A 70,621-nucleotide genomic window follows, 5' to 3' on the forward strand; every position below is an offset into this window, starting at 1 on the left:
AGTTCACCTTCCTTTAATACAAGAAGGAAACCAAGAAAGAAAAAAAGGAGCTATCTTCAAAGGAAAACTACACCAGCAATGACCTAATAACGTATATTCGAAATAACTGGTATCTTGAACATCGGAAATAGACATACGCCTTGCTTAACGGAGAATACTACTACTGCTGGGATAAACAATTTCGTTCCTTATAAACCATACTCAACTCTTTTTTCACTTACTTCATATTCCTTGCCTTTTTGTTCCTCAATTCTAATCATACGTTCCTTTATTATGCTACATGCATAATGAGTGGGGAAGAACAAAATCAGGAAAGATTATAATGAAATTTTTCCTTGGATTGTCAGCAAACCAGCTTTGGAAGCATTCTGCAACTCCGTGAATGGACCCAACAGAATCAAATGTCTCTACCTAGGTTTTAAATATCGGTCTCAGTCGTGTTACGATTTCATTGCATTTGTTGATATTGCAATAAATCGCAGACAAATGTGACCCATGCGGTCCCAATTGTGGTCGTAGATAATTAAAAAACTGGCCCAAATTATGGTGGCGACCGTTTTTTAAAACTTTGGTCTCTATGTAATGGAATCATTTTCATTTCTTATACTAAGATGCGTTTTACTTCTAAAATTAAGGCAAAGAATACAAAACCTGGTTTTACAATTAAAAGGTCAGATGTTATCCAGGCTATATTTAAGAAACCAGCTTCTTCTAACTTATTTTCTGCTGCAGCAGACCTACAAAGAAGAAAGAAGGTCTCAAACCCATAGATTTGGCTATTAAAACTCAATGCAAGAACAGTGACAATTCAAGTCATGCAAATTTATAGGATTTTGATGCATCTTTTTGACCCCACATGCAAGACATCTTCAAGTCCTTGTCTCCTTGAGGTGATGACTAACATAATTTATTCAGAATACAGTGCTGGTTTAGAAGGCATTTAGCAGCTCAATTCACTCTTGTTACCGGGTAACTATCATCAAAACTCATCGATTGTGATAAGTACTTATACACAAGTTAAAATAAATTTATGTACTTCAACTTTTATTGGATTTTTTTAATCTTACTCTTCCTAAGTGTTTCAGTTGAAGCTTATCTAGATATGGCCCGGATTTGCTAACTATCCTCAAACTCACATAATGCTTGTCCTTGTTAATAAATTAATCAGGTAACCCTATCTAGTTTCCGAAGCAGAATATGTTTCTTTTTTCTCTTGGTAATGAGGTTCAAATCAAGAAAACTACCCAAGGTTCTCACCACTAGCTAAACCGAGTGGCTCGAATACGAAATTAAAATAACAGTGGGGCCAAAATTGACGATGCATATTATCACATAAACTCCCTTCCATTCAGGTGATCTGCTTAAGTAAAATGAGTTTAAGTGAAGCTCTCCTTTCTCAATCTAAATTCTTGAAATTTCATGCATATAATGCTGTTCAAATCTTGGATGTTGGAATCTAAGTTTTTTTTGTGTAAGTAGTCACAGAGGTTAGACCTTGGCAGCATAGCCCTAAAAGTATTTATGCAAAAATCTTGGATGTTTGAATTGTTCTTAGATGTAACTTCTATTTCATCTGGTTCCAATGATGAAAGTATATATAATAGGGACTGGCTCTTAAGTTTAAGAATCTTGGAAGCAACTCCAACTGGAAGTGTTCTGACACTTAACTCTCGTTACAAAATCTGTTAGACATGATGTACATATAAAGCATCATATCATAAGCATCAGAATCAAACTATTATGAATCACAGTGCAGTTTTCTTTGATGCAAGAAGGAAAAAAGGGGAAAAAACCATCTTCAAAGGAAAATTACATTTGAAAAAATTGGTATCTTAAACAATGGGTATACGTCTTGCTTGATGGAGAACACTACCGGTGGTATAAACCACTTGGTTTCTTGAGCATCATAGCCATATACTCACATTACTAACTCTTACATTACTTTATTCACATTTCATGTTTTTTTTTTACCTCAATTCTAATCACACGTTCCTTAATTATGCTACATGCATAAATGCATAATGAGTCACGAAGAACAAAATCAAGAAAGACTACAATGGATTTATTAGGCTTAGCCTGTAGGGACCAATTGGAATAGCTTCTCTGCTTGGTCGGGAAAGAAGGTAATGAATAAATATGCACCTGAAAAATTTCATTTAAAAAAAAAATCAATACGAACATAAAAAATAGTAATACAAAGATGTAAAGAAAAAAAAACTTACAAACAAGAATAGTTCCCAACACAGTTGAGATTTTTCCTTGGATTGTCACCAAGCCAGCTTTGCCAGCATTCTCCAACTCGGTGGACCCAACAGAATCAAAAGTTCCTACAGAGTAGAAATAGTTTAATTTGTTATCCTAAAAAGATAAGTTAACTTCTAAAAAAAAGGTCAAATAATTACTAAACCTGGTTTTACAGTTTGAAGGCCAGATGTTATGCATGCTATATTTTCGAAACCAGCTGCTTCTAACTTACTTGCTGCTGCAGCAGACCTTAACAAAGAAAGAAAATCTCAAATTCTTATATTAGGTTATTAAAACTCAATGCAAGTATAGTGAAAATTCAAGCCATCCAAATTTATAGGAATTTGGTGCATCTTTTTGTCCCCACATGTAAATGACTATTATAATTTGCTATAATCAACTTTTAACATTATTAAAGATTTATGCAGAATATTATGCTGGTTCGGAAAGGATTTAGCAGAACAATTCACTCTTGTTACCAGCAAAGTATCATCCAAAAGTCATTGACTGTACTTGCTAAGAATCCCCAAACACACATAATGCTTGTCCTTGTTAGTAAATTATATATTCCGGTAACTTTGTCTAGTCTCAAGCAGAAGATAAGTCTTTTTTTCTTTTGGGTACAATGTTGGCATCGAGGTTTGAACCCCATGAAAACTACCCAAGGCCCTCGCAGTAGCCCGATCCTAGTGGCTTGAATGTGAAATTTTAAATCACAGGGAGACTAAAATTGATGATGCATAATATTGCATACTTTCTCATGCATATAATCTTTTCTATGGCATCATTCAATCTCCCATTTAATGAAGTAGCCATGAAATTCTCTTACATGGAAGGCTTTTAAAATATCGGATGATGGACTCTCATCTTCTTTGTATACGTAGTTACAGCACAGGTGAGACCTTGGCAGTTTGATACTTAAAAGCATTTATGCAGAATGTTGAAGTATGGAACCTATTCATATATTTGACTAAGTTGAGATAAAGACCACCTTCGATGGCCTACAATGTCATAAAAGGTTGAAATAGGCCATGGAACTACGGGGATGAGCATAAATTTCTTAGATTGTCCCAGAATGGAACAGTGCCATTGGGATATCTTGTACGTTTTACCCCTCTCTCCACAATTCATAAAAATACAATTACTTTATAGTTTGTGGCTTTAAAGTTGGATTATAATATATAGCTGTATAAGCTAATAGAAAAAATTCTTGTACAATTCTCTGGCTAACATAACTGAGAAGCTTTTTACAATAAAATTATCAGTAAAGGATTATATCTAAACAAAACTACCTCCGGCTAAGAATTATTTTCATTAACTTTCTTTTCCATTATTTAATAGGAATGGTTTAGGTCCTAAAACAATGTAGCATAATTGGGATTGATAGTTGTCATTACTTACAAAAATTGATCTTTCCTTCATATTCAAGACACAGGAACCTTCATCTTCCTTAAAACAAGTACACTTCAGATCAACGTTTAATCCGCATGGACTATATATGCATCCTAAAATTGCCAGAAGTAGTTATGGTGTTTCTATTTGTTAAAAACCAAATCATCCTAAAATTGAGCTATTAAGATGTTTTTATATCATCAACAGTTTTGAATGAGTTTTTATTTCCAAGCTAATCTTCAAAACTCTCTCAAGTACGTGTTTTTAGTACTTCTTCTAAGCTAATACCCTCATAGAACAGCACTGCCATCTCTTCAGTCACTTCTAAGTGACCAATTGACATTTTTTATTAACAGGAAGTGACCAATTAGCATTGAATATTCAAACCAAAGCTACATCTCCTCCTGGTTCTTTTTCATCAAACATTTAGATTTTAGACTGTAAATAGTGATTATATAACAGTCATATTTGACGTATGTAATTTTGGAAGCCAATCATAAGTAAGGAACAAATGAACTAAATCATAGTTGGGGTCTCCCATGTTCCAAGGTGTTAAGGACCTAAATATATCAATGCTAGTTTCCTGTCACCATGACCTTAGACATTTTGTATAAATAATTAGCAATCAAATTGTGTAGGAAATCATAAACTAACCTCAGTCCTTCCTGACATACAACCAAGAGTTTACTTTCAGGGGGAAACTGGCTCTTAACAGATTGTACAAATTCAGGATTTGGCTTAGTGAATGGTAACCCATAGAACAACCCAGAAAAATTATTGTGCAGCTGCCTTTTTATAATAGTACCTACAGAAAGTGAATGTGACGACAAAGTAACAAAACCGAAGCCGAAAACATGCACACACATAAAATCTTTGGGAAGGAGAAACTCCATACCGGGATCATTGTCTTTGTTTTCAACAAAAAGAGGCACATGAGAACAAGATTTGATGTGAGCTCGCTCAAACTGATTTTTGTCCCGCACATCAAGAACCGTATATCCATCAGCTTCCACAAGTTCCTTAGCTTTTTCAGCGTTCACATACTTCACTTCTGCTTTTATTAATGCCATTCTTCTCCTTCCATTTCCAGGTAGTAGTTTCCCTGGCACGGCCCTTGCATTGTGAGTTTTTAATACCAACCAACATGTCCCTAAGTTGCTGAAAACACAACCTTAATTCCCTCACAACCATGTCCACATACATAGTTTTTCAAACATTAACTCAAATTTCCTTCACTATTGTTTTCACCAACATGGTTAATTTGTAAGGCAGAATATAAAATTTTAAATACCTCAAGATAAAATAGAGTTACTTGTTTAAGGATATGTTATGCTTATCACTAAAAATGAAACATGAGGAGACGAGTAAGTTACCTAGAAGAGGAAAGACAGGAGGTGGAGAAAGCAGTTCCTGCCATTGTATGAGATTGTTTGACACTGTTATCTGTCCCGGTGGTGAAGTGGCCTTTCAAAGCTGAACTCACTTAAATTTAGTGGGCCATGAAATTTTGGATCAGCAATTGTGTTCTGCCACGTGGAAAATATCTATGATCCAAGACACATGTGCTTCTCTAATCTTAAGCCTTGGAATATTCTATAACTTCATCAAGGATACATACACATTATACCCTCTAATACGTACTATAACAGTTGGTAAAGGCTAACAGTAACAGCTGTGTAGCTCACTAACTACAACATCTTGTGTATATTTGAAGTTTAATTTGAAATTTGGTTTTGAAAATTAAAAAAGTAGTAATTTTGTTTCTAAATAAACTGAAGCAAATAGTTATAGTCACTGAACCATTAATTTCAGCCACAATATAAGACAAAAAAAGGTAATAAACTTTAAATATTAGGGTTGTCTATATGGGCGCGGTGCAACGTAAGTAAATATACAGGTAAGATTTTAACGACTTTAATTTCTGCTGTATAATAGAGTAAAAAAAGGTTATTGATAGTAGATCAAGGTTAAATTTTGATTCATTATAATAATAAAATTTATTAATTTTTATCCAATTATTACTATATAGTAAAAAAATAATAGAAAATCAAAATTAAATTTCTACGCATTCCCTCATATAGTATTAATAGTCCTTCGAGTTAGAATGGAGTCTCTTAAAGCATGTTTAATTTGAAAAAAAAAATACTTCTTGTTTATAAAGGTTTATATAAAAAATCAAAAAATAAAATAATAATTAATAAATAAAGTAAAAAAATACTTTTATAATTATTTATAAAGAGTTAAAAATATTTTTCTAAACTAAACAAATTCTTTTTTGTTAAGCTTATCAGATATTTCGTGCTTAAAATCGACTCGTGATGCTAATAAGCTAAAGCTCGAAGGTGAGTGTATTGCTTTTCTATAAAAACGTTAAATTGCTATATTACCCAAATCTAACCAGTAAATTCCCTTTTCACTCTCACATTTTCCACTTGTTGTTTAAATTTATAAGAATATTCCTACCAATATCAAAACTTGAAAAAAAATTTCATGAATTTATTCAATAACATTTGATCATAGTATTCTTAAAAATGCCATTTTTTGAATGTAGTGATTTACCTTAAAACAAGTATCCCCTTAAAAACTAAAGACAAATAACACACAAACGACTACTTAAGACAAATGACGTCCAATAGAATAATAATATAACAAAATCTTACAAATTTCATTCACTCCATCCAAGGAAGAACATCAACTATTGAGTAATATACGGTTATGGAGAACTTATGTAATATAGATTAACCCACAATAGCACATTTATTGGAATTTAACCAGTTCAGCACCAGCAACTTAACAAAAGAAAAATATGGAAAGATAGCCGAGTATGTAATTCCAACTCAAAACAAACAACTGGGTCAACAAAAGAGTGATCCACTCTTTCCTATCAACTTGAAATGTCTTCGATCTTAAAAGTGCATACATTAACAATTATGCATCAGTACTGGGTCTTTTCTTTGTGGTGTAAGCCGCATACTCCTTCCCAGCATCATGTTTTAATGTCTGATCACCGAAATCAAGGAATGCAGATGTGAATGCCAATGCTGATCCAGCAGAAAGTGCAGTTTTGATGCTCCTTCCTACAATAGAATGAACAAAACATAAAGCTTGCTAGAAAAACAGCAGATCCAGGGTACTTATTTTGGATTATAAAGTTAGTAATCCTGGTTTTCGTAATTAATCAGATCCAGAAAGGTAACTTAGCATACTTCTTAAGAAGGTTATAAAGGAAGGGTTGAGCATCATCCTCAGGAACCATGTTTAAATTAGACACATTGCAACTGACAACAAGCAAAAATGCAAAAGGTTGCAAATCATGGAGTATTCCATGTACAAAATGTCAAAATGGTCAACCAGGACCAAAATTAAAACGATCCCCTGTATAGGCAGACAAATGGAGAGACTCGTAAGAAACTTAAAGCTTGCACTATAAGTCAATAATGATGATAAGAAACTAACAAATATTTAGAGTATGCTTGGGAGTTAGCTAGGAGGGTTTTGAAGTGAAAGGAAAGGAAGGATAAATCTTTCATCTCAAGTAAATATTTTCTGATTTAAGAAATTTCTAGAATGAGAGGAACAAAATAATAGATTCTAACAAAACGTTCCAATCACCCTTTATTCATTTTTATGCGTTATAAAACTTCAAGAATGAAAGTTTAACCCTCCATTCCATTTCTGTCCAAAACCCTCTGAAAAATGGAACAAATAATCCAACACAAGTAATAAAGAAGTCAGAACTTGAAGTAAAGGATTTCCACAAAAAATCTCAATACCAATAACAGAAACTTGAACGTATCCTTTTTGCAGCAAGTAAATGGGACAGTAACTATAAAAAAAATTAGTTACATTATAGAATTATTAATATTTTAATACACAGTCAGTAGCCAAGAAGAAACGGCAAGTGGTAGTTAGAACCATCTATTACCAAGATTGTTCCTTCTGAAAATTTCAGACACACATTGTTTAACTAAAACATTCACCGAGTGAGCTAAATCCAATGTGATGCACTTACACAATATGGTGCTGCTTTGCACCAATAACTGAAGAAACCAGCAACAGTGTATACAGAAACACAGAAAAAGCAGAAAATTTTAGGGGGAGTTTATCCATGAATGCATAATAATAATATAAATAAAGTACTTCTTAAAACTTATAGCAAGAAAAAAATGATTTTCAATATTTGAATACAGCAACAACAACCAAGCCTTTTTCCTACTGGGTGGGATTGGCTATATAGATTAAATGACTCCATGATGTTCCATCATAAATTATATCTATAGACAAATTACTGCCCCTAAGTCCTTCTTAATTGATTCACCTATAGTTTTTCTAGGTATACCTTTGCCTCTAGCAACTAGACTACCCTCCATCTGATCTACTCTTCTTATCAGGGTGTATACAGGTCTTCTCCAGTCCAAACATGCTTAGACAACCTAAGGCAAGATTCTACCATCTTTACTACAATATGTGTGACCCCAACCTTTTGTCCGAAGCACTCATTCCTAATTCTATTTTGTCTAAAATGTTCACTTACCTAAAGTAACATTTTCAGCTCTACTACATTGATTTTATTCTCTTGTCGGCTTTTTCCTGCCCTACACAACATTAAGCTCCTACTATAACATGGGGGTATATATTATTCCTAAAGCTTTGGTTTTTAACCATGTCGAATGGCTTTGTTTCATCCATTTAGCCAACCTCACCTAGTGGGATAAGGCTTTGTTGTTTTTGTATAACATGGGGGTAAAATGCAAAGTGAATCTGCAACCTATAGCATGGGTTACAACTTATAACCTCCTAGTTCTTACAGAATTCCATTTCATGCTCCCATAAAACATTATGCTACCACCAACCAATGAACCATGCACAATAGAATGAAAGCAATCCGGAAGGTATAATTCATAGCTTCTTTTGTGGGACAATAAACCTCCCAATATAAGGATCCCTGAGTGACAGTGAAAAAGCACAAACCAACAAAAGAACAAGCTTTCTGTGACAACCTAAAAATGACATAAGACTGGCATAAGGGATATTGAAGAAAGGGTTGGCCACAGATACCTGTCCCTCCATAAACACATAAACACACACATACAACCACAAGAAGATCAATTCTTGCAAGCCAAAGAAGAGCCAATAATAGATTGGCTTCCCTGCAAGACATCAAAAGTGCCAATGCATCTAGCACAAAGACACAATCATGTCAAAAAGAAGAAAAATGTTCAAAATGGACTAATTTTCAGAAAGTGGATCAAGTCCTTGTTCATGTGATGCTGCTCAATTACCATATTTTAATTATATTATAGGAGAAAATAGACATAGCACGTATTGAACTGTTTTCACCATCATCAACAACAAATCAGTAGCTCAATAACCGTAGCAACATTTCAGAATCCAGATATTAAAATTTAAAAAATGCAAATTCCCAAACATAAATATTTATTAGAGGAAAGGGCTATACCTCTGTAACCCAGAATAGTTGCACCTGCAACAAATCCGCCAACAGCTCCATTGACTAAATCCCTCTTCATCCTATAGTTCTGCACCAACTGCTCTACACCTATGTAGACTCCTCCTATGGCAGCAAAGGTCAAACCATAGTTGCCCATCATCCTGATAGTCCTAATCAGCCCTGGAAGAGCAACATTTCTCTCGACACGGGGGACATCATACCAGGTGGCAACTACAGTACCCCAGATAGTTCCAGCCACTAAACCAGTTGTTGCGCCCTTGATAGTTTTCATGAGAGATGAATCATCATCCTCCAAGTATCTACGTTCTGCTGCGTCCACCATGATTTTCTCGGCACACTAACAAAACATTAACACCACCCATTAATCATGTCAGAAGATAGAGCCACATCACAACATTGTAGACTACAACCAATTACCACTCAAACAAAACAGAAAAAGAAAACATTTTTAACCTCTCAAAACACGATCGTTTAGATAGAAAACTAGTCCAAAAACACGAGATTAAGCTTCCAAATAAAATAATGCTTTCAGAACACAGACACAACATATATGCCTCAGTGGGCTTATCGGTGATAATTTTCTAAAACACCTCATTAAACATTTTTCCATTGATAAAAAACAGAATTGCTGGAAACAGTGGTGGTACTAATAACAAGTAGAAATACGCCGAACCGATTCTGCGGTAAGACCCAATGATAACCGATCCAGAAAGAAATGAACTCCAAACCGGAAAATAACATTGGAAACATCAGAAACAGAGAGCGACGCATAGAAATATCAACAATCATAAACACGAGTATGAAAATTAACACATACATTCAGATCGAGGGCGTGTGCTACTTTAAAAGAGGAAATCAGATTGAAAACCCTAAAAAGATGTATGATGAAGGTATGAATGGGTTTAAGAGAAGAGAAATTGACGCAGAAATGCGATGTGGATGAAGAAAAGCAGAAAGGGTGAGTAATGAGAAGATAAATAGGTACCTTGAGAAATTGAGAAGAGAAAATGGGTACTCTCGTGAGTGTAAACTGTGGTGAACACCCTCGACTCACGCTGAGACTTACTTGCCTAAACTACTCATTTTGAGGGAATTTTTTTTATCATATTTTCAATTTCTTTTTTTTAATATACTAAAATAAATTTCTGACAAGTAACATGACTAAATTTATTGTCATCATAATATGTCACTAATTGTATTTCAAATCAACATGATAAGATTCAGAATTTTATCTGGAAATGAATTTTGTTTGATTTCATAATGGTAGAAAGGTTTTCTATCGTGAGAGTGAAAACTGTTGTTTAGTATAAAATGAGGACGTCCAGGTTTAAACTTTGAATCTCATGTAAATTATTTTAAATTTTTTTATTATTAGGTCAATCATAATGAGTATTTTTTTTTTATCTTTGAGTTTCATAATAGCCTAAGATTAATCATGTGTTTCTCATGAACGATTAGAGTTAGTATGTTGATGTACGAGTTTTGCTAAGACAAAATTTCACTATAAATGTTACAGAGTAATAAGAACTCAAACGTTCAAGTTAGTAAAAGTTAGAGTGAAAATAAAATTAGGATTTTAGTCATAGTTGGTTGTCGTTTCTGGATTGCTTTTATATGCCTTTATAGTGAAGAGTGATGTTGATAGAATAAGATGATGCATATTTATGATCTTAAGAGTCCATGTTTTTTGTGTCATAATTCAGTGTTGCTAACAATACTTGAAAAATCTATTCCCCCCTCCTCCATCCGATTTAGAGCATATCTTATATTCTCTGGGGTCTCCATTCTTTTTTATTTGTCTTTTGAGTTTTCTACATACAAACCAAAAAATGCAATAAATTTTTTTATCTGAATAAAATAGTTTTGAGATTTCTTATTTTACTCCTTTTCATTTCTACTTCACAATATATATATATATATATATATATATATATATATATATATATATATATATATATTAAAAATTAGGTGAATAATAAGGCTATAAATATAATTAATAAATTAATAATTAATGTTATCTTCAACTTTTAAAATAATAAAATATAAAAACAAAAATATTTCAGAGATGTGACCATTAAAAAGGAATAGAGGAAGTAACTATCATTTTTACCTTAAATACATCTTTTCTTTTACATATTTGGTTCATATATATATATATATATATGTGTGTGTGTGTGTGTGTGTTTTTCAAACATGTAAAGCTTTTTTTATTACAATTATCCATTAAATTATAGCGAATAGTCAATTATGGTTTTAGTTGTACTTGATTTTCGTTGCTAGGTTGCCTTTAGTGGCTTTTCTTGTGAAGTCGATAGAATAAGATGATTATTATTTATGATATTTAAGAGTCCAACAAGATGGAAAATGTCCAAGCTTCTTAAAAACAAGCGAGCAGAACAAACTAACTGGGGTTAGTTACGGTTTCCACGTGTCACTCATGTAGCAAGTCTGTACAAACGGATCAAAAACATGTTCCTCATACTTACAAGAGAAAAATGCCGTAGCAGAAATCAACCTCGAATTTCTAGCACGTTAATGTCACCCTATTGGAATTGAAAGTATGTATAGTTTTTCTCTGTCACACTCACACTGATGCTGTGCTTGTGCATCATCAGGCTGATGCATGGCTCACTGCCGGTGGAGAACCCATAAAGCATATGTTGGTCGAATGGAAAGACCTCTCAAATGGATCCACTTCAGTGCCATCTGCTACATCGCTCTTTTCAATGTTGAACTTTTGGTATAAAGCTTCAAGAGACTCCACAACTTCGGACATTGGAGGACGTAGTTGCTTTACAGGCTGCAGTCGTAAAACATAGAGACAGATTTCATGCAAGAACCAAAATGGCAACATATGCACCATTGAGTAAATTCAATTTCTTAAGGAATTTTTTTATCCTACAGAGATTCATAATAACTCACATCTTGTTCAACCAACTCAGCTACACACCCTTGACATTTCTGAAAGAGTTTTATAAAGCTTAAAAGAATTATGTGTTAATATACCTGTATGCAGAGGGAGATGATATCAGCATAACGAGAAAGAGCCTTGGATGAAAATGTTCTTTCCATACGGGGATCTACCAGCTGTTCCAAACTTGCTCTGTAAGGAAGCAAGGGTGGAGCCCATTTCACCAGATATTGTTCGTCCCTTGGCCTGGCTCTGTGTTGAGACAAAATTGACAAAAGGGTCCATCATTCAATTCAACTACTACCTTTAAGCTGGGCGAGTGGTAGAAAGATAAAACGTACCCATCGAAAGGTTTTCTTCCTGTTAACAGTTCCAGAAGCAATACCCCAAAGGCAAAAACGTCTCTCTTTCTGCTGCTGGTTCCTGCTTGGCCATGATCCGGTGTAACGCAGACTATCTCTCCAATATTAATCTCATCAGCCTGTTTTCAACAATCACCAAAGCGATCAGTGAAACTATGCCTATAATGTGAATATTTAAGAAGATTGTTATCAAACTTCTGATTCATTTTGCAACAGTTGTTTTATAAAATTTAAGCAGCTTTTAGTTACTATCGAAAAAATTATAGTACAGTTTAACAAGAAAAAGAACACATCCACTTGTTATCAAACTTTATACTTGAATCCGTTTGGTTTAAATACAGAATGTATCCTATGAAACTTAAGCCCACCCAAAAGATAAAAGCAGCCGGTGAGGTGTGCAACATATAAATGTTACCTATCAATGAGTTATGAACTGGACGATGGCTAGAGTGCCAGACCGATGTTAGGAATAACTTCAGCAACTAGAACCTTAGCAATGCAATGAGTAATGACTAACCGGAATTTCGACTTGATTGCTGATCAGTGGTTTCAAAATAGCCAAGCAACAGTCACAAACACGAGGCATCAAATTTTCATCGAGTAGAACATTGACAGCCTTCAAGTTTCCGTGTGCCACGGGAGGGCAGAACGTTGCATGCAAATAGCTGAAACATTTGCATAAGGCTCAAGAGTTGAGACATATCATAATGACCAGAAACTTTTGCACCAGGACCCTACTTTCTTATTAACGAGTATTAAATTTGGGTGGCAACATGGAACTTACTCCAGAGCCTGAGCAACACCTAGAGCAATCCGGAGACGGTGGACCCACGGCAGAGATTTGTATGCCTCATTGTGAAGAGCATCGTTCAGAGTGAAATTTCTAACGTAATCGTAAACAAGAAGATGCTTTCCATGCTCCAAACAGTAACCATTGAGTGCTACTATGTTGGGGTGCTTCAGTCTGGAAATCGTGCCAATAATATCCAAGAACTTTACCTCTTCTCTGAAGGACATGCCCGCCATGTTTATCTTCTTCACGGCCAAAATCTTCAACAAAAAACCAAAGAAAAAAGATGTTATATAACTTGAAAGCAACAGTTTGAAATCTGAAAGTGATAAAAAAGATTAGTATTTGAAAGATAGCTTGAGATTCTACTTTGCCATCTGGAAATTTAGCTCTATAAACAGGGCCAAGAGATCCCTCTCCAAGAACATTGGCTTCATTGAAGCAATTAGTAGCCAACTGAAGCTCCTCTACTGTGTAAACTTTCGTCCTTCCAGTGAATCTGCTTCTTTTGGAAAAACTTCTTCTTAATGGTTCCTCTGTATTGTTATGGTTCAGGGAAGGCAATCCCACAGGGCCCAAAAGGGATGCGGAATTAATGGGGGGGACTTGTGGACTCTGCCTCTCCTCTAGTGCGTTAGAAGTGATCCCTATTACCAGAGTGAAAAAATAAGTAAGATTAACGACGTAAGTGAATTCATACAAATTCTAAATGGAACGGTATAGTGAATACTAAATGAATTTATGTAAAGGTAGAAGTGAATTTTCAATAAGATTAAAATTTAGTTGTATTTTTTGTTCAAGATTTTCATAAGGGCACCTCAAGTTTGCATATAAAGTGCCTCACAATCCATATGCATTTCTGTATGAATTACCTATGGCTTCACTGATCGGATGAGAATGCAATGAGCCATGGTTGCTTTCTGAGCTTTTCGAGTTCGGGCTCTCTTCACGACATTTATTCAATCGGGTTGCAACAAAGAGCGCCACTCCGGTGGCCATCAGTGTTCCTCCACCAATCATACATGCTATTCCTCCAGGACCTATACGTTTCTTCTTGTGCTCACTTACTCTGAGAGGAGCCTCATTTACTCTGGGAAGATCCTCACTTACTCTGGGAGGAGCCTCACTTACTCTGGGAGGGGAATAATTCTTTATAGCATTTGCCTGAGTTGTGGGTGGGCTACTAGTGTTATGCTCAACTGATACAGTATCCAGAGGAAAACTCCAGGGAGGAGAGTTGTCCGCCTCATAGAATTTATTCTCGCCAATCCTAATTGAAGGTATAAAGTGTGATTATTCAGTGTTATGCGTTCATTATTTCATTTGAAACTAGAGGTGATTAACACTTGAAATAGTTTTCACTAACCATAAATTCAGTATGGATTGAAAGTGCTGTGGAAGAATGCCACTAAACAGATTATCTTGAATGTTCCTGGAAGTATAGGCAAATGAGCAAAGTAATAGTTATAGAACTGAAAATATACATTGGGAAAATGTGAATGATAACCCTACAAATCTGTGAGTGGAAGTTCAGCCAAGTAAGTAACTGATCCAGTGAATCTGTTATTCTGCAGGAACCTGCACATAAGCACCACTCTACAGATCAAAAACCAGACCCTAACAAAGTATAATTCTGCCTTTAAGTATATGATGAAACATAAATCAAGATAGAAAAATAAATAAGGCATCAGACAGAAGATAACTTACAATCTGGCAAGGTTTCTTAAGGAACCAAATGAGAACGGCAGATCTCCTGAGAAATTATTGTATGAAAGGTCCCTGAAGAAAGAAAATCATCCTTTACGAGGTTCCATACAATGAAATTTGAAAACAGAAGAATGTTATCAGCACACTTTTTTTATAAAGTGATATTCATGAGTCCTACTTGATATGTTCCACTTCCTATTTAGAGGTCCTAAGTGAATTTCCCTAATAATAATGTGTTGGAAAAAGTAAGTTGCTAGCATTTCTCTCTAGAAGAATATAACTGCATAAGAATCAAAGTGTTTGCATTTTATTGTCTCACTTTCTCACAACTCAATCAGATCAAGTTTCATTGTATAGTATTATTATCATAGTGCTTGGCTTCGGCTAACCTTAAAAGATTTTTTATATTTTTATAAGCAGACACCTTTCTCTTCGGCTTCTCAACTATCATTGTCTTTATTCAACAAAAGATAGCAGAAAGAAGACTTGCAATCTAGATTTATTTATTTTTGGTAGAATAATTTACTTTTACTTAATATATTTTATGTAGAAAGTTCTACACATACCATTCAGTCCATCACCAATATTTAAAAATTGGGAAGCTTTAGAATATATTCAAGGATCTTTCTCACAGATCTTGAGAGCTTTAACTTTCAAGCACCTAAAATTTGAAGTGGTTGAATTGCTTATTCTTTTTATACATATCCAAAGGCAGGTTAAAAGACCCAGGAGAAAAAGACATACATTTCTCTGAGATTATCTAAACCAGTAAATACATCACCAATGGGTCCATGTAATAAATTGTGGCTTAAATTCCTGCAAGACAAGATAACGATGATGATTTCACTGCCATTAGTAAAGCTCAATCACTATACCATGCATAAGAGATAGTGTGAAGAGTAAACTATAATTGATATTCAGTTAAACATGTTTTCTTGTATTACCATCTCTACCAAGCTTGATCTAAAATCAACAATAATGTGGCAAGCAAACTAGCATTCTGGACCCTAGAAAAGTATATTTGCTCATAATTTAGTCCTAAATTTAAACTTATATGATTCAGCCGTAAATCATCAATACCCGTTTCATGTCACTCCTTTTATTATCTCTGTTGAGCAGTAACTTGAAACACATTTAGATAATTTAAAGACTAAATCAAAAACATAATTTACCTCAGGGACTAAATAGCGAATGTGGTAACTTTCCAATGAACAAAATTCCATTTTACTCCTATTGTAAATGCCATAGATTTTTACAATTCTCAATGAGTGTGGGATATTTTGGTTCAAATTGTTGCAATAAGGCAGGCTTTATTTTATTTCTGCGGTATAGAAGCATGAGAACAACACTGCTATATATACATGTACAGGTATGCTTATCAGCAAGCATAGAATTTAATTTTGCGGGGACAAGGTGAAGAAGAGAAGCTGGCCTACATATGTGAGACATTGGGGGGTAGACCGAATGGTATTTCGCCCAGGATCTTATTCGAACTGACATCACTACAGAAACCATAACATTGAAATAAATAAATATCAGATCTTGACGATAAATTATCCTGATAAGAGCCTAATGCCATACAAACAAACACACACTCACAGTTGCTTCAAGTTAGGTAGATTATATAAAAGACTTCCAAGATACCCAGTGAGGTTTAATCCTTGAAGTCTTCTGCATGTACACAGAGAGAATTACTAACAGTTATTAGTGACATTAACTATGATCTAAATAGGAAATATAATCAGTGGATTTTGTGCACTACAGCTGTATGACTGATGGTCCAGAACAAGCAACTCCTGTCCAAGACTCCCCACAAGGATCGGTACCATTCCATCCTTTGAGCATTGGTGGGTAGTTAAAGGTTCTGTATAGATCCTGAAGAGCTAACACTGTTTAAGCAAAAAAAAGTACAACAAATAAATAAAGTGAAAGAGCAGAAGATTAATACATGGTCAAATTAAGTTAAAATGGTTCTTAATTTTAGAATAATAACAAAATCTGAATATGCAAAGCCTAAAAGATTATATCAGTGGGCCAACACAATTCTCAAACACAAGCATGAAACAAAGTTTTAGAATCCATTCAGTTCAGGATTCAGTGACGATGGAAATTAAAATTCTATAGCATAGTATGTTAATTTTTGAAGCAACCAAACGCATAATATGATGATAACGGATAAATTTTCAAATGTGTTTCCAAGATTAAGAACAAATTCTATGATTATTAAAGACTAAAAAGAGTGAACTAACAGTAATCTGAGTTACCTTCAGGTGGATGCGTGAACGCTAAGCTCTGAGAAATCAAAAGTGACGAGAAGACAGAGAGGTTAAGAAGCACTGAGAGGAAGTCGCTAATCATTTTCCTGAGTATTGGGAAACACACAGAAATATCAACAATATTTTCTCTTTGCTTTCTTTTTCTGAGTTCCAAAACATGCATGCAATTTGTTCTTGTGTGGAATTCGGAACAGAGCTTAATGGAAGAGAAGATTTTAAGGAAAACTAAAGAGAAGGAAAAAAGAATCAAGATTGCATTAAGCTGTGATAGTGAGATTGGTGTCTTCAACTGTTTCAGTCCGTTATATTGGTTTCGGCGCGAAACAAGCTATTGGGGCTGTTTAATCAACTTTTCTTGAGCTCAATTTGAGGAATTACCTCTGGGCTTCGTGGGGTAACTGGCCCAGTATACAAATCATTGAGGTATTTACTTTCTGCACTTCACCACCTGCTTCCTGCACGTCCCATTTTTATTGTCTGGACAAAATTACTCTTAATGAGTCCAGCACTCCCTCCCCCCAAATGCAATTTTGGAATGGGTATTTCGTAATATACCTACAATCTAGAATGGGTATTCTAGAACACCTATTCTAGAAGAAAAAATCCAAAACACTTTTATGGAATGAGTATTCTAAAACACCTTTTAGGATTTACAAAGTCTATTATGGAATACCCATTTCAAAATACACTTGTAAAACTGGAATGTATTAGGGAATATTTATTGCAGAAGTCAAAAAAATCAAAAGTTTTATATTACGGAGTAGGTGTTCCATAGCATATTTTCAAATTTATAAGTGTATTACAGAATACGTATTTCATAATAGACTTGAAAATCCCAAAATATGTGGAGAACACCCACACGTAGAAGCCAAACATGCACACCAAATCCTACACCACAACAGACCAAAAGTCAAACACTCACTTATCTTCGTCGGCGTCATGCCTAGACGATGATTGAGGGAAGTGTGTTGTGTGACTGAGGGAAGCAACGGCATCACGTGGGATTGCCAACTTAGGCAAGGGGGCCACATTGAGACATTTGGGGGAAGGGAGTGATGAGATTCATTAAGGATAATTTTGTCTACACAATAAAAATGGGAAGTGCTAGAATAAGTGGTGAAGTGCAGTGCAGAAAGTAAATACCATGATTTTTTCTTCTGTTCTACGCCAAAGCAATTCATTAATGATAATGATATGAATATGGACCTATAATGTTTATGGAAAATAATTTCGAATAAAGTTGATAACAAAATCATTTATAATCTAAACAAGTCGAGCTCTTTTATTCTGTCAAAAAAAAGTCAAGCTCTTTTATTTGAAATGCCAAGCAATAATTTCACACTAATTATTGGTTCTCTTATTTGAGATACCAAGCACAATAATTTCCCACACTAACTGTTGGGTTCTTTGGAAGCATGTGAACCAACCAGAAAAATGATAATAAAAATAGATTATTCAAATATTGCTTATAAGGTATTAAAAGGTAGGCTTCTATTCAACAAATGAAAAAGGTAGGCTTCTAATCCAGAAGCCAAGCAAAAATCCATCCAGAAAACCAACAGCCAAGGCCTATTTTATTGGCTTTATGATTTCTCTGTTTTTCTTTATGTTTTCAATGAAACAAAAAGTGAAAACGAAAATATGTTAGAGCATTTTTATTTTCAATTTTAAAAATTAAACTTGCCAACAAAGCCTAACATAATTGACAAATAATTAAGTCTTTTAATCATGTTAATAAAGGTTGAATTTTAGGATACCTATATGAAAAAGATTTGATCCATATCCATTCTAAATAGATTTGAAGTTTCTACACCCCAACAATTCAACCCAATAAGAATCCAACACATCATATACCTTACAAGGTGGGACACCTTCTCACTTAGATATGAGTGTCATTCTTATCACTATTTCAAGTAACTACCTTATAAGTCATACGAATCACATAGATACAAGTGTTTACAGAAGCAGTATGGGATTGACAGCTTAACTAATTCAATCTCATTTAATTAAAACCACCCAACGCCTATAAATAGCAGAACCCTCCCTTCTCTAGATACGCATCATTCAATATTGTTGTTACTCTACCAAAAATTTCTATTAACTTGAGTGTTAAAGTGCAAATAATTACTATTGTCACACAATACACTGTTAGCTACCACACCTAACAACCAACCTCAACACGTGCTCCCAACACTCCATCCACCCCAGCTCAACATTAATTATCTAGGGAACATCCTTAGTGCATACACTTGCAACGAAAAAATATTAACTCCAAGTTTTCAAAAATTCTGAAAACAACAAAAGGTCATTTAACCATGTCTTCACTCATCATGATGACATTTTTGGAATTTCCATAATTTTGGTTACCTGCATCCCCCACCCTTTTGTTTCATTATATACTAGGCTCCTTAAGTTCATTCCCCCTTTCCTATCATGGTATTCATATAAAAATTGCAGGGTAACATTTTTCAAATTTCCATAATTTTGGTTTCATTCCTTACTATCTTTATGTAGATTGCAGGGAATAGTATATGGTAGTACTTTAATAATGGTACAGGGGCAATGCAGTAGACACTGGTTCCATTGGCGGGTTTGTAGGCATAAAATTGTGTTGTAGAGAAGGGTGAAAGGTCAGGACAGTGCTCATGAATCACGATGACTTGGGATTTAATTGCATAACTAAGGTTGGATTTGGAATTTCAATTTTATTTTTGGTCCACGGGTAATGATTTTATTTCAGTTGGTTCCTCAAGCAGGTTGGCAGCAGAACAAGAGGAAAATAAATTTTGAACGAAGATGATGGAAAAAATTGAGAACGAGAGTGATGGAAAAGAAAAATGAAAATAGAAATATCACTTCCAAAAGCTCTAAACAAGTTGCATATGAACATTCATTAACAAATGAAATAAATCTCTTCTATCATTTAAAGGCCTGTTCAGTTTTCAGTTAGGAGGACCCAAAATCTATTCAAAAAGTAAAACTGAAAAACCTTTGGTTTAAATTAAAGTCGATTGTGAACTGAGATTTACCTAAATTTTTCCTTGAAACTCAATTTAAAATGAAAACTTGAAGAAGAAAAGACTAGTTTTGCAAACTCAATTTGCTAAATGAAATTTTGAGTTAGAACTTGCATTTACAAATCTTAATCTAAACATTCACTAAACTCAACATTGTGTTACGAAATTAACTGACTTTTGAACAAATTTGCTTGTTTGGATTAAAGTTTACAAACTCAAATTTAAACGAATTTAGTTTTGCAAAAACAAGCCCACCTTTTCTCTCATTTCAAACTAAACTTCAAAACAAAATTGAGACAAAACTCAGTTTACAATCAGATTCAGCTGAAAACCGAACACCCCTTTTGGTTTTAATTATTAAAACCTGCATAGGAGTCTTCCTTACTGAAAACCAAACATGCCTTGTTCTCCAAGTCATTCAACTTAATGCTGTGCAAAATATTCTTAGGCGAGCAATGTGTGCAACACTATGTTGACAGATAGTCAAAAGATAATATCAAATAACTTGGAGCAGGGGTAGCAAACAGCAAAGAGGTGACAGCAATGGCAGAAGACACCGTACCTATGCTTAAGACACTAACAAAACACAGTCGGGTGATTTCATTCGCCGCCAGAAAGTTCCACAAATGAGGCAAGGCTACCCACCTTGCTTATCAGTTTGAACAAACCAAAACAAGAAATAGTTATCATCAATCTGGTCAGTAACCAAGTAGGCACAGGTTTGTGCTACATTTTATTACAAACCTGACAAAAAAACAAAAACAAAAACAAGTGCATTAAAGTGACCAATGAGCAGATTCATATGCCCTGGACTGTTCTAGATCCATATAATGTCTCCTGCCTTGTTGGGACAGGTCCAGCTCACCGTGAAGTTGGCTACTGAGAGGCTGCGAAATCTGACCGAGACCTAGATCAGGGACCCCCTCGGGCGAACAGTTACCAGAATCAATGCCCTTGAAACACCACGGGGTATTTGGAAGTTGATGGATTGATGCACCATGAGATGATGCAGCAGGCTGTGTCATGGGCGTCCCGTGGAAATTTACCATGTTATTCAACCCAAGACTTGGTGCTGGGTTTCTAGAACCCCATGTTTGATTTGACAGAAGAGAGAGAGCACAGCTCGAGGTGGTGACCCCAGTGTAACTTTCCCCTGGAGGATGTCCCGGGCCGGCGAAGCTTGTCCCACCCACCGAACCTTGCAAGAAAAGGTCAGATGATGTCTCCGAGTTCCCGTGCCAGCTGAGGGTGGAGGTTTGATTTCCAGGCGCTAGCTCGGATGACCTAGGAGTTGGAAGTGAATTTCTCAGACTAAGTTTTGGGTATGAAGCCAATTCCATCAGAAAGTTGCCACCTCTGCCACTATGATCTGTCAATAGAAGTGCCAGAGATTAGAATTTGTTTTATATGCCAGGAACGGCACAGGCTGAAACTAAATATGCTTCCCTATGGAAAAATTGAAAGAGACATGAAACTGATTTTTTACTGAGTTTCTAACCAAAAGCAGATGAAGAAAGTCTAGCATAGCGAGAGGTCAAGAGGGAGCTGGGTGGGGGCTTTCTCCGACGTTCATTATGGCCAGCTAGTCGCCTGCGGCAACTTCTTTTTCCTTGATCAAACTCAGGAAGCTGATGAAACCTGTGCAAGGCTATGAAACATGATATTAGCTTTTACAAATATAAATGGTTCCAATTTTTTATGTCAAAGAGAGGTGAATGAGTACAAGCATACCCAAGTGCCAAGACTAGAAATACTAACATGACAAGTCTACTGTTTCCTTAGCATGCCAAGCTGTTGTTGCCACAAATTGGAAGCACTTAAACGCATCTCTTGTTTGATTAAATGCACATGCAAATGAGACGGAATTTCTAACTGATTTGATTTTGTCATCATTGCTAAGATTACAGAACATAAGCAAATATGTATAAACCCAAGAAAAAGGGTATTCCATATGATGTAGTAATAATTCTCACATCTTGCAGTAATGCACATCATGTGAGCATCTAACATGTTCCTTTAGCCCTGTTTTACTGAAGCAATTCTCAAACATTGCTCAAGTAACATCCTGTGGCTCCATTATACTTAGAATTCAGCTTTAACATATTAGTAAAATAAGACCAAAACAATACCAATAAAGTTCTTTATCTTCTCTATTACCAAAAGGGATAGCATTGTATTTACTCTTTAGTGAAAGACATCAGAATAATTCAAAAGAGAAGTCATCAAGCTTAAATAAAGGAGATAAACTACAATGTGTATCCATCGGATAGTACATCTGAAATGCAGGGAGATTGGATGCTAAGAAATCCATCTTAAATATCTGTTTACTATCTTTCTCATAATATGTATTTTATCTTAGCATATTCAGAAGAGTATTGTTTTTCATATTAAGGAAAAGAGTAACTTTTGCCTTAGACAACAGTGGAAGAGCCATGAGATAAAAAGAAGACACAAAATACTCTTGGAACAGTCAACAGAAAGCCATCCCAGCTCCAAAAAAAAAAAAAAAACTGCAAATAAAACCCACATTCATTGACTGATAGACCATATTCTCCATATCCAGTGGTTGGAAACTTTCCAATTATGATGACCATCTGTCTCCAAAATACAAACTTATTGCACTATTGAATACTATCCTAGAATGCACAGTAGCACAAATGAGTCAAATTGAAATGGATAGTACATGTGACAACTGACAGTCTGACATAGCTAGCACCATAATAGAGATGAATAGTCATAATAGCAAAGCATGTGGTTAGGATTGCATGATCCAGCAACATCAATTGCACTCATTCTCAATAATGTGCCAACAAGTCAAACTAACATTAGTCAAGGAGGCAATACATGAATAGTGTCTTCATGCAAGGAAATTACATGAACAATCAGACAAACTATCTGTTTAAGATAGATAAAATTTAATATTCAATAATCAGGACCCACTTTATGGATGACCAGACAAGGGCAGGTTGCAGCCACTCACAAACTCCAATCAGCAGAAAACTATCATTATGATAATAATAATGCAAGCCTTAAGAATCCTGGGTTCACTCAGATCAACAAGGAATTGCTCATGTAGTACAAATAACATGCCTTTGCAGTTCGCACAATAAAACAATTTGATTCATAACACTAAACTGAAATACCTGGATGTATCTTTACACAGATCACATACCTATAGAGTTTTGGTCATGTTTGGTAACAGATTGTATTTGGAAAATAATCGTTATTTTATATTTTCAAAGGCTCTCTTAAGTAATCTATAAAAGGAAAAAAAATATTTCTCCAAAACAGATAATCCAAACACAGAAACAGTAAGGAGAAAACTGTAACAGCATATCAATACACAATTGAGGGCCCCCACAATGGCTGGAGGAAAAACAGCAGAATAGTAGTGTTGTGTTATTTTAAGACTACAACAACTTGCACACACCCACTTCAAGCCTTTTTACCGTACAAACGAAGTTATTATTTTTAATACCAAAACACACCTGGGGGCTGCAAGAATCAATTCGCTGAAAAGGAAAACAATATTTCACACGCGTTACAAGACAGCCATTCAGATAAGCACTTTAAAGCTAAGCTAGGAGGAAGAAAAAAAAAAAAGCAAAGTACACCGAGCACAATCAGCCAAATCATAACTGAACAAAAACATCTCAAGAATAGACACAAAGAATCACACCACACCACACCAAAGCCTGGAACAAATGCAAAACCACGATTAAGGAACTAAACCAACTCCAAACAAGTAACACACACACCTCTATAACTGCACCGACAAAACAGGATAATATATCTCACCTACACCCCAAACCGCAGAATAACGAACAAAAAAAAACTTAATAAAATAAACAAGACCCTACCCTACATTTTTTGGTAATGAAAAATTTAAAAAAAAAAAAAAAAAAAGAGAGACTCAACAGGACCAGGATAGACCTCAAGACTCACGGAACACTTACAATGCTATTTACAGATTTTTCAGCAACAACTCCATGAAAATATGAATTTGTTCCTTACTAACTAGACCAATCTTCCTTGGCACCCTATCCTACTTTATCTCACCTCACCTAATATAGTAAAATATTAAAATAGCACAAGAAGAAGAAAAAAGAGAATTTTTCTTCAGATAATAATAATAATAATGAAAGAAGGGGGGGTTGACCTGCTACACTGTTGACAAAACCTTTGTTGAAGACCAGCAACAATGACTGTAGGGGATTTAGAGTGCATGCCACAAACTTTGTGTCTAGAATAGTAAGTTTTTGCATTACTCAGATCTACTTCGCACCCTTCAACTTGACACCTTGGAGGTTGAGCTGGTTGAACAGAACCACCTCTTCCTTTTCTTGAAGAGGAAGAAGAAGAAGAAGTAACAGTGGTAGCAGTAGTAGCAGAAGAAGTAAGAGAGGTAGCGGGAGTAGCAAAACCCACATCCTCAAAATAGATTTTTTGGCCGAATTTCAAACCGTTGAGGGACTCAGAAGATGAGAGTTTTGCGTCTGAAGCCATAGGTGATGGAGTGATAAGGTGAGGTGTCTAGAGTGTATTGTTATCGTTAGTATTATTATTCATTGTGGTTTGTTTTGATAAGGGAAAGTTAAGTGAGAGAGAAAGAGGTGGTTGAAGTTGGAAATAGAAGTTCATGAAAGGAGTTGTAATGGGAGAGTAAAGTGGAAGACAAAAGAGGGGGTGGAAGGGTAGGGAAGGTGGCAGAGTCAGGTACACTGAGAGAGAAGAGAGAAGGAGTGAGTGAGTGTAGTCAGAGAACCAAACACACCCTTGTCTGTCCAAAAACCAAGAATAATGGAGCCAAGCCAGCTACGAGAGACAGATTGTACCCTCTCTTTTTTCTTTTTTTCTTTTTTCTTCTCAACACAGACAATTTCTCTCATTGGTTCAAAAGTTCCAAGTTTTTAACCATTCCAGGCCTAACAAGTATAACTGTCGTTTTGTGCAACTTTTTTCTGTCCTTGTCACACACTTGCTAGCTGGTGCTACATACGAATGGGGTGTATCCATGGACCCAAATTTTACAACATACCATCATTATATATTCATTTCAGAATCAAAAGAAAAAGAAGACAAAATTTGCAATTCTTAGAATTGTTATTGGCCTCGATTTTGGACCGACTGTATTAACCTGTTGACATGGAAATCAAATATCTAACCGGTTTAACTTACTAGTTGGATCGCATATACTTGATATAAATCAATTTAATTTAATACGATTAGACTCTAAATCAATTACTCACGAAATCACATCACTCTTATCACAAAATTTAATTTACATCTTATACTTATTTTATTTTATAGATTTATTTATTTTTTTATCAAACATAATTGCATATTAAAATTTGAAATAATAAAATTATTGTTATTTTTTAATTTTTCTTTCATAAGATTATATTTTAAATTCTAATTTAAGATTGTGTATATTGAATTTTGAATCTCATCAAAAATAAAATATTAAATTCTGAAAAAATATGTTAGCGTGCTGAAAATTTAATCACGTTCATGATTATATTTTTAAATATGTTAAAATTATTTATTTATTTTTAAGTTAAATTTAATTCTTAAGTATAGAGGTTTACGAGCTATAAACTTATTTAGAATTTTTTAAAACATAAATAGGATCATAGTGATGAATTCGTGACTTATCTGGATCCAGTCGATGAACAATCTGAAACTGATAATATTAATTCATAGGCTCTTCCCTGCTAAGTGTGTTTGGCAGAGGATCTCTTGCGTATTCCTCGTGGACGAGTCTTTCGCTTTCGCTCCTCTTATCAACAACAGAAAAAACAAAATAAAAAAGATAAATGTCAACCTACTGAAACTAGTCAATTTATGATCATTTAACATTTTTTTCACACGTTTCTTATATAATTAAATGATATTGAATAAACCGTTTACTGTGATTGAATGTTCTCTTCTCTCACGTGGTTATAAAATTAAAGTTAAAATATGATTTTTCTTCATCTATTTTTTAAATATGTGATTTTATTTATTATATTTTTTAACTAAAACATTTTTACTTCCACTTTTTTAAACTATGTAATTTTATTTTTTCTATTTTTAATTGGGATATTCTTTCTCATTTTTAAAAATTAAGTGACTTTAGTTCTTTGATCAATTTTTAGACTTGTTGATTGTATATTTTTTTATTTTAAATAAAGTAAACTCGTTAACAATTAAATAATTTTAAAAAAATATTTATAATATGTATAATAAACAAATAATTGTCCTTTAATATTTACATAATAATATTTGAAATTAAATGTAAAGACTAAAATAGTGAATTTTTAAATATCTCAATAAAAAATAAAAAAACTAAAGTCATAAACTTTTTAAATTGAAAAATGAAATGTCTCAATTAAAAAATTAAAAAACTAAAATTATAAATTTAAAAAAATAAAAAGACTAAAATTATATTTTATCCTAAAATTAAAAGCACGGTACAAAAGTCAGTATTAATATAGGTTGCTTAAGTAATGGTAAGCGCCTTACACAAAATATGAAAATGAAACACTTTATTTATTATTTATTTACTTATTAATTACTAATGAAAACCTAGAACTTAACATGTTACTTTTGTTTCTTTTTATTACGTGTCATAAGGAAATTTTTTATTTTAAAAGGTTAAAATAACATTAATTAATATACGTTTTAAAATAATAATATATACATATGAAAATAATAAATAAGAGAAAACGCATATTAAGAAATTGTCAATTTTAATTACTTTTTTCAATTTATATATTTATATTTTTAAACCATAAGAAAAAAATGTTTACATCGCACAGAAGGAGCTCCTTTGGTTTAGTAGTTCCGTAATTATTTTGAGACTTTTAAGTTTGATTATTTTTTGTCAGCTTAATTCGGCAATCACCTTGCCATACCGGTCATTGACTTAGAAATTCCTAAGTCCATTCGTGTCTTTATTTATTTCTCTAATGTTCCTAAACTCACGGCCACTTTTAATTGTAAATCTATAAATTTATCATTTTACACTCACGCGCGTATATATAATAAAGACATTATTGAAAAAAGTATTTTATGTGAAAATAAGATAAATGAACATTTATCATTAAATTTTATTATAAATAATTAATATTATAATATAAGTCATATTAATTTTTAAACAAATCTAATTCGATTGATTGAACATGATAGATAAATATTATACATCTCAGTATCGTGTTTGACTCCTATAGATAAAAAATAAAATAAAATAATCTTGAAATTTGATTAATAGGGGAGAGAAAAACATAAGTTTTTGTTTTGAAAAAAGTTTTATGCAAAATTAGTTTTAGAAAAAAAAAATGTTATAATCATAATAAAGGGCGATTTTTCTTCTTCGGAGGGAATGGTGTATTAAAGAAGAGAGTTTGACTTGTTATTTAGTTTAATTGGAAAGAAATTAGAGGAAAAGAAGAAGTTTTTTTAAAAAACCCCTTTATTTACAAGTTTAGGGGAAAATATAAAATACTAAAATGTCGACTTTGTTTCAATTCTTTCCCTCCTTCTCAACTCCCTGTGTGTTTGGAAATCAGTTCAATTCTTGTGTTTTGAAATCAGTTCAATTAAACTGTCAACCTATATTTAAAGTTTCCTCTTTGATTATGCATTAAAAGTTGGAAAGCTTCCATTCAACGTGTGGTCCAAACATATTTCCAAACGCATATACCATGCATATATATCAATTTATGATTATTTTGTTGCCATTATCTATAATTTTATATAATGTGATTTTTATTTATATAATTATTAAATTATAAATATATATTGTCTTAGTTTTTTATATTTTTTTGTTAAAATTGAATAATAATAATAATAAATATAGCATCAGAATTTTTTATATATATTTTAAAACAAAATATTATTTATCAGTAAAAGATTAAGTAATTTTATATTAATATAAAATTTTGTCAATTTGTATCCTATGTAATAAGAGTTTTGAATTCTGTTAGAATTTTACATAAAATTGTTGAAAAAAAAGTTAAATAATATTTTTTTTCTACCTTAGAAATTACAAATGACGGTTATATCTCTTAAATCATCTAGTAAAAAATTGATTCTGATTCTACTCACGGCATGTGATTATCGATTCAGGAGAATTTTATATGTGATGTAACTTAAACACAAGATATTCTATTAAATCAATAGTTTTTATTCATCTGAATACAATCAATAGTTTTTATTCATCTGAATACAATAAAATTTTATTTTAATGCATTAATTTTTTGGATTACTTATCGAATAATATAAGAGTTTATGTAATTTATAATGATATAAGTTGATCTTCCTGCTATGTGGGTGCACTTCAGCACTTATGCGCTTTTAAATAAAATTTTGTTTTCAGTAAATATTTTAAATTTTAATTTTTTGTACTTAAGAAAATTATTATTAGGTTTGGGTTTCTATATTTTAAAACTGAATAAGTTTAGCATCTACCGTACGTTGAGTGACTTTTGATAAGTGTTGGCTAACATCAATCCAGTCCAGCATTTTCATATATATCTTCTTTTTTTTTCATAAATTACCATATATATCTTAGTCATTACTGTTTAAAATCTTATAAATACCTTAATATTTAGTTTTAGTTAGAAATATTTTTTTTTGGTTTAGATCTATTTGAAAAGTGAATTATTTGGTGTCTTCAGTGTTTTTTTTAATCGTAAGTTAGCTAATTATAATTTATGGCATCATTATCATATCATGTACGGTGATAACTGTCACGTCAGTGTGTCGCAGTGAGTAGGAAGAAAAAGAATGAAAAGGAACACATGCATATAAATAAAGTTATTTAATTAAATTAAATTATAAATATAATTAGGATATTCAGCAATTTTTTTCTCTTCTTTATAAACTAATGAAAAAGAGGAAATCTATCCTATTTTTTCTTCTCATTAAAATTTGGGATATATATCTTGGAAGAGATAAAAAATAAAGTAAAGATAAGTAATTGATTAAAATACACATGATAGAGAAATAAAAAAGAAAAAAAGACTAATGAAGTATTGGTCAATTATAAATATTTATATTAAAGAAATATAAACGAGTTGACTGAGTAGAATGAGTAAATATTATAATTTTTTTCATCATGTCAATTCTTATCCATAAAAAATAATTATAGATGTTTATATAACATCAATACTCTTAAAAAAATTCGGCTTATCTTCTTTTCTTTATTTAAAGGAAATCGACAGGAATGAGCGAAGAGGGAATAAAAATAAGAAGACAAGGCTCCGGCAGAGATGAAACCCCTACAACTTCTAAAATGTCTCTCAAAACTCTTACATGCAATTATGCAACTTAATCATTTTGGTTCTGCTAAAATGAAATGTGCGGTTCAAAAATACAGTATAATTATAATAATTGATTAATATTAAAAAATTTAAATTCTATAAATTTTATTTGCATCCATTAATATCACGACTCATTAAAATTATATATTTTTATATTATAAATTAATACATAATTTAGAGTATAAATTTCACTCTCATTGTTCTTTCAATAAAATATGTTCAATATTCTATCTTTTTTCATTTGTAGGTACATTTCACACATTATTTTCGTTATAAATGGAAAAATAATTCATCTCTCAACCATTGAGTAACTTTTTAAAGTTATTTTTCATCCATCATTTATTTACTCTTAAAATCTTAGATTATAATGTATAATTAATCGTAACTTTTAGATTTAAAAAATAAATAATAAAACAAGAAATAATCTCTCTTATTTCTCTCTCTTAATATTTAGTATAGGAGGGGGTAGTGTTGTATTTTGTATTTTTGGGTGGTGAGAAATAAGGCAGGCCTTGTGCATTATTTTGAACTCCTTATGCCTTCAATAAAATTCTTTTGGCCTTTTAAAAAAGAATAGTATATGATAAATTTTAATCATTAATATTTTTTAATAAACAGTTATAACGTCACCTGAAGGAGTTACTATAACTCCTCTGTAGAAACCTGAATCCATCCTCGTGGATTAAAAAGTTCATCTCTCACTGTTAGACAGCTCGGATACAACATTCATGAACTCACAGCTTCTTTCAGTACTGGAATGTAATAATTTGATCAACCTAAGAATCAGTGTTATATGAAACCTAAAAAAGTTAATTTCACCAAATTGCAGTCCACCAACACCAATTGCAATACAACTTTCTAGGAATTCTATAACAAATATGTTTCTTAAACTTGAAAAGCAATACTCAACACAAATAGGTTACACGAGAAAAAAAAAAAAAAGTTTAATACGTGCACATACTATACAATTTTTTTTCTAAAACAATGTAAATCTTCTAATAAAAATGAACTTAAAAAGACTCAAATAGACTAAAAGACTTAAAGATTTTCTTTAAATTATTATTTTATTTTATCTTAATAGAAATATTAGTCACTTGTATGATTGATATTCTTTGTAAATATCTATTTAATATGATATGTACTGTGTAATAAATTATTAAATAAAAAAATTGAATTTAATGTTTATTTCTTAGTTGTAGAATGTAAAAATAGTGGTAGAATAGTCTCTTTGAGCCTATCATCTTCTTATAGATGACTCAAGTATTTTTCACATAGTCAAGAAATTAAACTCCAGTTAGTAAACATATTTAAAATTTTGTTATCTATCAATTAAGTTGGACGGCATTGGTTGCATAGACTATACAATATAATACAATGTATATGTATTATAATTTGAATTATTATATTTTAAAAATGCATATATAAAAAGTAATATGGTATTGAATGACTATATATCTATCCGCCACTTTTGAATAGTATGCAGCAATGAATATAAGATGCCAAAGTAATTAAGTATTATACATCGTGGCAGATTTTGGAACCACCCACATTTTCTGCAATTTCTATCTACCACCAAATATCGCACTTACTTTCCAATAGACAAGATATGAGCCTGCAGAGGATCTCATTAATAACGACGCAACGAGAACCAACTAGCGTTACCACTTATCTTACCACCATGAGGCCTGAGCATCAGTAACTTATTCAAGCCAATATTCTGCGGTAAAAATTTAGATTATAAGTGTTACCAACTTTAATAACTGAAATGGTACACTGAACTCAATAAGAGAGTACGTGTGTATTAATTTGTAATATACACTTTAACTTGTCTTAACTTGTTTTTATTTATCCAATGTCGGCAATGTGGAACTTCACTTTTCTGACTCTCAAGTTCAACTTGTTTCTTTTCTTTCTATTGTTTTGACTGTTTCTACTTTAATTTTTATTTTTTTTTTACTTCTACTCAAGTTAGCCTAAGAGACCTTAGGTTTGTGTTTCTTTTTTATGTGTTTGAGCTTGCGTGCAATGTATTACCAAGATCGGCATAAGGATAAAACTATTAAAGGTCAAACTTTAGATTCAACAAAAAAAAATTATTTCTCATTAGATTTTATATAATAAAAATGTCTAACATATAAAACTCTTTGAAGTTTATTTTGTCTTACTTATCATTGGATCGGTTGCGTACTGTCATCTAATAGGCCACAAGTCCTTTCATTTCTTTTTATTGCTTGGGTTATTTCAACTTCTTCCTTGTACTCAAGTTAGCATAAAAAATCTCATATTTATAAAAAAATTTTCACGTGCCTGACTTGTGCTTCTTCAGTCTCGTAGATCCATTTTTTTTTTCATCTTTCATTGTTGATACAGTTTGTTATGTCCTTCGGGCTTGATATCATGTTAGAGGACTCTGTTATTCCCACCCTAGTTTGTTGCTTTTCCACCCCTAGCTTTGTTTGTTATTTCACATTTTCAAAAAGACCCTTGATGAACATGTATTTCTGTTGTACGTAAACATGTTTCTATTAAGTTAGGGTGCACCCTTCATACCCAATGAAAACACTCATTGTGTATTTTACACAACATGAATGTGTTTTTCTTGTGTGTGAAAAACACATCCCCTAATCCAATAGAAATAAATTTATCGTGCACAATATATAACAAAAACACGTGTAACTAATTTTAGGTATAAGTTTTTTTTAAAAAAAGACTACTTTTAATTGTAATAAAAATAAAAAAAATTGTGATACAACTTAACCTTTTTTATCATAATCAAATTAGGTACAATACAAATAATTTTTTTAACTTAAATTGAATTAATTATGATAAAAGTTATCATTTGTAATAATAATCAAATTAATTCCAGTAAAAAGATAATCAAATTATGATACTAATTAATTTATATAATAATCAATTCAATTATTATTAAAAAGGATAACTTGTGTTTTCATTCATTCAAACTTTAAAAAAATAATATATCACAATTAATTCTATTGGTATAAAAAATAATGTGTGTTGTCATTGAAATTATTTGTATCATAGTTATTTTGATTACCAAAATAAAAATATATATATAATAGAATCGTAATTTCGTTATGTATTTAAATTTTAAATAATAGTGGAATTATAATTTTATTGTGTATTCATACATAATTTCGTTGAATATATATGTATAAGCCTAAAAAATTATTCACTCTCGTCTTGCTAGCAAATCAAAGCTCCAGCTCCAATAATCCATTAATCAAAGAAAATAGGTGAGTTATGGAGGACAGAAATAGGTCATACCAAACTAGAAATCTATGTTAAATAAGTCTTGCACATTTTTCAAAATTTGACCAATGTATTTATGATAAGTGATTTTAAGGCATCACTTGAACTTTTTAAAACCCTAATCTAACTCAAAGACTTGTAGTACCGAAAAATAGAAAAAGAAAAAAAGACAACACCAAACCAAAGTTCACCAAAAGAGACTGCAGCACAAGCTTCTAAGCAAGTCAACTAGATCTAACACTAGCTTACGCCTTCTTTGGGAACTCACTCTCTACAAAAGAAGGATCTCAATATCAATATCATCGTGCTTTTTTCAGCTTTACTCCTGATCGTTCACAATCATCACATGTTCCCCTTCTTTAATAGGAACACATTTTATCCATGCCCCCCTTATTTTTCTTCCTTTCTTATGTTTTGTCTTTCTATCTCCTTTGAAGATAAAATAACTAAATAACACTCAAAAGGCCAAAATGTGATAACACCTATTCCTAAGTTGACTAGATGGACGTGCCGGGCTTTATGTTGAAAACTTCAATGCAAGATTGGAGGACATTGAGGCTCATTGTTGACATAAGTTGTAGAAGACTTGGAATTTCAATCAGCATTGGACCATTCAACAATAGTTAGATTACTTGACATCACACACATGCTTGTTGAGTAAACAAACGTATCAAGAACTTAGTTAATTAAGAGAAATGAGAAATCCTCTTGTACCCACACGTGATGAAAAAAGAATATCTACAAAATTTCAGGCTTTCTTTTAGCAATAGTTTTATAGAGAAGACTAAAGGAGCACAGTCTGCTATGAATACTCAAAATTAAAATCAGAAATAGCACATGAAAGTCACAAAAGCAAAATGAGTAATAACAAGCAAACATAACAAGCCTTACACAATCAAACAATCCCTGTCTTGTGATAACAAACTCCATCTATTCCGAGGGCTTAAAACAGAAATATCATGAGAACCTTGCTCACTTGCAATCTACCCCAGCTTCAGCAGCACGGTGAGGCTTGTTCTTACGCCGGCTACCATTCTGTCGGAATCCAGTAGTCTTTATTGAATCTTCAGGGCCTGACTTTGCTAGGATGCCATTGTCCTCTTTCAAGGGATCTATCTTCTCTTTAACCTGTGTAGATCTCTTCCTTTTTCTTTTATTAACTGTGATAGCCTGAGTTTTCAAATCATCCGTAGAACCATTGCCTTTCACATTCTCCTCGTCTTTCTCAATTATTTCAGTTACTTCCACTTCTTCAATTTCATCTGTTAGTGGCTTCACTGGTCTTCCCCTTCTTCTATAAGCTGGGACTTTATCCTCTTCACCACTTCCAGGATCCTCAGCAATAACAGATTGCTTCTTCCCTTTTCCTCTGCCTCTGCCCATTGCCAAAAGCCCTTGTTGTCAAAATGTACTAAAATTTCTCTGTAAGAAATCTGCGCAGACAAAACAACTAATTATACTTCAAAATCCAAACATAGATCAAATAACTGAAACAAAACATGAGGTTTAAAAGTTGATGGTTAAAACTGCAAATCAATTTTGACTGATGCTACTTGAAACCAGGTAATTATGAGATGAAATGTTTTGTTTCTAAGTATCTCTAGCATCAATTATGTGTTTATACTAAATCAAAAGTAACAGAAGTCAAGTATGCAATTATAACTTATCTTCAGTTTATTACTATTTAAGGATCGAATAAAGAATGCATCAGTTGAAATTCTGATGCAAGCCAAGAGCAAGGACTTCGGGATATGGTTTACATATGCTCACTCTTTTAATTGACAACATAAAAAGACCTAAACATCATTTAGAAAATCATTGCAAAGAATGGTTTCTTTGGTCAATAATCAGAAGAAAAAAAACATGCACAAACACATTTCAGAACAACCTATTTCTGAAATTCTGAACAGCCTATTTCAGAACAACCAATCAAAGGATCAAGTTACCTTCAATTTCACCAAGGAAAATGACAAACACATCAAACAGTGAAAACATTACATCTCATTTCAATTTTCAAATCATTTTCTTTAGCAATAAATCGAACCACATAGCGGATCACCTAATCCTGAGCTGAGTCTGGGAACAGCCAAGAGAAACCCAAAATACAATAAAAACTTTATTTCAATGTAACCAATATATAATATTAACATTTTTTTTAAGCCCGAGTTCGATCTAGTTCATGCTCAATGTAAGTAGACTTCACAAACTCCTCTGCTTCAAAACAATAAGAAATCTTATACCAAAGAAGAATTGAAACCACTTTGGTAGTTTATTATAAGGATCAAAACAGAAGACAATAAACATCAGAAATAGAGGCAGAAAAAAGAAAAAGTAACCAATAACATTATAGATTTGCACAGAGAGAATTGAGATTGAGGAAGCAAGAGAGACAGAAGAGAAATGAAGCTAACCTCCTATATTGAATCAAATTTCTGCATATAAAAAACAACCCATTTTACAAAATCAGATAACAAAAATCCAGAAAGAGGGTAGACCCAGATGGAAGCATTGGTTTTTCTGAGAATGGTTTGAAGCAAAGCATTAACGGAGAGAAAGAGAGAAGAACAAAAGGTAAAAAATTTGATCTGGGTCAAAGAGAGTGAAGAGACAGATCAGAGAAGTGATGTGAATGAAGAGAAATATGAGATGAAAGATAGAGACTTGGTGAGTGGAAAAATGTGGAACTAGGTTAGAGAGCAGTGAGTGACCAAAGAAAGAACTGAAACAAGGCAGGGAGAAAGAACTGAAAAAGAGCGGAAGTAGGATGGAAAAATAGAAAATAAAAAAACATGGAAGATAGCTAGCCGAGAGTTGAAATTTTCTTCTTTTTTTTTTCTTTATTTATTACCGGTAGGATAATAGTAATGACTATTTGTCATAAAAAATATTTTTTTTTTTCCTTTGATCAAGTATTCCTACCTAAGACACAAAAAAGGTAAAAAGTTAAAATCTCCTGTTTTTTTCTACAATAATTTTTTTTGTTATCGTAATGAAAACAAGTTGAATTAAGTCAAGGCAAATAGTTAAAGTTAAAATTTCTTTTATTAAAAAAATTCTTAAAATTTAATATATTTGTTTAAAGAAGATTTTCCGAAATTACACAAATTTTCTTGTTTTTTAACATTCACATTAATATCCCACTAAAAAATAACTTTCATTACGATAACAAATTTTCATTTATTAACATTCACATTAAGCATATTATTTGTATATTTTTTAGTTGGAGACTTAGAATGAATAACTTTTAAAAAAACAAGAAATTAAATTATATTTTTAAACTTTTTAAGAAAAAAGGGGGAAGTTATTAATGTGAATATACAAATAATATGCTTAAATTTCTTAAGTTATTAATGTGAATATAATTTTCATTCTAAGTCTCCCACTAAAAAATATACAAATAATATGCTTAAAGCAAAACTCTGTAATAGGTCATTGAGATTTGAGTTAATGCAACTAGCAACATCGAATGTTTCAATCTTTCTATTTATATTTGTTCTTATAAAGAGATCTTAAGGACCTTCAATCTGGAAGTACTTCTTTTAAAAATATGAATATTGCATGCATTTACTGTGCATTTAAAGATTTTGAACATTGTTATGATATCTTCAAACTGTGAATGTTGTTTTTGTTACTCTGAAGTTGACAGAAAATAAGAAGAAAAATAGAATTTTCTATTTCTATATATAAATGTTTATTTTCTTTCAAAGATTATATTTCATATTCAATTTTGTGTCAAACATGATATTTAAGATTGTTATGCTTTTAGAATATGACCTTGATGTTTAATCTTATTTGGTCACACAATAGAGAATTGTTCAATAATCTTAAGATAAAATTAATAGACTTCAATCTTACTTATAAGTTGTCAAACAATTTTAGGATGATTAAGTTTTGCCTTATACCCTCTTAAGATGATCTCCATAAGAATATAAATCTTTTTAAACATACAAAATGACACTTTTTAATTTCTATACACTTTCTACTATACAAGGTACAAGGTGTACAAAATACATGTGGTATCTTAGTTGGTACTTCAAGACACATGTTCATCCTTTATATCAGCCCTAAAATAGGAGTACGGGCGTCCGACACTTAGCAGTTGGGCTCCCCTACAAGTTACACATTATCTGTAACTATTTTATCTCTTAATTATTTGAATATCCTGTAACTACTTTATCTTTTGGAAGATATTCAATTATTTACTTGCACATTATCTGTAACTATTAAATTTGTTGGAATTTTAGAGGGTCATTATAAAATATCAATAACCACCAAGAACACATTATGTTAGATTATTAGGAAGAGTTTTAGGAATACCTAAATCCATAATGATTGATCAAACAAACGCAGTAGAATCTAAATTTGTATGTTATTTCTGATCTATGTACTGTTTTTAGGATATGTTACGAACACAGATAACCGACTAACAACGTAACCGGTGGCTTCATGATTATTCCTTAACCAAAACCTCTTTGTTCCTTAATAGGACCTTCCTAACTCTTCACATGGGGGAAATAAAAACTATATGTGACAACTCGATATATTGGGAACCATAGCCTTCTTATAGTGTGTTAACCTAATAGGGTTCTCATTATCCCCTAATGGGTGGGCCAACACTGACATTTACTCATTTAAGTCCATATTATCTTATTTGGTTGTCTAACAGACTCACTTAATTTGATCATATAAAATATAACCCACTAAAGATAAATAGTTAATATAATTGCCTTATAATATTAGCTCACATTAATTATTGGAATAGAAAATTCCAACAATCTCTCACTTGGGATACATATTGTAACAATTATATAAAAAATTCTTAAGCGCACATCTGTATGTTATTTACCTTTAGACTTCCACCTTAACAACCTAGTTCATCTCATATATTAATAATGGAATGATTGCGGCTTTCGTCACTACAACAAATGTAACTAGACTTCAATGACCACTACATCAGTACACTCAATGACATAGGTCAATATGGATAAGCAGCATGGAAATTACATGCAATGTGATCTTAGTCATGCCTACCTCCAACTAGTCAAACTTTATTCTTTATAGAGATATATCCAAACATAACATAAATATTGCAAACAAAATAAGCTAATAATGAAATGATAAACTTCAACTTTATTTCTGTAAAAAATCCAAACAATAAAATATTTGTAAACCATAAAATATAGAACATAAATCAGACTCCCACTAAACTAAGGTACTATCAAGAATTACACCCATATGAGCAGTGTGAAACTTTAAGTGTCATACCTTTAGTAAGTGGATTAGCTAGCATGGAATGAGTCCCTATATGTTCTATACAAATCTGTATTTTTTGAATTCTTTATTTAACAATCAAATACTTCATGCCAACAAAATTTTACTTGATTGAATCCTTAATAAGACCGCTAAGATATTGTCTTAATAAACTCCCGATAGCTACTTAATGTTGGCGACAACAGACAAACCAGTTACAATAATTTAGCAATCATAAATTCTAGTATGATGTCTCATAGCAAAATATTAACTCCACCAATATGGTTAAATGTGAATCCTTATGTGGAGTGATTGCTATTAAGACATTCCGAAAAAATCGAAGTCAGAATACCCAATGATCTCTAAGCTTCTAGATTTTCGATATGAAAACATGTAGTTTCATGTTCTCTTCAATTAACGCATAATACATTTTACTACTTTCTAGTGTTGCATACCAAGATTACTCAAATATCACCTTAGGACTCCCACAAAAATTTAGTTTAGGACAATAAAAAAATAAACTTAAGCATACATGATAAATTGTAATATAACTATTTTGCAACAATAAGTCGTATGATGATAGTAGGATGTCATCGACATATAATACAAAAATAATAAATTTACTCTCATTGAACTTTTAGTACACACAATCATCAACCAAATTTATCTCAACACCATAAGAGATAATCTAGATGAATTTTTAATACCATAAACGAGAGACTTGTTTAAAAGCATAAATGAATTTATTTAGTTTGTATACCATAGACTTTAGATTATCTTAAACAAGGTTTTCTAGTTGCACCGTATAAATTGTTTCATCAATATTTCTATTTAGAAACATAATCTTTACATTCATATGTGCAAAACAATTATCAAAATAATCTACAGTGTCATTATAGTTCTAAGAAAGTCTTTCTAAAAAATCAGAGAGAAAGTCTCTTTGTGATCAATGTCTTCTTTCATGTAAAACTTTTGGCGACAAGACAATCTTTATATATCTCAAAATTACCCATTGAATCCCTTTCGACTATAGATATTTATATACAACTTATGGGTTTCACACTTTCAAGCAATTTGACGATATCTCAAATGTCATGTTCAACCATCGGTTTTATTACATCATTTATGGTATCAATCTACTTGAGAGTTAGAGTACAACATGATTTGACTAAGGTCAATTAGACTTTCTCAGTCAACCTAATCTCATATTCATGTTCTTAAAGAAATATGACATAATTATATCAAATTACATTTTTCATTTCTCTAGTGGATCTTCTTAATTCACTTCTTGAGGTTATTGAGTTTGAACTTTAGGTGGTGCTTGAGAGAGAATCTTAGTGTTGTTTTGTCTTTTAATAATGTTAGGAGTAATATCATTATTTAATTACCATATTTGTTTCTTGAACAATGGTAAGTATAAAGGCTTATCTATTGTCAATAACATATTATTCTTTAAAGGAAACACTTCTTATGTTTCGTTCCCCTCCAAACTCAATTTCCTCAAGGAGTCTTGCACGTCACAAACATGATCTCAAAGTGGGATTATAAAACTCATACACGCGAGAGCTTTAAATGTAATAAAAAAAAAATTATAACTACTTATCTTTAAGTCCAACTTACCTTCATGTAGCCTATAAGACATTGCTTCAATTGAACATTCCTAACTGTGTATATGCCTAATGTTGGAATTTCCCTGACTCATATCTATAAGATAGTGACTACTTTAATTGGTACCCTAAAAGAATATAAATTACATTCTTTAATGTCTTTCCCCAAAGCGACTTTGGTAGAAAATAATTAAAGTTCTTATCATATCTGTACAATTCTAGTTTCATCATTCTGCAACTTTGTTCATGTTAGGTTTGCCTAACATTACATGTTGTAAAATAATTTCACAATTATTGAAGAAAAACACATGGGGGACTCCAAATGTTGTACCTTATGTCATATATACCATAGTATTTTCCACGGTCACATTTGACAATCTTAATTTTTTTTCTTTTTATTTTTCTTAGTTGAAGTTCAACTTCATCTTTGAAAGATTAAATGTCTAGAAGCCAAAACTTCTTATAATTTAAATAAAGAGGAATCATCTATGAATATAATAAAATATATTTATTCATTCCATGAATCCATAAGGAATAGGATAAAAATATGTGCATGTATTAGTTCTAAGACATCCTTATTTTTTTTTAGCACCTGAATTTCATTTTGTTTGTTTATTTTCCCTTTATATACTCAATATAGACTATAAGGTCCAACCAATATAAAGGATCTAAAATTTCCTATAACACAAGCATCCAAATTCTCCATTAAGAGATATGACTTAAGCGTTTATGTTATAAAGTAATGAAATTCTCATTTAATTTTAAGTTTTGTACCACCCAAAAATGTTTGCAATAAGAACACTCAAATATTCATAAAAGAACTCATAACTTACAACATTTGAATCACACAAGAGACTAACTTTATTATTTATAATTGAACAAAAATAATTGAATTTGTCCAAATTAGAAATAAAATTTGGTTTATTAAATAGTTTAATATATGTCTCAACCAAATTTAAATAAAATTGAGTCTTTTAAAGCAACATAAAGTTCTCATAACTTCAATTATAACTTTATGTCATCGCTCACATAGAAGAATCTTTTGTTATCACTTGGCGGATGACTCCGTAGGTAGCTTCGTATAGACATGTTTTTGTGATTAGTAGAACCAAAATCTACCCATTAACGTCCTTCGGTATAAAACTAAATTAACTTTAAAATAAACAAAAATGAGAAGTTTACCATTTTCACACACTAAATAGTGTAAATGAGACCCTTTTTTTATATGTCTCTTCCTACAAAAGTAAAAAAGAAATTCCTTATCTTGTTCTCTCATTTCTTCTCTAGAAAAAAAAAAATTGTGCAATATCTTCAACTCTCAACTGGCTCCCCTCAAACTCTAAATTTTATACATGCAACTTTGGGATTTAAATAATATGAGTAATTTAAACCATAGTAATAACAACAACAACAATTAAAGAAGAGAACAATAAACATATAATGCACAAATAATCTTTATGGTAAATTTAAAGACCCAAACAAGATACCTAATGCATCATTAATCCTCAATTTTTGGATTGAAAAAGATTAACTGCAAGTGGTACTCTCGACGCATTGATCAAACATTGGTGATAAGTTCTGTCAAACAAAGGTTGTCTTTGGACACTTCATTGCTCACATGGAAAACTTATATGATGATTACTCTAGTCAAATAATGATTGTCTTTGAACATTTCATTTTTCACATGGAAAATCATACTATTTATAATCGCCACATGTTTACCATCGCAAACATGTAATTATTCTGCCAAATTGTGTCTTCCTTTGGACCGAGCACAATTCGCATGAAGAATTTCATGCAACATCCATGCAAATTCAATCAAATCAACTTACTCGACGGAAGTTACTTTGACAACTTATTGTTTCAATCAATTTAACAAAAAAATAGAAGATAATTTAATATAATAAATAAGAAACTTCACTTCACCTTCAATTTTAATTTGCTTTTAGAAAACCAGAGTTATATAAATAAAATATATAATAATATTTCTCCTTTAATTTATTAGCATTACAAGAAACGTGAAACACAAATTTTATCCAAAAGAAAGTAAAATAAACCAATACATGATTATATGACGTTAAAAGCCAATCGTCAGAAACCATGATTAGTAAAACAACACAACAACATTTTTTTTTTACGAAATAGAAAAACAACCCAATTCCTACAAACCAGTCTATTGCAAAAAAAAAATTTAATTCTCAATAATCTAACAGGTGGCTCTGATACCACTCGTTGGAATTTTAGAAGATCCTTATAAAATACCAATAATCCCAAAGAACACATTATGTTAGATTATCAAGAGCAATTTTAGGAATACCTGAATTCATAATGATTGATCAAACAAACGAAGCGGAATCTGAATCTGTAGGTGATTTCTGATCTATGTACTCTTCTTAGAATTTGTTACGGAACGGCTAACTAGCTAACAACGTAACCGGCGACTTTATAATTCTTCTTCAACCAGAACCTCTTTATTCCTTAATAGGACATTCGTAACTCTTTAGATGGAGAGAAGAAAAACTATATTATGTGACGACTCGGTATATTAGGGATCATAGTCTTTTTATAGTATGTTAACCTAATAGAGTTCTCATTATTCCCTGATGGGCCAACACTGACATCTGCTCATTTAAGTGCATATGATTTGATTTGGCTGTCTAACGGACTCACTTAATTTGATCACATAAAATAAAACCCATTAATGATAAATAGCTAATACAATTGTCTTATAATATTAGCCCAATTAATTATTGGAATAGAAAATTCCAACAATATTATCTACTAACTTTTATCTCTAAGTATGTATTATCTCTAAATTTATCTATAAACTACTAGACTATTAGCTACAAGTCGATAATTAGCTGGAAAGGTTATAACAACCCCTACAAATAAGAACTCGCAGCCCCATTCCACTCCTATAAGTACCAAGTTTCATCGAACTCTTAACACATCTTGAACACACTGTGCACACTTGCTTGCGTACCTTCTTATACATTTTTGTTTATTTTCCTAACTCATATACGTACTTAAGCGCTAAAGTCTTTTATTTTGTAGGTCTCCCCTCTTATCCTCTTAACAAAGACACCTCTCAAAGTCGACACGTGAAGTCCGAGAACGCACCCTAGCCATCTTGACGTGTGACAGTTTTGAATTTTGATAATACGCACTTAAAGTATCTAATGGCTATTTATTATTCATAAAATAACTTTATTATTTATATTATTTATTAAAACTACACAACTTTGTTTATTACTGATTAAAACCATAAAATTGACTTATTTTCACTCAACAATTATTATTAATAATATTATTAACGACAACAACGCTCAAATTATTTACAAACTTTTAGTATTAAGCTTACAAAACATAAATTTGATTCATTTATATAATTGCATTATTAAAATTGTCAATCACGATGGATGTTTTCCCATTGGCACAAGTATTTCACGTTAGACCCCTTGACTACTAGTCAAGTTAGCTTATCACTTTGAGCCGCCCTTACGGGTATTTAAGCATTACTCCTTATTAAATGTTAAGTATAATATTGACTAAAAAAACTTGTGTTTTTTCTAACCATATTTAAAAGAGTTAATTATAAGACATAACTACAAGCAACTGAATGATAAAATATTTTAACAGGTTATTAAACTAAACAACGACTTCTTTATTTTAGATATATTATTATTATTATTATTATTGCACCTAAATTATAACTTTTAACATAATTATCACATGGACATCGACAAAAAGGAATTATATTTTTGAAATTCTACTTTGTTTTTTTTTTTTTTGACGAGGTACTTTGTTGGTTAAACTTCACTTTCACTTTCGTATATCTTTCAAATCATATACAACACTATCATTAATACATACATGCCCATGCACATACACACATCACGATCATTTGTTTATATTTTTTAAGAAAACATTTTCAATTAAAATGTGTTTTTAAAAATTAGATAAGTTGGAGTATTTTAAAATCTAAAAATATTAATTTATGTGGAAAAAAAATCATATCATTACATCATTAAAAAAACACGCATTATTCAGTGCAATAGTAAAAGGCATACAAATAAATTACTTATAATAAACTTAATTAATTAAAATTCTATATTTGACACTATTATTCTTATTATTGATTAATGATAATATTTCTAAATTTTATTTTTAAAAAAAACTTTATGAATTTAGTAAACACATAAAATAAAATATTTTCCCTGTTGAGGCATAGGAAAAATAATTTGCTATCAAGTAGTAGGACACTGCTCAATGTAACAAAAATTATTTAAATATAAAATATTTGATATTTGCTTAACTATTTTTTATAAATAATTAAAATGTTAAAAAAGATATATTAAATACTACTTAACCCCTACTTAAAAGCAAAATCCAAAAAATGATAAACACAACTTGGTAGTTGGACCCGAAACAGAGCCATTGTCCAATTGTAATGATGCCTTTTAACGAGTTCCAAGTTGAGTTCAATCTTTAATCATCTAATGAAAGGACAAAACAAAATAGACACTATAATTGCTCAAGAAAGTATATACAATTGAAAACTTTGAATTCCAATGGGCAATTGAAGGGAGCCACCTAAAATAGGATTCTAAAGTTAGGATGTTGAACGGTGGTTAGTTAAAAGTAAGTTCGGTTGCTTTAAAGTTTGCATTTAAATACTGGACTTTTGCCTCAGCAAGAAAGGCAGAAATTCCAACCTATCAGTGTGGAGGAATAACAAGCCACTAATAGTTCAATCTCACTTGCTTCCTCAATTTCTATTTTTCAAATTGATAGTAGACAAATGTTTGGTAAAAACATTGTCACCAAAGCTATATAGTATCTATGATAAATTATCCATCTTGTGTCCCGTGGCAAATATCTATGATTTCATTATTCATCTTTATGAAAGCTGTTATTCTTGCTAAGTTGCTATGCTTTTTTGAGTTCGAAGGTTCTGAAATTTTTTAGCTGGATCTGATATAGATACTGAATTCAGATGCAATGTGGGTTTTCCGTAACACTTTGATCAATACATGCACAAGATGTGTGTGTTATTTCAGACGTCCCAGAGATATAAGATTGAGTTGGTAGTTAAAAAGATGAGTTTAAGGGAGAAGATGGGACAAAGATTGTGGGTTCCAATTTCTCTCACTAACATTTTAACAAAAACTAACGTACATTGATTGATTAAAAAAAAAAGTTTGTTTTCAGAGGCAAAATTATTACATAATGCCGAACTGCAGAGTATGTATGTTTCTCTTAACAATTTCTTTGGTTAGAAAAAAAAAAGTTAACAAATTGATAGCTTTCAACCCAACAAACCAGGTCATCTAATTTTCAATTGTAAAATAAATACAGTTTCTCATCCTCACCAGTTCCATTTGCCGTGTGGTTCATACTTGAGGAACAGATCTAGTTAGACTAGAAAATTCTAGGAAAGTGATCTGCAATGTAACTGGGGTAAGCGTGTGAGAAGGTGACTTTGACGACAAATGATCTATCTAGTCAACATTCTTCTACCTACAAGCCATGTCATAAATATCTGCAATCAACAATCACACATGATGTTAGATCATGAAAACCTGTATTCTAGTTGTCCATGATGGTTTCATGTCAATGCGATGCCGGCTAACATATCTGATCTTCAATTGGCTATCTGCAATGTGCACACCATATCTACTAGTCAACTTTAAGTGACTCATTCCATAATACAACTTGCAGTTCAATCATCCTTAATAGATGGTAAAAGTAGGGGATGCACATGGTCTGAACCACAAACAGATTGCCAGATTCACCCATTATTATCCACCTCAGAAGTGATCAAATCTCAGCAAAAGACTGGATTTATAATCTCATGTTTGCTTCCATAAAAAAATACCAATTGAAGAGAATTTCTTCAAACGACTAAACTTACTTAGAAGAAATTTGTGCCTACAGATCCTGCAAAACTTGAAGGCCAGATTGATGGCGCTTTACATACAGCTTCTCAAATGCTTTATCAACCCTTCAAGGCAAATAGGAAAGAAAGGAAGGAAAACTCGCTAAATCCGATATAGAATATCCTAAACTCACAAAATTCTCAATTTTCATGCTGATCCTATCCGTGGTCTGACTAAGAATCTGTGGGGAATCTCAAATCATCTTACAGACATCCTCATACTCCTAATCGCCTCATTCATTTTCCTTGAGTTCTCCACATACCCCAACTTGAGCATGAACTTCTTCTTCTGGTCCTTCAACTCATACTCCAAATACGAGTTCCTGAAAGGCTGAATCCTCCTTCCCAGAGCCCGACTCTCCATTACCAGAGGATCATCCCTCACAACTCTATACAGCTGCTTCTTGCCAACATTCAAGTTAGTAAGCAATGTATTCGTTTTCTTAAAAGTGAAGGAACCCAACACCAAGCAGTGAGACTGCAAAATCCTCCCAATCTCCGAAGCCTCCATCTCAATCATGGTCAAGAACAGAAAACACTGCCTCAGGTTGGACAAAAACTTAGCGACCCGAATCTCAGGAAATTCGAGAAGCACGAGAGCAACCCGGTCCACAGACAACCCAAATTTGAACAAAAAGTTAATCAAAGACAGCACACTTCCTCCAGACTCCTCAAAAACAACACTAGGGTGACGAACGATAAAATTACCCAATTGTTCCTCACTTTAAACCCTAGCAAGCAAACACAAAACATGAAGCACTATCCTCCAATTACAACAACCCTGATCATCCAACACATTCAACAAATTCTCACCATCCTTTCCAACAACACCCTTCAATTTCTCCACAACCCTAACAAAATCCAAATCAACACCCCCAACCAAAATGCAGGGGCTGGAAGCAATCACACACGTCAACATCCTCGGCGCAACGCCGCGCTATTCGTAATCGCGAAGCTTCGAGATAAAAACCCCGGATTCATAACGAAAAATCTGAGGAGTTAATTAGAAAAGCCTCCCCATCTTGGTGCGGGGAACGCCGTAGTTGCAGAGGGTACGGTAATTCTCCATGAGCAAAACTTCGTCGTTTAGCTAAATCATGTCACGCGGGAGAAGAGGCGCGTACTCGGGAGGTGTGAGGCCAGCGCGCGATGGTGGTGTCGAGGAGGCCGTGGAGGAATGAGGGTGAGTTTCTGCACATGTTGTCGGCGTCGACGATGCTGGCGGATTCGGAGGGTCTCTTCTTCGTGCTCTGGAACCTTCTAGGGTTTTGCCAGGGTTTTAGGATGATGAGTTTATGAACGTTGGGTTTTCGAAAGAGGAACATTGCGTTTGTGGGTACGGTGTCGTTTTGGTGATTGAAATTATGAGAGTGGAGGGCTCTGTCTCTGTCCTCCATTTTAAGCACTCAGTTTAGGGTGAGCCGAAACCCATAAACAACCATCATGTTACCGGCAGATATGAACAAGTGATAAATATTTGAACATATAAAATTTATACTAAAAAATAAAAACGTATAAATTATATTTTAGATGTCATAAATAATTTATATAGTGATATTTGATATTTTTAATTATTGATAAATACTCTTAAAAAATCAAAATTTAGGTTAAATTAAAAATATTGAAAACTATAAATTAGAAGAGATAAAAAAATTGTTAAGTTGATATTAAAAACATGATAGGATATATCACATGCATGTCAGAATCATATTTGAATTTAAAGATAAATTACATATATTTGAAATTGGTTTCTCATATTCATTTATAACTTATTAATTCAATTGTTTAATTGCTATTAAAACAACAAGAGAATATATATCAAATAAATATTTGGAACCTATTTAAAATTTGAAGATAAACATATTTAAAATTAGTTTCTAATATTCAGTTACAACTTATTAAACCGTTAAGTTAATAATCACATGAAAAAAGTGTGAGTGAAAGTCTAAAGAAATAAATAGTCTTCTACGATTATGATTATAGAGAGAGGGAAGAGGGGTTAATTAAAAAATTATACCTTAAATAATTTTTAATTAATTGATATTATAAAACTATTATACTATTTTTTTTTTGTATTTTACCCCTTTAGAAATGTTATTAGATTATATATATATAAACCATTTTATTAAAATACAGTGTAATTTTTATAGATATGCAACTATATTGGATATCTATTGTTGTACGTATTTTAGTAACTTATAACTTAGTTATAAGTTACTTCAAAGTAGCTTATAAGTTATCAACTTTCTTTTTTGTTTTCTCAATTCTGTCCTTAATAATTTATTTGAATTTTTTTTTTACTTAAAATACCTTTTTTCCCGTACTTTATTAGCCTCCCGCAAACAAATAAAAATGTTAATGAAATTTAGAGTTCTATAATTTTTTTAGGTATTTTTTTTTTAAAGACTTTTTACGGTTTTTAGTGAACATGTGGTTCATGAGCGATATCACAACAAAAAGGAAAGACCTAAAACTTTAGAAATTTATAACTTACGCCATATACTGAGACTAAATAACCACCAAAACAATTGCAAATGATTTGAAACTTCAAAGTCTTAGCTTAAATGCAGAAAAAATGTTACTCCCGTTTAAAATATTCAGAAAAAAATATATAAAAAAAATTCTACTCAATATTACAAGTAACATAAGAATGTCAAAATTCTACAAGAGATCAAAAGCTGCATGGAAGAGATAACTAGGGGCTAAAAAGATTTGAAAAGGAAAGCAAAGAAAGGAGTACCAAAATCATCATCTTTAGTTTTAAAAATACATTCATTGCTTGGGATAGTAATAAGGGTAGTTGTTCATTCCTACAGGTTGAGTAGGCAGAAACCCATGTCGGTCTTTCTTTGCAGAAACTTGAGGATAAGGAATCTGCCCTTGTGTCGGATAAGGAGAGGGAGCAGTGGGAGGGTTTGGATAAGGAAGTGCAGAATATGGTGCTACAGTTTGGGGGTAACTGTAATTGATTGGGGGCCTTGAACTAACATTAGCTTTTCCAGGCTGCTGCATATATCCTGGGTTCATAGGTAATGCTGCCATCGGAACCACTCCAGCAGGAAATGGTGGCTGGCCAGTTTTACCTTTTTGGGAATCAGCATATTTTACAACTATATTTCTTCCCTGGAATGAAACAAGAACAATATGTCATAAGTTCAATATTTATACAGCTTGAATCCTAGAGCCGTTGCAGGCTATATAAGAATTTCAGCTAGCAAGCTCAGATAAGCTTCAAAGAAGTTAATTTACACAACTTCAATAAAAAACGAGTGAATGCAGATATTTCAGTTTTCACCACAAGTGCATAATGCTTAGAGACCAAAGCCTTTCTTCAGTATTTACTCTAATTCTATGAACAGGGATTCAGGGTGAGATTATTGATCAGACTAGTTGAATGTGCTGTTAGATAATTACCACCAAAGAAAGAACGTCCTCCAAATGAAATACAATAGGGGAACTTTATATTTTTGTCAAAATAGGGATAAAAATTTAAACAAAAAATTCAGATATGTGCAGAGAAGTAAAATCCAATATGCAGCTAGAAAAGAAAAGTTACCTGAAAGTGTGTAAACAAACATTCTTTTATCAGAACTTTTACTTTCACCATATAACTATGATGCCTTTTTCATTCCAAATAATCTTTTTCATTTTTCTTGTCACAATTCCAACACATTTTTTGAGCATAGAAATAATCATGTCCTACCCTCACAGCTAACCTCAGACTTGATATAAAAATTTAAGCGTTTTCTTACCCCAAGTGTCTTTTCTAGGTCATCTATGGCCTTCTTCGCAGCCTCCGCTGTCTTGTATGTGACAAAGCCAAAACCACTACAGTTGGAAATAAAACAATAATAACATTACAGTGGAAACCAGGTAACAAAAGCTACTTAGAGCATCTCCAATAAGTGAGTTGCAAAACACAAGTTTTTGAAAATGATAGTTTGAAAGAACAAGCTTTTGGATTGTTAAAATGCAGATTTTGCTCTATATGACTGTTGCAAACATATAGATGTAGCTCTATATATAACCACTGCTCTATATCAACCAGTTTCGTTAAAAAAATAAATGAAAAGCTACACCTTTTTGGGTTGCTAAAGTGAACACCCATAGCTTTTTCAAAAACAAACACTGGTTGCTCTCCATCAGTGAATATATGCTAAAGTGGGTTGCTCTAACAAATTAGCAACTATCTTTGTCAGGCATTGGAGCTGCTCTTACAAAAATTAAAAAGACTATTAAACATTGTATCCAAATAAAGCATGTTGCTACTTTTACCGTGATTCATTTGTATCCCTGTCATATGCAACTGAACCTTCCTCTATTTCACCATGCCTTGCAAAATAGTTAAGGAGAATTTCACTTGTGACTTCTGGTGATAAGCTTCCAATGTAAAGCTTCCTCAGGGAAAGATCAGGAGCACTACTTGTTCCACTTAGACTCTCACAAGCTAGATTACAGACAGCCAATCTCCCCTGAAAGCAAGAACCGCCAAAATCAACCAGGGGAATGGAGTAAAGATGGCTGCAGACAGTTGCACAAATTACTGGTTTATTTTTATTTTTTGTGTTGGGCAGGAAACACAAGCAGGCACAACGGACATACTATAACACAGGTCAGTTATCTGTAAAAAAACTCCTTAAAAAAGAAACCACATCTGAGATAATCTTCCAGATTAAAATCTCATGATTTGGGTATATTGGGGGAGGTGCGGGGGGGAGTTAAGGACCTAAGGAGGCAAATTCTGTTAAATTGATGTTTCTAAAGCAAAACTGCAAATTCATGAGTTCTAAATCCAAAGCAACAAAATGGGCTAAATCTTACATCGATTAACTTGCTAGGGGCTCTCAATGCTTGCTGAGTTGATTCCATATTTTTGAAAGTTATAAATCCATAGCCACGGGATTTTCCTGTCACTTTATCATAGATCACAGCTCCTTCCTCAATTTCTCCATGCTCTTGAAATGCCTGCAAAAAGAAAGAAACATACAATCATAAGAAGCAATCTACATTTTGAGTCTTGTTTCTTGAGTTCAGGGACAAGGTACTGGATTGGAAATAAAGGGATATGGAAATTGGCATTCCATAAGTAAATCTTGTTGGGCACATTCCATGTGGCATGGTAACAATCACATCACATGCATGACACACTAAACACAATCATCAATGCACTCACAGCACGCAAAGTTTCTGAAGTGGTATTCCAGGCCAAGCCACGGACAAAAAGCTTTCGATGGGCAGGATCTGCACTTGCAATACTTTTTATTTCTTCTGCAATTGAAGGATATTGGGACCCTCTTTATGCCTCAACATGAAAACAAACACACATGCACACGGTCAATCACACAGCATACAAGTGGGAGCAATACTTTTATGGCCCTTTTTCAGAGAATGCAAGCACACCAAGCAAGCAGAAGGTACTAAATATTCAAAGATTACAAATGGACATATATAAAGCAATGCAAGCAACCAAAAAAGGATTCCATTATGACCAATTGACACAAGCAATACAAGACTCAGTGAAAAAAAATATTTTCATCAAGCATTTGTGATTTGATTTTTTATATTTTATGTACACCTAGCCAATTGTTTCATCTCGTTATAAACTTGTCAATTTAGAGCCATGATGACAAAAGAGGACAAGCCTTGGCTGGCACAACTAATGTCACGGCCTTGCGTCCGAGACATGTAAGGTTCAAATCCTCTAACAACCTCTCCAGTCTCCACTAGCAAGGATAAGGCTGTTTACATCTATCTTCTGCAAATCCCACTATGAGAGAATACCTTGCATTGGCTCACCCTTTAGAACCATGATAACCAAGTGCACTGGGTCTGGGTTAAAAACATGTCACCAGCTAGAGCCTATATCATTTGCAACACAGCCCCTTTCATTCCCACATCTTGAAATTGCTTGCGACGGGGGAGGAACAGCTTAATGGAAATGTAAGAAGGGGAAATTGTAATATTGTCCACATTTTAATTTGTAGCCAGAAAAGGAGGCACAAAATTAAAGTTTGAAAATATTCCCAGAGGATCATGAAATTGGTGATAGAGTGAAAATGCCAATTCCTAGACATAACACTAGTAACCCTATCTCATAAAGACCCGTGCTTCAACAACTTTAAGGCAAAAAATCCTACAAGTCCAAACTCCATTAAATAGTTACAAATACAACTAGATTAAAAAAATACTAGATATTAAAGTCCCGAACAGGCACTACTGCTTTCCAATTTCCACTTCTTCAACCAATAAACCCATAACAAACTATATATACAAACTTATACTACAAACAAAAGATTTTTTTTTGCTTTCTTTGTCCTCTCCTAGGTTCCCCTATGTCTCTTTTGACAATTCGAAAAAAGGAGGAAAATAACTGCAACAACCCTAATGGATGAAACCGAAACCAAAAACAAGATGGAAAAACAGCATAATGGAATTGATCGCAGAGAAAGGAATGGGATGAGGAAGAAAAGAAGAAGGAAGCGAAAAAAAAACGCACAGTTTGGCAAGAAGATCGACGAGCTGGGGTTTAGCGAGAGGTTCGATGAGGAAGCGAAGCTCTTCCTTGGAAGAAAAATCACCGTCGCCACCTGCTTCGTCCAGCTCCAGCTTTCTCTTCTTGAAATCCTCCATATTCTTCTTCTTCACCTTCCACTTCCACTCAACACCTCCGAACCCAATGCGTTAGGTTTATAATGGGGCTTTTCTCTTATACTTTGCAGTTTAGGCTTATAAACAAATTTATTACCTGCTTTTTTTATATATTTTCTTTTTACCACGTTAGTGTTAGGAATAAGTATTCACCACTTTGTCAATTAGGAATAACCATTACGATCCTCTTCTTTAAATCACTTTTTTTTTTTTCATTTAAAATATTTAAATTCGAGACAAAAATCGAGTCCATTATCATTGATATCAATCACTTGATATTTGTTTAAAATATATCAAGTAATAACATGATAAAAAAGTTTGAATTTCTAAGATGCAAATGACATGTTGAATGATTCATAAATGATTTAAATTTAACTCGTTAAATGCTCGATTATAAAAAAAAAAAATTGTTCATGTTGAGACCAAGCTTTACAGACATAGAAAAAATTAATACTCAGTAATTTTTTAAATCCGTATACCAGTGAGCACATTTTTCAATTTGTAAATCATCTACAATTAAAATATTTATAAATATTAAATTGATACACTTAAAACTTATTTAAGAAAATATTCAATTATAAATAAATTAAGAGGGTGTTTGACAAAATATTTTAACTAATTTTTAAGTATCAAAATATTCAATTATTTTTAAGTTATCATTTATTATTGTCAAAATATTTTCCAACTCATAAAATTATCTCCATTACATACAAAGAAAAATACACACATTATCATAAAAATTATTTTTTCAAATATTTTGAGATATAAAATCATTATTGATAACATCAATATCAATGTTTTCTAACATATCATTCTCATTAGATAATTTTTTAAAACAAAACAATCTTTTCCTGTGACATTGATGACCTTGAGTCATTGAAAAACCTCAAGCTACAGTTATAGGAACTAAGATTTTGTAAGCAATTTAAATATATGGATAGCAATTAACGACTTTGATAAACTTAAGAATTTCAGTGACTTGTCATTAACTCGTTAAGCAAAATCATTTGCAATACTTTTAAATTCGGAGAAAAGATTATCTAAATCAACTTATGATGAATCTTTATTCATTATCATCTTTTGAATTTAACTTATTTAAATCAAATAAAAATCCCAAAATATTACCAAATGTCTTTAGTTTCTCTCAATTCACGAATACGGAAAAACGGTGGAGCTAGGTTGAATGTGATTGGCATTTACTTTTTTTGGTGGAAATTGAAATTTCCTGTTATCCTTAATGATGACTTGAGTTGGAATTTGAGAATGAAGGGAGTTTTGGAGAAACAAAATGAAATTGAAGCGTCTTTTTTTCCCCTCCTCACATTAAAGTTGTATGGATTTCTTTTGGGTCATGTAATCGCCCCTCTAAACTAGACTCAAGGCCAACCCTGGTCCTAACCAAACCATTAAAGGTTGATAGGTTTATGTTGCTTAGAAATCAGTTGTTGTGTCATTTGGAAATACGAACTATGGGGTTGTGTTGAGTATTATTTAAGATTAAAGAAGTAATTATATATCGTATTTGTCAAAACTACTTGTTTGTTAAGTTACTATGTGAAGGGTAGTTAACAATAAACCGTATAATTAATAAATACAAGAGTATCATATTGTTTGTATAAGACCCTCACAGTGAATAGTGTTTTCATTTTTTCTCTTAATTTTGTGACAACTCTCCTTGTGTGTGAATGCTGTGTGAAATTTGTGTGGGAGTGCTCAATAAGAGCATACAAGACATGCTTACATTTTGAAGTAACTGCCCAAAAAATGGTTTCTTACACTTACATGCTTGATTTGCCTATTGCAAAACAAAGGCAGCAACATGGTGTTTGCATAAGTCATAGCCATGCCACATGACAGAGCTAGGAAAATAGAGTAACTTTATCAAAACAATTGACCCATCATTTGGGGACAGTAGCTTCCAGTTCTGTGTAAGGGGTCTTCTCCAGTTTGGTTCTTTCCTTTTGGTAATCTAACATTACTTTGAGCTGCTGACTCTGCTCTTGAATTAGAGTGTGCAAATTTCGTTGCATCTAGTAGGCCCGAAAGAAAAATAGACACAAAATATTAAAGGATAAGTCAGTCCAAATGCTTGTGTTTCATAAACACTTTAAGTGATGTTCAATAGATATTTCCATCAAAGCAATTTTGTGTATTAACACCTTTAGTTGTTGGCATATATTTCTCCGGATCTCTAGTTGTAGTTGCCGTGATTCCTCAATTTGCATATGGCTGCAAATTAGAAGAGTATAGATTTAAGAAAACAAATATGGCTGCACTTAACTGCTTGAAATTTTAGTGAGAAAAAACTCGTGCAATTTCAAATAAAAAATAGTATCATAACACAAGTGTAGATTGCCATAGTTTAATTGATGTTACATTTTGACTTGAAGCTCAGACACCCCATTAGTTCTCTGTCCTTTCTCAGATCTTTCTGAAAGACAAAGTGGTAACTGTATCATATAATGCACCCATAATACCAGAGAATTAAATTATAGTTCAATGCATTAAAGTGTACATTATTAACCACCAGCAAACATGATCTGTTAAATGTAAAAGAAAATGATGCTGGTTTAATTAGAAGACTAGTGTTTGGTAGAAGTATTTAAATATCAAAATGTGAAAATTTGATGTTAATGAGATGTATCTGGACTTACTGTATGTCCAAATACCTTATCAAATTTCATTTCTCTAATATTCCACCTTCCTCTTTTCACTTCTATCGAGCATATATACCATTATTATAGTTGAAAAGAAGTACTCTGTTTTAAAGAATTTCATGGGGTATGCATTACAGTAATATAACACATCAACAATGACAGAAGTAGTGTTTACCCTGCAAAGCTTTGTGCATGTGTATAGTAGACCTACATTTCTGCAAGACATTTATATTACAAAAATATTAGAGAGCCGATTAGGTGTGAAAGTGGTTGCTATATATTGCACGACAAAGTTTAAAAACAATATTGTAATTTTTTTTACAGGAAATAGTTTTACCTGCAAATGGCTTTTAACGTGAGAAATGGACAGCAAATCTGATTTCATCATATCTAGTATAGCTTTAGGCTTTGCCTCTACAATTAACAATGAATAAATCAAGCTAAGTATGGGGTAACAAGAGGTTTCTTACTTCTTAGATGTTATGTCTAAGTGTAACTAATACTTTGTTAACTTACTTTCGGGACCACCAAGGCTATTGACAATCATCATAAATGGCTCATGCAGATCTTTGGTCCATTTTATTCTTCTTTTGCCTCTCCTAGAAGCTACACAGGCAACACCACAAGTTCGATGAGGAGCTTGCTTTTCTCGCTTTGTACACGAGTCCAACTAGTAAGACACATATTACATCTCATCAGCCAAGAAATAAGTATAATATACAAATTAACTAGTAGATAAATGAATGAGGAGAGATTCTTAGATTACAAACAATCTACTTGAGATGCTCAAATAAATAGTCTATAGTTTATATGTCTAAAAGTATTAACTAGAGACATGTTCATACATTTTTTATGTGGTCCACACACTTCATATATATCAACAATTAATTTGACTGTATATGATAAATCATGCCTAACTAAGAATTTTTGTATTAAGAGAAGAGTAATCATTTGAGTAACGGAAAACTCAATTATTTCAAACACTTTATTAATACTTAACATTTTTCATTATCTTTCTTTCTATCAAATCATATCATATCATATGTATTTTTCTCTCCTTTATCTTTATCTCTCTAGGTGTTATATAGCACTTGTGGTGTCCGCTTATTACTTTCCTAATAATTTTTCCTCTAAACCAAGCTAAGATAAAAAAAAAAAAGTAAAATAAACTACAATTTTTGTTAAAGGAAAAAGAGTGATTTGACACATTTTCTTTCTTTCTATCTTTTTTCTCTTTATCAAATTATATCACCTACCACATATCATTTTTCCTGGATTATTTTTTCTTCTCTCAAGGTGTCAAATAGCATAAGAGTGTCCAAAGATCTTTATATATCCAAGAAAATAAGGATGATTCCATACCAAATCATCATGTATACTTTAAATGGACTCGGAAACTATACTAGCCACGCACTAAGAAAGTAATCAGTGTACCTGATTTCTCTGAAAGGAAATTTCAAGGGGCCCTTCATCCGTGGCAGCATCATCCCTCAGTAATTTATCATCTTCTTGTGAATAGAGGTCGTAATATTGAATACTATCAGGCTGAATGCTACTATGTTTTTCTTCGGAATAAGAAGCAATTTTACAATATTTTTCAGAAGAAGAACGGCAATCTGCACCACTGCTAGACAAGAAGGAGCTTGTGAATTGAGACGATGGTCGATCTTGTTTTGTGGTGAAGTTATCTCCAGAGGCTTGGCAAATATTGTTCATCACCATGTGCGTATCTGTTGTTGTTGTCGTCTTTGGAAACTCAAAGCACCAAGCAGCTGGAACTTCAATCTGATGCTGGTGATGAGCATGTTGTTGTTGTTGCTGAGCTTGAAAACTCACAAGGCTTTTGATTGCACTTGCACAAAAACCTGGTGGAGTAATTTGAAGAGGAGTTGTCACAATGTTGAAGGGTGATTTTGTGGGCTCAAAACTCAGTTGTTCTGATCCAACAACCTTGTCTAGGTTGCTAATCCCCATGTAGGACTCCCATTCAGTTCCGTATAGTTGGGAACTATACTGATACATGCTTCTCTCAACCTATATAACCTAAAGTCTCAAACTCTTATGCAGATTTAGTTACTCCACTTCTGTGATATGCTCATTTATATGCCAAACTCAGTTACGAAAACAAAAAAGCCATTAATTAACAGTCCCTACTTTTTTATATAATAAAAGGGTGTGTGGGAGAATAAAAAAATGTGAGGGATGAACAGTGAGAGGGAAAAAAGTTAACTAATGTATACAGACATAGTTGTGTCCTCGTACAAAGCGAATTTCTCAATGCATTAGGACAAAATGTTTGTCTAAATACATTCTGACCTATGAAAAATATCAAGCATTGTAGTAGCATCACAGAGAAACTAATAGTCACTTATTCTTAATTCATAGATGCAACTTGCAAGAAATTGTTTAATTTAATCTATTAATCAACAGCAATAAGCACAACAATGCATTACTTTGGATCGGCCGGTCCCTCCTAAGTCCTATGCCCTCACCCTAACCTCATCTTGCACTTGCAGTTATTTGAAAAGGCCAGAGTTAAGAAAAAAAACAATAAAAGAATCTGAGTTTTGTTAACCAATATTATTAGCACATCGGTTAAGGACTTAAAAACAAAAAAAAAATACTTATGATAAAAATTGCAAGAGGAAATAAAAAAATCATGAATAATATAATTTTATGTATTTTAATAAAATAAAAATTTTCGTTTAATACTTTAAATAATATTTTAGAAACACCGGTTAGTATTTGGTAAAGAATATTAGTAAAGAGATAGTTTAGTATTGGGCATAGCATAATATAGTTTTGAAGATCTAAATAGCTAATATGGTAGATCTCTTTTAGTTAAAGAGAATATAATGTGCAGATAAGGGTACGAGAATCCTAGCGAGCTCGAGTCATTGATTTGTTTAGTTGGATGATCGGAAAGTCTCTTTTGATTAGAGAAATAATGAAATACTATTTCTTTGTTTATACTAAACATTTATGTATTCTTTGTAGAAGACTAAAATTGGTGAATGATTAATAAATGTGTAAATTATTTCTTTATTTGGAGGAAGATGTAGAGGCAGAAGAGTAAAGGGATCCATTCAGCTTAAATGATTTATTTCGCTTAAAAATTCTAATTTTCAATTTCTTATAAAATAAAACATAAAATTATTAAAATTAAATTTAAAAACTTATTTTATATAAAGAGGATAGATTAATTAAAAGAGATAGATAATTAAGAAATACAAGTATATAAATAAAGATACAAGAATGATAATTTGATATTATTAAGACAAATTCTTTTAGCTAATTGCGAGAACGATATATGAAATTTATATCTAAATGAGATAAGAGATAAAATATTTAGAATGTTTAATTGAAATAATGCAATGAGAGTCTCACACTATCACTATAATTTGTGCATTATAAATTATAATTTATAATTAAAGAACATTTTTATTAACGATTTTTTTTAATATTTTCACAATTCATGATTTTGATTTCTTTAATATTTTAATTGAATTTTCATTTTGCATTTGAATACAATAATATTATTTTATTAGCAAGAGTTTTTTTTTTTTTACGATAATGAACTGTTTGAATAATAATTTAAACCTATCTTCATGATATAATAATTTTATTGCAAGAAAATATATTCAATTTGATAGAATGTATTAAAAAAAATTGGTACAAGGCCAAAAGTATCCTCCAAAAATCTTGTTGGAGTTGTGTAGGATATGGATGATAAGTTTTTCCTTTAAGTATTTAATGATGTTATATCTGGATTTGAATATTGAATTTAAGATTAATTAATATTTAATTAGCCGGAATAATTTTATGCTAATTAATCTAAGTGGTTGATATTAATGTATTAAGATTCAAACTATAAATTATAGTTAAATTTAAAATTAAGAAATATATTTGAAAATAATAAAAAAAAATGTTAAATACATTAGATAGGATAAGCCAGGTGACTATGAGAATAACTCCTCAAAACACTATCATTCAAAAATAACTCTTTTTGAAATGATTATCATTTAAAATAAAGATCCAAATTTATAATATGGAATGAATATTTAAAGGGTTAAATGTGATTTTAGTCCTTGAAAAATAAAATCACTATATTTGGTTCCTAAAATTTTAAAATTCCCTTTTCATGTCCTCTGTTAATATAACTCTATTATTATTCAGTTAAAAAAAGTTTACAACAATAGTTGTTCCAACTTTCAATATTAGCACTATTCAGAAAGAAAAGAAATCATTAAAAAAAACTCAATATTGACAATTTCATCCCAACATTAGCATTCGCTATTCAGTATACCCTAAAAGAATAGAAAAAATCATATTACAAGTTTACAACTCTATTATTCTCAAAGGATCGTATATATAATTAAACTCATATACATTACCTCTCATGTTAGTCGAACTTGATTATGAGAACAAACATCGTCAAGTGCATTAACATAAGTCTGAGTCTCAGTCACATTATTTACAACAGATGAAGATAACTTATCTTTAACAGAAAATATTAATGGAATTAAATAAAGGATTTAAAATGAGAATTTTAAAAATTTCAGAGACCGAATGCAATAAAATTATTTTTAGAGGACTAAAATCAATGAGTTAATATTTGGAGGACGACCAAAATCATATTTAACCCACGTTTAAATCAATACATAACAATTATAATGGATTCATTTCCTTATACGCAATTTATTTTGATAATCAATCATTTGAATTCAATCAAACAAAAATGTTCTTTTTAGATTCATCTGTTGGGGAAAAAACTCCTCCATATATAATGAGGACTAAAAGCATGAGACACATACAAACAACATCACAAATAAAAACAACCAAAGACACAAATTTAAGGAGGTTCAATACTTATTTTGATGGGGTCTTGGAAGATTGTACTCTTCTTTTCTCGGATTCTCACAAACCATCTTTGACTTGGTCCAAACGTAGTGCCAATATGGTAGCTGACAAGATTGCTCGTTTAGTTTTTGATTTTCGTGAACAATACTGGTTGGAGGATGCCCCTTATCAAGTGGCAATTCTTATCAACAATGATGTATAGTTTTTATCTTTTGCTATTGAATGAATCACACAACTTTTACTTAAAAAAAAACACGTGATTCAACACTTTTTACTTATGACCATGGAAACATTTCAACAGATTCCCATATTAAATAAGATTACAAGTTTTGTGAACAAACTTGAGAAACCCTCTTAATTATACAACCTTCTCTCACTTGGGTGGTAACTCCCATCTTCCTTGGGGTGATATCTTTTCTCTTCACATAATCCCGTTATAAAACAAAGATCTATGGCTCCATTCATGAATGAGACTTAGTGGGCCTTAATTGCCTCGTCTCTTTGCCTACTTTAAGAGTTAAGGTACATTCCACTACTTCTTAGAATGCACATCTTAACTTTTTATTTACTTAACATTAATATTTAGAAATTTATAGAAAAAATAAAAAATTTAGATTGATTTTCTCAATACATATATAAGATTAAATACAAATAAAAAGTAACTTTGCACCACAAATCATTAATAAGTTTTTTAAACCATCACAATTAGGATCTTTGGCTTTATGGTGGAACCTTGTGTATTGTCACAAGATTTAATCCTTTTAATTTGATTATAAGTAATTATTGATTTGGAGTTTAATTCAAACTCTTCACATCTCTCTAATGAGTATTATGCGAGAATCAAACATAAATCTTTTTCTGCAAATTTAACATATGTTGTTAATTGAGCTATCATTAGTAAGTAAATCATTAATAAGTTAGTAACTAAGATTAGCAAACAAAAATTCTAGAATTTCTTGAATTTCCATTGTAAAAGTTGCAAACAACTCTCTAAATTAGCTTAAACTAACTCTCAGCTCATAGAATATATTTTTTTAAAAGTGAATGTTAATTGTTAATTTATTAGTCTTTAGTGATAGAGACTTAAATTCATGACATTTTTCTCTCTTTTTATTTTTCAATTACTAATTTAATCTTATAATTTTCAGATTTATTTAAAGTAAAGTCATATAGGAATCCTTTCTCTGAAGTAATACTCAAATCACTTAGTAATTTGTAATTATTTGACTCAGAGATGATTCCCAATAGACACCATACCAAACCCGTCGTTGCATATTATTAGAGAACATGGAAAAAAAAAATTCATATGTTCAAATAATTGCAAAAGAATGATCAATGGGTATAAGTATGCAGCATGGCAATGGCAAAAATATGTCGACACTTCAACGATTCTTGGTCTCAATCATGTAATAAATAATCGCGTAAGACAGGAAAACAAAAAAGATAAAGAACGGTGGAGAAAGATAACGGGACATAACCAAGAGCATATATATACATATGACACAAACTTTATCATAAAAATGACGCAAGCTGAACAGAAAAAAAATCTATGGATATATAAATCTGTTGAAAATCGCTGGCATTCATTGTCAGTTCCAACGAGTTAATTTATAGGATGGCAAGTTAAAATTTTTTTAACATAGATTAAAACTTTAAAAGAAATGTGGATTTAAAACAAATGAGTTAATTGATTGAGAAAATCAATTTCTACACATGTTAATACCAAAATTATACATTAAATTTATTTGAATTTCTTAAAGAACTTGATTCTATATGAGCATTAGTGCATTACTCTCTCTTTTAATTTGAAGATGAGGAGTTTCCCACTTTTAATAATTATGATTAAGCTGTCACGGTCATTCTCATATCAGTGAATATCACAAGCTATATCATCTGTGGCTTTGTTAACGTAGGAGGCTACGCAGACACTAAATTCCTTCTAAGCAATAGAATCAGCTCCAAATTCCGCCAAACTTTCTGAGATTCCATCGTTCCAAATTTTCAATCATTTAAGAATAGGTCTCCGTTTCCAAACTAGTAGTATAATTTAAGCATCGATAATCTAAGAACTTAATTAGAATATAATGCAGTATAATTATTTTATTTACTGTATCATCTAATCAAAATTTGCCATCCATAGTAAAATTATTAACAATTTTTTATTATAAAAACTAGTAGAACATGAAGACACTTCCAACGCTATATTTTATTATTAATATTTTTTATGATAGAATATAGAATTATAATTAATCCTAGCAATTATTTTTTTATAGATAATATTTTATAAATATTAAAATGAAATAAAAAAAGTTTTAATTTTAAAATTGGTATTTGGTATGCATATTCAAAAATAAAAATAAATGAGAAATAAAAAACATTTGATGTGATGGTTTAATTACCTTTTGATCTCTACAGTTATAATAAATTTTCATTTTATTTCTTAGATTTTAAAATATTTCATTTTAATTTTATGGTTATAATTTTTAACCTTTTTGGTCTTTGTTATTTAAGGTTGTTGCATCCAAATATTTTAAAACTGTCTAAATTTTGGACAAATTTTTGCCGTCAATTCAATTTTGTAGTAATTTTAAAGAATTTGGACGTGACAATATTAGGCAATTTTAGATAACGATAACCAGAAGAGTTAAAAAGTTGTAACTACAAAGATGAAAATAAAATATTTTAAGCTAGTGGGACTAAAATAGAAAATTATTACGAATATAAAGATGAAATAAATAATTAAATCTTAAATTTTTAATGTCAAATTTATATGGTAATATTTGGTAAAATTAGATGAAAAATTAGTTGGAAATTTAAAAATTAATTTAAAGTTGAAAAATTAGTTTATTAAATTATAATTGTTTAATATAATTGGATTTTAAAATAGCTGAAAAATATAAAATGACTGAAAAATAATAAAGTCATGATTTATTTTAAAAAGATAAATAAAAAATTTGATAAATATATTAAACATAAAAAATAAATTTTTTTATAAAAAACTAAAATTCAAAAGCTAGCATTTAAAAATATTATTTCAAGCAATATTTTAAAAAATGCTAAAAATTTATTTACCAAACAACAAAATAAAATTTTCAATTAATAAATAATTAAAAATGATTATCGATTATAGTTGTGAAATTTCGTCTGATCATTGACCCGATCGAAACCGGCGAGCGAGTAATTGATCTAATTTAACCTAAAAATTTAAAATTATATATATATATATATATATATATATATATATATATAACTAAGTAAGAAAATTCAAAATAATAATGAATAATAATGAGATATCACACTGTGATTTTTTTTTTGTAAAATTAATTGGTTCAAAACGATTCACTCGAAATGTAATCAAATTTAATTGAACCATCATAAATTAATTAGGTGACCGATCTAATAATAATAAGATGACTCCCATAAACTAACAAGTCCAAATGTTACAACTATGATACCCATAGAATATCGATATATTGAGGTGGATACACGTGGACGTACTTAGGTCCAAGAATGAAATGCCAAGGACAGCCATCACATTGCCACGATTGAATGTAAACAAGGCTGAAAGATTCCGGTCTTTTCAAGGAGGTTCAGTTTTTAAGCCTCGCCCAATCAATTAACAATCCTTCTACACTTCTACTTCCCTTTTTATGTTTTCTAGGCTAAATATAATTACTGTCATTAATGTATAATTTTTTTTAGCACAAGTAAATAATTACAAATCATTTGCTAGTCCTATATGTGCCTTGTTCAGTTGTTCCTCACCTAAAAAGAAGGAAAATTAGAAAAATAAAAGGCTCTTCCTTTATGTTTTGTAGCATTTCAGGGATCCCATGGAATTTATTCTTGATGTACGAATTATAAAGTGAGAAGCGCACATGGAAGTTTTTTTAGGGAGATAAAACTCGTTTTACCGATATTTAAGTCTTTTAGAGTATTTATAATATATAATTATTTAGATGAGTTATTTATTATAATTAAATTAATCTTATAATTTCAGATAAATTTAAATATTTTATATGAAATTTACTTTAATACTAAGATTGTTAAAATAAGTGATTAACTTAATTTTACGGGTCATATAATATTTGAAAAATATTTTATTTATACTATAAATTTATTAAATAATGGTGTTTATATAAGCAACGTTATCTTATATCACCATGAAAAAAAAAGTTAAACACCATTATTTAAAGTTAATCGATTCATGCTTGGTATTATGAATTTAGACTACGGAAATATTTTGCTTTAAAAAAAGCATAAGCAAAAGTTGGATAATACCCAAAACAATCGTTCTTTTCTGCTTCTTAAATTTTACTAATAGCCAAACATAGAAACAATTAAACCAAATCATATCAACAGCACTAAGCAACAGCAATAGAAGTTTCTTCTAAAAAAACAATAGAAGCTGATTTAATATACCAAGCTGTGAATCATTTTACAAAACAAATATCTTTATGTAAAATTAACAAAACAATTAGTTCGGGTAAAAAGTTAAAGAATAAAAAGTACCAATAATGTTATTTTTAGTTTTTACATAGAATTTCTATGACTCTATTCACAATATTTTTAGGCTCTTTCTATCACACCACTCACTTTATTCTGTGTTTGTTTCTCTTTTTTATTTTTCTCATTGTTATTATACGATTGTTTTTTTTTTTTTTTGGAGAATTGTATTATACAAATTTTAAATAAGAATAACATTTCTCAAGATGAAAACATAAAATTTTGAATTAATCATTTTTTGCTTATACTTGGCATAAGATAATGCCCCGTTCCAACGTCATTGGTTATCCGTTATCTTGTGCCTAGAGTTTGACATGATAAAGTAGTTAAATCATCAGATAAATATTTAATTGCATCATTTTCTTTTATAAGTGATTAAATTTGTTTGCAACTGGATTTTTACGGTTGGAGAGACAAAGACATACAAGACTTGTGGGTCTCATATAACATTGAAAATTTTCAGTATTGGAAATTTTTTTTGCACTAATAAGTAATATTTTACTCACAAATCATTCAATTACAACATATCATTATCATTATAATAAATTTATTAATTTTTAAAATAATTATCTTAAAATAATTCAAATTATAATTTGTAATTGAATGATGAAGTGTATAATTAAGCATTAAACTCTAAAAAAAATATTCTCGCATTAAATACAGTAGACTGAGATGAAAATTATAAATTTATATTTTGAGGAATGTTTTTTTATTTGACACGGTATGGAGGAATGTTATTCATAAACTTTTTAGTATATTTGAATGTATTTTTATTATTAATTAAAATTTATTAAAAATTACAAAATCATGAATATAAGTTATTACGTAAAGAATGAAACTCATAATTTTTAGTTTTTATAAATTTTAACTAATAATAAGGATTTATTTAAAAATGCGTTGTCAGCATTTTTTAATCTTTTTAACCCTCCCTATATTGTTTATTCCCTCCTCCCCCAGTAAAGCTAGTGTAATACAATATTGCTTCTTGTTTCTGTAGGACATATAATGTAATCACTCTAAATTATGTACTAATTCATAGAGTTTGCATTTGTAGACTGTAGTATAAAGAACAATGTTATTCTTCCCATAACAAAATCACATGATGTGGTCTATCTGTATCTTACAAGGAGTAAGCTTTTGGAAAACTGTAATTTTATACACATATGAACCACCAAATTATTGGCTTGGAGAGGTCTTGGAAGGGAAGAAGGAATTGTTGTTAGCCCCTTCGGAAGCATTTTCACCGTCTTTATGACTAATTGATGTCTCTTCAATGGTTGAATTCTGAGTATTAGAGACGTCATTACTTGTCTTCTGTTGCTGGTCGAACATTTTCTTTAGTTGCCTGCCTTGTTCCTCGATTCGCAACTGTAATTTTCTCTGAATCTGGACCAAAAAAGTATGATAATTGAAAATCTGAAGTTAGGAAAAGAGTGTTATATTATAAGAACCTAACTATCCAACTCATTCATTAATTTTGGCATCCAATTTCCTCATTATATTTTCAACCAATAACTGGAAACTTATATCCACCTTTTAGCACTTGATACTGCAATTTGACATCATCACTTATGCCAACAGAAAACTAGATTGCATATTTGCATGAGAAATTAAAACAAGATTTCAAGCTAAGTGTTGAGTATGTCTTGAATTAGAAGAATCCAAAACTGCAAATAGACAAAGATGTATTAAAGGCCTTTAAATATATCATATTTTGTTGGTGAAAGTGATGCATTATTTTAAAAGTAGTGGTTAGAGTTTGAGCATGTGAAACTATTGGACTTTCATTCTTCTTCTGTGATTAAAATCTCTGCATCATTTCTTTCATGCAAAGCCGGTTACAGGTAAAAAAGTGAAATTCAATGCTCAAGGTTCAAGAACCTTTCAGCTGGTTTGGCCAATATTGAAGCTTTTTATAAGAGAAGGCCAGAAGGGGGAAGGGTCGGAAAAATTAAGTACAACGTAAGAACAATAAAGGCTTGGAGAGCATAGAAATGTACTGGCATAAATAAAAGGTTGTAAGAGAAAATGATAGCAAGGATGTACCTCTAGTTGTTCATGAAGACACCTTTGAGCATCTAATTGCAGCTTAAGTGCCTCTCTAATTTGTATGCCACTACAAATCAAGAGCAGTGTAGATTTAGTAAATTTGTAACGTAACAACTAAAGTTATTACAAAATGAACTAAGCAACTTAATGGAAGTAGTGAAATTATAGGAATACAACAGTGGTATGTGCAATAGAAGTAGCATTACGTTTTGACATCAAGATGATGCACATCCTTTGTGTGGGTTCTTTTGTCAGATTTCCCTGAAACAGGACAATTTTTTAGGTTCAGTATGGGGAATGAACCTAATATTTGAAAGAATGTAAGAACAATGAAGGCAATGAAGATTATGAATAACTGGAGAGAAGAATAAAGCAATAAAGAACAGTCACTCATGTCCTAAAGAGATATTTCACAGTAAGAAACAAGCATTGGTAATTAAGTAGTTTGACTAAGGTTGCTATCATCAAGAAGAGAAAGTAGACTATATTTGCCATTTAGTAGCTCAAACTTTCTACCATGTATAAAAATGCATTTATTCTGCATTGGAACTTCCTACACTTGAAGTCAATTAACCACAAAGACATTAAATCAGTGAACAATCTGCGTTAGTTTATTTAAGTTCACGACAATAATTAATGATTCAAAACCAAGGGGAAAAGAGAAGCTTATTAGCATGTTTGAAAACCCATTGAAAAGGAAGGAATCACGTTTGAGATGTGGATGCTATGACTATTAGCTTCTTAAAATCACATCTAAGATGTTGAACCAAACACGCACTACATCCTCGGCCTTGACAAGCACTATAGCAAAAACATCTGCTCATCATTTATGACATGAATGCCAGTAAATTCAAGCACCAAGAAATGTACATGACATGAAAAGGAACTACACTGCAAATTTGTTAAAAAAATGATTAGAAATTACCGTGACTGGGTTCTGGAATGAATTTAGCAATTCTATATTTCTGCAAATGACTTTTGACATGGAAGATAGTCAAACCATCAGTGTTCATCATCTTTAATATAGCTTTTGGTGTTGCCTCTATAGTCAAGCAGCCAATAGAGAGGACTATCAGATGCTAAATAGATGTATTGCCAATCAATAAAAAATTCAGTCAAGTTACTTACGCTCAGCGCCTCCAAGGCGATTCACACACTCAACAAACTTCTCATGAAGATCCTTAGTCCATCTTATACGTGTTTTACTTGACACTACGGCCGCCACATTAGAAGCAGAGTTTCCAATAGTGGACACACTTCCTGCTGAAAGTGTTGGAGACAACCTCTCAATCTGAGAAGAGAATCTCAGCTGTGGAACAGATAAATTGAAAGATCCACGGGAAACATGCATACAAATGAAATATTATAAGCCAATTGAATCTCCAAAGAATGAACAAATGACAAAATCTACATATAACATAATAAAATGAATATAAAATGGTACCATATGGTCTTGATTTCCTTTGTTAGGAAATGATGAGCCACTGATAAGACCATCAATGAACAACTTCTGTTGTTCAACCGGAAGGAACTTGGTGCTGTGAAAATTCCCACATGAAATTTTATTGGACTTTTCAGGGGATCTACTGCATTGATTAGCACTATTCAGTTGAGATTTCACTATGGATTGCAAAGTGTTTGATAAATCAAAGTTGGTTTCAGATTGGTTTGCTGAATCCAAGAAAAGGTTTTCCCTTGGAGATTGATACAAGGGGAACTCCAAATCATTAATCTTGCATAACTGAGAGCTCAAAGAGTGAATACCAACTTGGCAATCATATTCTGCAAACTCCATGCAGTTTTCTGCAGCATAAAAGGCAGAAGCTGGTGACTCAAAACGGCTCATAATGGTGCCAGATGATTTGGCATGGCCTATGTTTTGTAACTCATTATCTATGGCTTCTCCTCCAACCATGGCAAGTGGTCCCATATTCCAAGCTTGTCTGATATCAAAATATTGACAGTAACGATTGCCAAACTCAGAATTAAAATCCCCACTTAGTACATGACTTTGTTGAATCAATCCTCCCCAATCAATTTTGTTCTCATTCATTGACACAAAATTTGAAGTTGGATGGTAAGTAGACTATAATAGGTATGTGCTACAAATTGTGAGGTAGCATCATACATAACATAATAACTCTTTGGAAGCTCAACCTTATTAAGGAGCACCAAATGGAAGGGGGAAGGTAGAAGAAAATTGGAAAGGTAACAATAGTAATGCCAATTCGAGCCTATGGCATAAAATTCTCTTTTGTATTCCCAAACGCCTTGAGGTATAAGATTTGAATCTAATTGTCTAAATGCTACCGTGCAAGGTCATTAGCTATTAATTATTCTAGAGAAGAAGAAAAAAAGGATAAGAATGAACATTAATGAATTGACATTAACGAAGTAGAGTACATGGAAACAAACAAAAAGTTTTGTCTAAATGTTGTCTTCACGTGAATTTAAACCAAATGCAAAAAGAATCAATAGAAAAAGGATGAAAACTAAGCAACCAAACTTAGATGGGTCAATAAGAGGTTCAAAGAAGTCCCCAACGGAGGACAACTTCAACAACAAAGCTTGATGGGTCACACATATGATATTATAGAAAACGGTCCCAGAATATTATTAAATACTAATTTATTATCTTAAAATTGGAGAATATTGAGATGGCCTTATGGGCATCTGTAGTGTAATAATTAAATGTTAGATAAAGATACCGGCATAAATTCACATATAATGCATCTGCTATTATTCTTATCATGGATTCGGAAATAACTTTTTTTTAACCTTCCCACTTATCAAGGGAAGAGATGTTAACTAATCCAAAATTTAATCGGTCAGAAGATAAATAAAATTTGATTAAGAATTATTTTCGTCAATAATTAAATTTAAATAATACTTAAATAATTTAATATTAACTTTAACACGTTAATTATTCCCTCGTATTTATTAAGTTAATTTGGATGAAATAACTTTAACAACACCCGGGATGATATATATATATATATATATGGACACACACAAAATCCTGTTCCATTGCTTGGCACTGCATCTTGTGAAGTGGGGTATCAGAAATTACCAGAAAAAAGTGCATCTAATAATTTTTATATTCATCATAAAAGCACAATGGGACTTTAACTACAAGAATCTCAGTACAATTCATTAACCTAATGGGCTCTCCATTACATAAAGGTAAAAGATAAAAAAAAATATGGACAATCAGACACAGAAATTCAGTGCATTAATTCATATATGGTCTCACTTTCGAGTTGCCGTTGATTTTTCTTTAGACATATTTCTTACCTCTCTTTTTTTTTTTTTTTAATTCTTTCGATTTTATAGCCTAAAAAGATCATCGTTTTCAAGTTATTATCACATGTAGTCTTATTGAATCACAACATTAACAATTATTTTCTTATCATTTCTTAGATTTTTTATGCAGACACTTCTTTGTTTCTATTTATTTTCTTGGTGAACGAGGTAGGCTTCACTTTCTTTTTCACTCTCGGATTGGTTACAGACAAAAACAGAAAAGGAACATGTTAGATATAATAAAGAAAATATAAAAAAAACGAACACATTTAATGTAGAATTAGAAAACCCTTGATGGGAAAAATCACGTGTAGAGGAGAAGCAAATTCATTATATAAAAAACTGGTATAAGACAGATACAAATTGAGTGACTATAGTGTCTAACATATCATTGAGAGAAACCCATCCATCAACACTATTAGTTTATATTGGTGCATATAAAATTCAAAAACATAAATGACATACTTCGATATCAGGTCTATAAATCTGAGATCTCCTTTATTCGTTCAGTTATCGTTTCTTGTAATCTGTCAATTTAAATTAAAAAAAATCAATTTATTTCATTTTTTATTTTCTTTTTCTACAAATTAATATATATAGAAATTTTTATTCAAACATAACCACGTACCATACGATGTTTTGTGTAATGTTCAACAACACAAAACATTACAAACCCCTAATTAATAACTAGTCATTGGTTTTACTTGGAAAAATCCGGAATGGAGGATTCCCGGCCGTAGTGGATGAGGAAAATGAAATTCATTTTAAGTATAAATAAACTGTTGTATTGTGTCTGTCATCATACCAATTAAGATGTTAATGATTTATTTTCTGGCAGCAACCCAAATGTCATTATCAGAAGTGGTGGGAATCAAATTAATGGGCTTAGAGTTGAAGTTAAAGGGTGGAAAGAAAAATTCCTTAGTAAAAAGTTCAGCCTTTTAAGCCCGAGAAATGAATAATCTACGTGGATTTAGAACCCTAGATCGAGTCACTAAAGTGCACGAGCTCTGTCTTCTTCCTTGAAATTAACCTTTGGCTTATATGTTCATGTGGTCA

General features: G+C 31.7%; 8 protein-coding genes and 1 pseudogene across 16 annotated transcripts; all 9 read right to left on the reverse strand.

The window, feature by feature from the left end:
• Positions 1-1,643: 1,643 nt before the first annotated feature.
• Positions 1,644-5,088, reverse strand: LOC114406761 (rhodanese-like domain-containing protein 9, chloroplastic). Its single transcript, XM_028369564.1, has 6 exons — positions 5,010-5,088; positions 4,532-4,794; positions 4,291-4,441; positions 2,408-2,493; positions 2,223-2,327; positions 1,644-2,142 (listed from the first exon to the last, which is right to left on the reverse strand). The coding sequence occupies exons 1-6, from the start codon at positions 5,051-5,053 to the stop codon at positions 2,072-2,074; spliced, it is 720 nt and encodes a 239-aa protein (XP_028225365.1). The 5' UTR covers positions 5,054-5,088; the 3' UTR covers positions 1,644-2,071.
• A 1,191-nt stretch (positions 5,089-6,279) lies between these two features.
• Positions 6,280-10,232, reverse strand: LOC114406762 (outer envelope pore protein 16-3, chloroplastic/mitochondrial-like). 4 transcript variants are annotated; one of them, XM_028369566.1, is made up of 4 exons: positions 10,092-10,178; positions 9,924-9,975; positions 9,095-9,443; positions 6,350-6,713 (listed from the first exon to the last, which is right to left on the reverse strand). In XM_028369566.1, exons 3-4 carry the CDS (start codon positions 9,426-9,428, stop codon positions 6,565-6,567), a joined length of 483 nt encoding a protein of 160 aa, XP_028225367.1. In that variant the 5' UTR covers positions 9,429-9,443; positions 9,924-9,975; positions 10,092-10,178; the 3' UTR covers positions 6,350-6,564. The 4 variants fall into 4 exon arrangements, with proteins under 4 accessions (XP_028225366.1, XP_028225369.1, XP_028225367.1 ...); XM_028369567.1 differs by lacking the exon at positions 10,092-10,178 and adding an exon at positions 9,780-9,826 and having other exon boundaries at positions 9,924-10,029; XM_028369565.1 differs by lacking the exon at positions 9,924-9,975 and having other exon boundaries at positions 6,280-6,713; positions 10,092-10,232.
• A 1,184-nt stretch (positions 10,233-11,416) lies between these two features.
• Positions 11,417-18,241, reverse strand: LOC114406764 (protein STRUBBELIG-RECEPTOR FAMILY 2-like). Its single transcript, XM_028369569.1, has 15 exons — positions 17,141-18,241; positions 16,639-16,765; positions 16,476-16,547; positions 16,313-16,378; positions 15,621-15,692; positions 14,877-14,948; positions 14,682-14,747; positions 14,536-14,601; positions 14,042-14,439; positions 13,539-13,816; positions 13,164-13,429; positions 12,897-13,044; positions 12,359-12,498; positions 12,113-12,269; positions 11,417-11,906 (listed from the first exon to the last, which is right to left on the reverse strand). Exons 1-15 carry the CDS (start codon positions 17,313-17,315, stop codon positions 11,718-11,720), a joined length of 2,292 nt encoding a protein of 763 aa, XP_028225370.1. The 5' UTR covers positions 17,316-18,241; the 3' UTR covers positions 11,417-11,717.
• A 2,400-nt stretch (positions 18,242-20,641) lies between these two features.
• Positions 20,642-25,192, reverse strand: LOC114406765 (squamosa promoter-binding-like protein 9). Of its 5 annotated transcripts, none has more exons than XM_028369571.1 (4): positions 24,329-25,192; positions 23,658-23,681; positions 21,668-21,807; positions 20,642-21,538 (listed from the first exon to the last, which is right to left on the reverse strand). In XM_028369571.1, the coding sequence occupies exons 1-4, from the start codon at positions 24,673-24,675 to the stop codon at positions 20,946-20,948; spliced, it is 1,104 nt and encodes a 367-aa protein (XP_028225372.1). In that variant the 5' UTR covers positions 24,676-25,192; the 3' UTR covers positions 20,642-20,945. The 5 variants fall into 5 exon arrangements, 4 of the variants coding, with proteins under 4 accessions (XP_028225372.1, XP_028225374.1, XP_028225375.1 ...); XM_028369573.1 differs by having other exon boundaries at positions 21,668-21,817; positions 21,928-23,681; positions 24,329-24,442; XM_028369574.1 differs by lacking the exon at positions 24,329-25,192 and adding an exon at positions 21,928-22,041 and having other exon boundaries at positions 21,668-21,817; positions 22,143-24,319.
• An 8,276-nt stretch (positions 25,193-33,468) lies between these two features.
• LOC114406766 lies at positions 33,469-35,513 on the reverse strand. Its single transcript, XM_028369575.1, has 2 exons — positions 35,156-35,513; positions 33,469-34,177 (listed from the first exon to the last, which is right to left on the reverse strand). The coding sequence occupies exon 2, from the start codon at positions 34,125-34,127 to the stop codon at positions 33,717-33,719; it is 411 nt and encodes a 136-aa protein (XP_028225376.1). The 5' UTR covers positions 34,128-34,177; positions 35,156-35,513; the 3' UTR covers positions 33,469-33,716.
• Positions 35,514-44,823: 9,310 nt separating this feature from the next.
• On the reverse strand, positions 44,824-46,973 carry LOC114406767 (annotated as a pseudogene).
• A 1,126-nt stretch (positions 46,974-48,099) lies between these two features.
• LOC114406768 (UBP1-associated protein 2C-like) lies at positions 48,100-52,249 on the reverse strand. Its single transcript, XM_028369576.1, has 6 exons — positions 52,036-52,249; positions 50,713-50,833; positions 50,361-50,504; positions 49,815-50,011; positions 49,292-49,367; positions 48,100-48,662 (listed from the first exon to the last, which is right to left on the reverse strand). The coding sequence occupies exons 1-6, from the start codon at positions 52,167-52,169 to the stop codon at positions 48,312-48,314; spliced, it is 1,023 nt and encodes a 340-aa protein (XP_028225377.1). The 5' UTR covers positions 52,170-52,249; the 3' UTR covers positions 48,100-48,311.
• Positions 52,250-53,813: 1,564 nt separating this feature from the next.
• Positions 53,814-56,940, reverse strand: LOC114406769 (protein PHOSPHATE STARVATION RESPONSE 3-like). The gene is made up of 7 exons (XM_028369577.1): positions 56,279-56,940; positions 55,361-55,514; positions 55,182-55,258; positions 55,020-55,059; positions 54,564-54,618; positions 54,347-54,416; positions 53,814-54,217 (listed from the first exon to the last, which is right to left on the reverse strand). The coding sequence occupies exons 1-7, from the start codon at positions 56,864-56,866 to the stop codon at positions 54,086-54,088; spliced, it is 1,116 nt and encodes a 371-aa protein (XP_028225378.1). The 5' UTR covers positions 56,867-56,940; the 3' UTR covers positions 53,814-54,085.
• An 8,273-nt stretch (positions 56,941-65,213) lies between these two features.
• On the reverse strand, positions 65,214-68,737 carry LOC114406770. Of its 2 annotated transcripts, none has more exons than XM_028369578.1 (6): positions 67,704-68,737; positions 67,388-67,568; positions 67,185-67,301; positions 66,466-66,562; positions 66,257-66,326; positions 65,214-65,596 (listed from the first exon to the last, which is right to left on the reverse strand). In XM_028369578.1, exons 1-6 carry the CDS (start codon positions 68,310-68,312, stop codon positions 65,387-65,389), a joined length of 1,284 nt encoding a protein of 427 aa, XP_028225379.1. In that variant the 5' UTR covers positions 68,313-68,737; the 3' UTR covers positions 65,214-65,386. The 2 variants fall into 2 exon arrangements, with proteins under 2 accessions (XP_028225379.1, XP_028225380.1); XM_028369579.1 differs by having other exon boundaries at positions 66,466-66,520; positions 67,704-68,678.
• Positions 68,738-70,621: the final 1,884 nt, after the last annotated feature.

The sequence above is a fragment of the Glycine soja genome, chromosome 3, assembly GCF_004193775.1.
Source record: "Glycine soja cultivar W05 chromosome 3, ASM419377v2, whole genome shotgun sequence".
In the NCBI taxonomy this organism is placed as follows: Eukaryota; Viridiplantae; Streptophyta; class Magnoliopsida; order Fabales; family Fabaceae; genus Glycine; species Glycine soja.

Excerpts from the sequence above, each read along its gene's own strand:
- LOC114406761 (XM_028369564.1), bottom strand. The coding sequence starts at position 5,053 with ATGGCAGGAACTGCTTTCTCCACCTCCTGTCTTTCCTCTTCTAG. Across the intron at positions 2,494-4,290 it reads GTATGTCAGGAAGGACTGAG|GTCTGCTGCAGCAGCAAGTA; the intron begins GTTAGTTTATGA and ends TTCTTTGTTAAG. Across the intron at positions 2,143-2,222 it reads GTTGGGAACTATTCTTGTTT|GTGCATATTTATTCATTACC; the intron begins GTAAGTTTTTTT and ends GAAATTTTTCAG.
- LOC114406762 (XM_028369565.1), bottom strand. The coding sequence starts at position 9,428 with ATGGTGGACGCAGCAGAACGTAGATACTTGGAGGATGATGATTCATCT. Across the intron at positions 6,714-9,094 it reads AACTATTCTGGGTTACAGAG|GAAGGAGCATCAAAACTGCA; the intron begins GTATAGCCCTTT and ends ATTCTATTGTAG.
- LOC114406764 (XM_028369569.1), bottom strand. The coding sequence starts at position 17,315 with ATGCATGTTTTGGAACTCAGAAAAAGAAAGCAAAGAGAAAATATTGTT. Across the intron at positions 16,766-17,140 it reads GTTCACGCATCCACCTGAAG|TGTTAGCTCTTCAGGATCTA; the intron begins GTAACTCAGATT and ends TTGCTTAAACAG. Across the intron at positions 13,817-14,041 it reads TCCGATCAGTGAAGCCATAG|GGATCACTTCTAACGCACTA; the intron begins GTAATTCATACA and ends CTCTGGTAATAG.
- LOC114406765 (XM_028369571.1), bottom strand. The coding sequence starts at position 24,675 with ATGGCTTCAGACGCAAAACTCTCATCTTCTGAGTCCCTCAACGGTTTG. Across the intron at positions 21,808-23,657 it reads TTGATTCTTGCAGCCCCCAG|GTTTCATCAGCTTCCTGAGT; the intron begins GTGTGTTTTGGT and ends AGCCTTGCACAG. Across the intron at positions 21,539-21,667 it reads ACTTTCTTCATCTGCTTTTG|ATCATAGTGGCAGAGGTGGC; the intron begins GTTAGAAACTCA and ends TTCTATTGACAG.
- LOC114406766 (XM_028369575.1), bottom strand. The coding sequence starts at position 34,127 with ATGGGCAGAGGCAGAGGAAAAGGGAAGAAGCAATCTGTTATTGCTGAG.
- LOC114406768 (XM_028369576.1), bottom strand. The coding sequence starts at position 52,169 with ATGGAGGATTTCAAGAAGAGAAAGCTGGAGCTGGACGAAGCAGGTGGC. Across the intron at positions 50,505-50,712 it reads CTTCAGAAACTTTGCGTGCT|GCATTTCAAGAGCATGGAGA; the intron begins GTGAGTGCATTG and ends TTCTTTTTGCAG. Across the intron at positions 50,012-50,360 it reads CCCCTAGCAAGTTAATCGAT|GGGAGATTGGCTGTCTGTAA; the intron begins GTAAGATTTAGC and ends TCTTGCTTTCAG.
- LOC114406769 (XM_028369577.1), bottom strand. The coding sequence starts at position 56,866 with ATGTATCAGTATAGTTCCCAACTATACGGAACTGAATGGGAGTCCTAC. Across the intron at positions 54,417-54,563 it reads TCTGAGCTTCAAGTCAAAAT|CCATATGCAAATTGAGGAAT; the intron begins GTAACATCAATT and ends TCTAATTTGCAG. Across the intron at positions 54,218-54,346 it reads ATATATGCCAACAACTAAAG|ATGCAACGAAATTTGCACAC; the intron begins GTGTTAATACAC and ends CGGGCCTACTAG.
- LOC114406770 (XM_028369578.1), bottom strand. The coding sequence starts at position 68,312 with ATGAATGAGAACAAAATTGATTGGGGAGGATTGATTCAACAAAGTCAT. Across the intron at positions 67,569-67,703 it reads AAGGAAATCAAGACCATATG|CTGAGATTCTCTTCTCAGAT; the intron begins GTACCATTTTAT and ends TCTGTTCCACAG. Across the intron at positions 66,563-67,184 it reads CATTCCAGAACCCAGTCACG|GTTCATTCCCCATACTGAAC; the intron begins GTAATTTCTAAT and ends TTCAAATATTAG.